The 57,977-nt window shown below is 34.9% G+C and overlaps 4 protein-coding genes and 1 long non-coding RNA gene across 10 annotated transcripts; 3 read left to right on the top strand and 2 right to left on the bottom strand.

The window, feature by feature from the left end:
* The first annotated feature begins 173 nt into the window (after positions 1-173).
* LOC110112485 (UPF0496 protein 4-like) lies at positions 174-1,315 on the top strand. The gene has a single exon (XM_020844735.2). The coding sequence runs from the start codon at positions 249-251 to the stop codon at positions 1,176-1,178; it is 930 nt and encodes a 309-aa protein (XP_020700394.1). The 5' UTR covers positions 174-248; the 3' UTR covers positions 1,179-1,315.
* Positions 1,316-5,680: 4,365 nt separating this feature from the next.
* On the top strand, positions 5,681-20,021 carry LOC110112660 (rhodanese-like domain-containing protein 8, chloroplastic). Of its 5 annotated transcripts, none has more exons than XR_003701613.1 (8): positions 5,681-6,039; positions 9,964-10,017; positions 12,260-12,409; positions 14,332-14,506; positions 17,452-17,543; positions 18,924-19,007; positions 19,103-19,375; positions 19,714-19,855. XR_003701613.1 is itself a non-coding variant. In XM_020844961.2 (8 exons), exons 1-8 carry the CDS (start codon positions 5,707-5,709, stop codon positions 19,847-19,849), a joined length of 1,317 nt encoding a protein of 438 aa, XP_020700620.1. In that variant the 5' UTR covers positions 5,681-5,706; the 3' UTR covers positions 19,850-20,021. The 5 variants fall into 5 exon arrangements, 3 of the variants coding, with proteins under 3 accessions (XP_020700620.1, XP_020700627.1, XP_028553120.1); XR_003701614.1 differs by having other exon boundaries at positions 19,698-19,839; XM_020844961.2 differs by having other exon boundaries at positions 18,924-19,027; positions 19,714-20,021.
* Positions 20,022-22,155: 2,134 nt separating this feature from the next.
* Positions 22,156-30,277, bottom strand: LOC110112517 (beta-galactosidase 13). Its single transcript, XM_028697238.1, has 20 exons — positions 30,226-30,277; positions 29,442-29,486; positions 29,237-29,340; positions 28,143-28,238; positions 27,425-27,537; positions 27,271-27,337; positions 27,105-27,197; positions 26,860-27,029; positions 26,661-26,766; positions 26,489-26,576; positions 26,283-26,401; positions 25,701-25,865; positions 25,316-25,512; positions 24,235-24,323; positions 24,041-24,150; positions 23,842-23,955; positions 23,477-23,581; positions 22,968-23,176; positions 22,497-22,776; positions 22,156-22,269 (listed from the first exon to the last, which is right to left on the bottom strand). Exons 1-20 carry the CDS (start codon positions 30,275-30,277, stop codon positions 22,156-22,158), a joined length of 2,436 nt encoding a protein of 811 aa, XP_028553071.1.
* Positions 30,278-31,708: 1,431 nt separating this feature from the next.
* LOC110112673 (protein RETICULATA-RELATED 1, chloroplastic) lies at positions 31,709-48,007 on the bottom strand. 2 transcript variants are annotated; one of them, XM_020844978.2, is made up of 8 exons: positions 47,499-48,002; positions 47,314-47,412; positions 47,010-47,230; positions 46,155-46,224; positions 45,950-46,029; positions 39,889-39,953; positions 33,958-34,329; positions 31,709-31,780 (listed from the first exon to the last, which is right to left on the bottom strand). In XM_020844978.2, the coding sequence occupies exons 1-7, from the start codon at positions 47,952-47,954 to the stop codon at positions 34,136-34,138; spliced, it is 1,185 nt and encodes a 394-aa protein (XP_020700637.1). In that variant the 5' UTR covers positions 47,955-48,002; the 3' UTR covers positions 31,709-31,780; positions 33,958-34,135. The 2 variants fall into 2 exon arrangements, with proteins under 2 accessions (XP_020700637.1, XP_028553119.1); XM_028697286.1 differs by lacking the exons at positions 31,709-31,780; positions 33,958-34,329; positions 39,889-39,953 and adding an exon at positions 44,137-44,263 and having other exon boundaries at positions 47,499-48,007.
* A 5,199-nt stretch (positions 48,008-53,206) lies between these two features.
* On the top strand, positions 53,207-56,551 carry LOC114580262. The gene is made up of 2 exons (XR_003701612.1): positions 53,207-54,007; positions 55,685-56,551. It is a non-coding gene; the product is annotated as an uncharacterized LOC114580262 (long non-coding RNA).
* The last annotated feature ends 1,426 nt before the right edge of the window (positions 56,552-57,977 follow it).

Raw genomic sequence — 57,977 nt, 5'->3', positions numbered from 1 at the left:
TTTTTTAAATGTTGGCCCGGGCGAATTGGTGTGGGTAGTCCGCTAGGTCGACCGGGGAGATTAGTGGCCGAAGGCTGATACTCCCTGTCCCAAAAAAAAAAAAAATAATAATAATAATAATATATTAATTTTAGAAGCTCATCTAAAAAGCTCCATTCGGCAGATGCACCGCAGCCACGTTTTCAGCTTCCTATTTAAAGTATTTATGTACAAACGTATAGGTCGGAAAGTAATCCTTCACTTCTTCAATGGCGTTAGCAGAAACTCGCCTTTCTTTCCTTCTCCATCCAAAAGCCAAGAACAGAACCAAACCCTCATGCTTCCCATTCGAAGATCGGCTCTCCCGCCGCCTCAAATCCCTGCTCCCAATCCCCGAATCTTCAACGTCCATTCCCCTCTCCTGGCTCTCCAACGCCGTCGATCTTCTTACCCAAACCCTAGCAGACGCCGCCGCCGTATTCTCCGATCAATCCCTCTCCTCCGACCAATACTCCATCGCCGTCCATCTCAACTCAACCATCCGCCTTCTTGATGCCTGCAACTCCGTTTCCGCCGCCACGGACACCGTCCTCAGCCGCCGCCTGCTCCTTCTCCTCGCTCTGCGCCACCTCTCATTTCTCGGCGATAAAAACGTGAGCCGCGCCAAGGATTTGTTGTCGGAATGGGAAGCCTACGTTCCGCTTCGCTCTTCTCATCATCTGGTTATTCCTGATCCCCCACCTCGTGGCTCGATTTCAGCCACCCGTAGAGCGATCTACGCTGTCGAAGCAGTTTCGTATCTCGTGATTGCTCCTTTGTCGGCTGTGTTTGGTGGTCATGAGGACATCAGATTAGGAAAATTAGCGGTGGTGCCCGGCGAGTTTATGTGGTCGTCGGCGTTTAATGAAGTAGGGGCAGCGGTTTGGGGGAGGATTGGGGAGGGATTTCCCGGCGAGGTGGTTGCAGTGGAGGTGAGCGTCGGGAGGTTGAGGGAGGCGATCGATGAGGTAAGCGATGGGGATGACGGAGAACGGATGCGGAACGCCGTGGTGGTTGTGGAACGAGAGGACGAGAAGTTAACGGCAGGGTTACACTGTTTGTCTGACGCCGTTAAGGGGCTGTTCGAATCCACGTTGTGTGCAAGAGATGCCGCCCTTCAGAATTTCCGTGTTCGTTCGCAAAAGTGCTGCGAAGACTAAAGATGAAATATTTGTACATTGTATAGTTATTTTTTATTTTTATTTTAGTGTTGACATCATATAAATCTAATTATTTTGTATGTGGCTTTGCAATGTAAATTTCTTCATTTAGAAACTTAAATATAATTCACAATCAACTTGTTGGAATAGTGAACTTTTTCATCTCCATGCAAGCGCGGAAATTATTTTGCAGACGTTGTCCTGAGGCGCGTTAAGACGGGCCACCTCATTTTTATACCGTGTACTGATGTTGTGTACTGGATGACATGACGCATTCTGATTCGCCTTCAGACAGTCCGATGAGAAAACTAAGTTTTATATGTCTTTGAGACTTTTTTGAGATTTTAGTATGCTTGTATGCTTTTTGAAATTGTTGGATTATCATGTATTTAATGTTTTTTACCTTATAAGATTTTTGGATTAGTAGAGTCTGCGAACCATTTGCTCTTATAGAATATTTCTAGTGAGAATCTTATCCACTATTAACTCTCCATCGAGGCTACCTCATGGGAGTGTCTTACAACGGTTATGAGTGGAGCCCCTATATGGAACTTTCCGTCATGGGATCTTTATAGTGATAATTATATCCATTACTTGCCTCCATCGAGATTATCTTATGGGAATGTCTTTCAGGATTTTTGTTAGATAGATTATTAGTTATAAAAATAATACTTCATTAATAATTTAAAGAGAAATTTACTTAAATATACTTCTTTATCTCTAATTAAAGTCAACATAAAAATTCTAATGAAATTAGCTCAACTTCCTCAAGTTGCTTCAATTAGGGGTGTTAATTTCGAGTCAAGGGTTGGGTTCGGGTCGAACCCGGAACTGACCAGGGTTCAAACAGGTCGACCCTAACCCGACCCGGTTAGGTAAACAGGTCGGAAATGCGAACACGGGCCCGACTCGGCGGGTTGCCGGGTTGACCCGACCCGGGAAGGTCGCGCGCGGTGCGCGGGGTCGCGCTAGGGCGCGGGGTCGCGCGAGAGGGCGCGGGGTCGCGCGGGTCATGTCCGCGTGGTCAGGTTAAAACGGGTTGGCGGGTCAACCCGGAAACCCGCTGGGTCAACCCGAACCCGACCCGTTTTATAAACGGGTCGAAATCTCTAACCTGAACCTGACCCGGTTCGGGTTGACCCAAACCCGAAATTTTCGGATCGGATTTTCAGGTCGGGTCAAATGTTGACAGCTCTAGCTTCAATGATGAAATCTTCTAGTATATAAGGGATCTCACTCTTATTCAATAACCTCAATAAATATTTTGCCACGACTTTTCTAATCTGCTTTATTTTGAACCTGATGGTGTATATTTTATTCTTGTAAATAACGATCGAAATATTATTAGTGAACGAAGGAATTTATAATATTCAATTTCTTTCCTCAATTAAAAATATATATTTTAATTGAGTGTCTTCCTGAACGATGGAATTTATAATATTGATGCCAGTCTCCATTATTTGAATTCTTTAGAGGTTTAGCCATAGGCATTTAGAATTTTGGATCTCCCTCAAGATGTTAGCCTTGCATGTGTTTAATAGAATGAATGACTCTTGCTCCATTTGATGAGAAGAGCGTATTTGATTTTTTTTTTACTACTAATTTTTGTGTTAAAAAGGGTGATCAATTTTCTTGTGGCTAATTCTTAATTTTATTTAAGAAATGTTCAAATTGCTTCTGTGAGTGCTAAAGGTCTAGTCATCAGTTATTTGTGTTTCTACTCGATAAATAAGATTAACATAGGAGTGGACTATCTCTCATGTATATGATTAAAAATGTCCAGGGTGGAGACCTTCAAGAAAAACAACTCAATCCTTCAAATACATTATTAGGATTAGGGGTGTCAATATTTGACACGACCCGAACCCGACCCTAAAATTTTGGGTTAGGGTCAACCCGAACCCGAAACGGGTCGGGTTCGGGTTCAACATTTCGACTCGTTTCAAAAATCAGGTCGGGTTAACCCTTTGACCCGAAATTGACCCGATTTTGACCCGAAAACCCGATTTTGACCCGAAAATTAGACATTTTTTGTTGGAAACGGGTCATTCGGGTCGTGTCGGGTTGACCCGGACCCGAAGCGGGTCGGGTTCGGGTCAGGAAAATTGACCCGTTTTTAAAAACGGGTCGGGTTCGGGTTGACCTGAATAGTGCCGGGTCAGTTTCGGGTTCGACCCGAACCTGACCTGTGACCCGAAATTGACACCCCTAGCCTACTTAGGATTTGTACTGCTTCAAAAAAATAAATAAAAAATCTTTTAAAGTATTCTTTTGTAGAATCTCCCTCAATTTGGCAAATCCCAAAAAAATAGGAGGATTCCTTGATGATTCTTCACTTTAAAATGACTTATTTGATGAAATGTTTTGCCAGATTGGCAAATGTATGAATAATTCTCCCTGAGAAATAATAGAACTATATGCATGCTTGTCTCTTAACTATTGAGAGTTGCAAGGAAGACCTTACAAAAAGACTGAATCAGAAGCACACCGAATGTACATGATAGTCTTGAGTGGTCAATGTGCTCATAGTTATTAGAAGTTCCATTATATGAATTAATTGCATGCAACTTAAACCCTAGTAGAATATGCTATTGAATAATTAGATTAAATAGAGGTAAAGACTCTTGAAAGTTACAACGATAAATAAGTTGATTTCTTTCCCTCGAAGGGAGATTCCTCCTTAATAAGACGTCATTACTTATCTCTTATAATATCACGAGAGTCATTAATAAGGTGATGTTGATGTAAGACCTCCATAATTGGTGGAGGATTACGAGCAGGTCGATTAATATGGGAATGATGTTTTGAACTGAAATTTTTAGAGAAAACTTGATGAGGTTGTGGTGAAGGAAGAGATGCAGCTTAATGAGGTATTGCCTGAGTGGCATCAAATGGATGAATCATAAACTATTGTTAATTTTGTGGTGGGAGAATTCCTTGCTGTGAATGGGCTCTTTGTTGTCCGACCTACTCTAAGAATCATATCATTAAATTTGAAGTGCTTTCATTATGCACATATATTCTTCTAAAGTGAGGTATGGGTGGTTTTTTGTAACAATCCAAAGATGAAAAATATTTTAAAATATAAAATTTTAAATTTCTATATGTAGTGAAGTGTTTCAACGCTATGCTTGTGAGCGCAATGGTGCTAGGTTTGAGATCATAACGGTGCCAAAATTTGCCGTTGCGGCGTTTGAGTCTCTATTTTTATAGTAATTCTAATTTTGCATGCAATGTTGTAGCGTTGGGTTTGAGTGCGGCAGTGCTAGGCTACTAACAATGCTTATTTAATATATATATATATATATATATATATATATTCTTGCGTCCGCCTCCCTCACTCGCTCACTCATTGCCTTGCCCATGAAGAAATTAGAGGAGAGGAAGAGAAGAGAGGATTAAGAGGAGAGAAAATAATAAAGAGGAGGCTCCCTGGGGACTTTTGATTTGTCGCTTTGTTGTAAAAAGTATTATGATCATTGTAGGCAATTATCCTCTTAGTTCTGTCTTCAATGGTTTTAATTTTACAAATGTCTCTCTTAAATCTGACACAAATGCATTATCTCTTTATTTCGTAAGGGTTTGATCATCATGAATGATTTGATATGATTTTATTGCATTTTAAGTGATTAGAAATGTGTATATGAATGTTTATGTGAAATGAGTAGAGAAAATATATATTAAAATGAGTTGAAAGTGATGTAGTATAATTTGATATGTAATGCAAAAATGTAACATGTCCTGAAATGATTGATATGACTGATATTTACTTGAATTTGATATTAATATGGCTGAAATGATATATTGATTAATATTAGATATATGAATTGATAAGCCTCACATGATAACCTAAAAAATCATCGATTCACTGATGTGAGTCATAAAGAGTTGGGGACTGATTAGGAGTTATACAGAGTTGAGTCAATTGATCCCCGTGATTCAACATGAGTTATAATGAATTTTTCAGGGTTCGGGTTCGGGTTATTCGAGTTTCTAAAGGGTCAGGTTTGGGTTGATATTTTTGGCATATTTATTAAATGTGTCAAATTCGGATTAAGTGGATTCAGGTCAGGTCAATTTCGGGTCGAACTCGAACCTGACCCATCAATCCCTTTTGACACTCCTAGTTGAGACGTTCAGTTTGACTGAGTTTATTGAAATTTGAGCTTTGGTGGTTCTTAATCAAATTCAAAAAATTTTTAATTTAAAATCACATTAAGATTCGTGCTAATCAATTGCACTTTTAAGGCATATCAATATTAATTACTTATAATGTTGGTTAATCCAAAAAATCACCAAATAATTTGTGAGTATAAAGAAAAACTAATTAATGTTTAAATAAGATTTAACTAGGATAGCTCAATCAATTAAATGTTAAATTATGTTTTTTAAATAGAAATAAATTTCATTTTATTTTTAATCCTCAAATATTTTTAATATTTTCTTTAAGTAAAATATTCAAATATATATATCTTTTAAATAAAAGAAGATAAAATAGGAGACTAGCAGGAGAGACATACCAAAGGCGATGATAGCTGCTAGCTCCAGTCCCGCAATGGCTATCTCTTCCTCTGTAGCTTCTCCTCTTCCCAGCTGTTCTTCGGTCTCCTCGCTCACCTTGAGGATTTTGTATTGCCCTGCTCGAATCCATATTGCAACATCATTTTCTAAGAAGAGCAATCGGGGCCTCGTGTACTGCTCGGTGACGAGTCAACTTGTGGTTGCTTCGTCTCGCCTTCCTGCTCGTATAGGACGAGCAGGGCGAAATGGAGATCTGGAGTTTTGTGTAGTTACCTTCTATAAGTTTGTGTCAATTGAAAACCCGGAGGGGGAAGTTCTCAAGCATCAAGAATTCCTTCAGGTGATTTACTCTTCTTCATCAATCGGAAAGGGTTAGAAACTTTCATTCTTTGTCCCTTCTTATGAAATGTACTCTGAGAGGCTTGGGAAAGAGTTTGAATCGTAAAAAGACAGACGAAGTTGGAGGATAACCTAGCATTATAAGGACTGTAGGACTGGTAGCTAAAGAAGAATAGAGGTTTTGAACTGCTGGTGCTGAACGGAAAAACTGAGGGAGAAGAGAAGGATGGTTGGCATTTTTTTTTTTTTTTGGGAGGGAATGGAATTGCAAATTTATTCAATCCCAAAACTAATTGAGCACAAGATAGACTCCTAATCCCCTATTTATACAAGGATAAGCATAACTAGATCCAAATCAAACCTTCTCATAAATGCAAAAGAACACTTGGAGACAAATCTTATTCCTAAAATCAAGCAGCTAATCCTAAATTCTAGGCATGACTTGTGTTTTCCCAATTCAAGGAAAAATGTTGCGAAATACTTGAAGATCTTAAGTAAACCCTAACAATATTGGTAAAAACAGCGAGAACGATCCACGATTTCAACGAGAAAATCAGAAAACAGTAGTTTTTCTTGCAATAATCAAAGATAGCGGAACAAAAATACCAAGATACAATTGATACTCAATTTGAAAGGAGGATTTCTTTCTCCCAATCCCTAGACACTGCTAGAGCCCAATACACCAAACTCCAAGAACGAAAACAGCCACAATAATTTGGATAACCCTATCTCTAATCTTCTCTTCCTACTTAAAGCATTCAATTAAACCTCCTAAGCAAAATTACCCTCTTAGCCCTAGCCGCCCCTTCCCTTCCTAATTGAAATCATGAGTGGGACCCACCCATGTTTGGGTGAAAAACTCAAGAGGGCGGACCTTGCTTGTTCCGCCTCTTGAACACATGGGCCGGCCCTTAGCAAAGGGCCAGCTGGACCGGTCCATGATGGATCACTCTAATAATACCTCCTCCCAAAGAATCATCTTGTCCTTAAGGTGAAAGGAGGGAAACTGATGCTTCACTCTCACATATGGTTCCCACATGGATTCATAGTATGGTAGGCTCTTTCATTTGATTAGGCAAACCTCCATCAACTCTAAGGGTTCATACTACCTCCAAGTCCTCTGCCAACGTCTCTGGTAGCTCAGAACTCGTTGCATGATCCCTAATTGCCCTCCTCAATTGTGATACATGAAAAATAGGATGGATGGTTGTTGTCAGTGGCAATTTTAACCGGTATGCCACCGCTCCAATCCTCTCTAGTACCTCAAATGGCCCAAAATATCTTGGATCTATCTTCTCATTTCTCTTGTTAGTAATTGTCCTCTATCTGTAAGGTCTAAGCTTCAAGAACACTCTTATCCTTTCCTTCAAATTGAATATCCTTCCTTTGCCCATCCGCCCGTTTCTTCATAATATGTTGCACCCTCAATAGATGCCTCATCAATCCAACATCCTGTCCCTCTCCTCCAAGTACTCCACTGAAGAAACTAGGGTGTTACACGCTCAAAATGCACCAGGTGAGGTGGATCTCATATGTATAACACTTTTGGGGTCATCTGAGAAGCAGAATAATATAATGTATTGTACCAATATTCTACCAATGCTAACCACCTAGCCCACAGCCGCGGTGTCTCTGACACAATGCATCGTTTGCCCATTTGTCTGTGGGTGGTAGGCAGTGCTCCTCTTCAGTACTATCCTCTGTAGTCTGAAAAGCTCTCTCCAAAAGTGGCTTAGGAATACCTTATCCCTATAGGATACTATCGCCTCCGGTATCCCGTGCAATTTGACTACCTCCCTGATAAAAGTTGAGGCCACTATCACTGTTGTGTAAGGATGCCGGGGAATGAAATGAACATACATGCTCAGTTTATCCACTACCACCAAAATCACATTGAACCCTTTCGATCGGGGTAATCCAACTATAAAATACATGGATACCTCCTCCCATACCCGACCTGGTAGCTAAAGGCTATAGTAATCCTCCTGGAGACATGACCATGTACTTGTTCCTCTAATAGATCTTCAATATGACTACTATCTTCTCCACATCATTTTACACCCCCTTCCAATATAATTCTGATGCGAGCATCCTTTACGTCTTTTGCACCTCTGAATGACCCCCAACAATGCTCTAATGAAACTCTTGGAGCAGACGTGGAATATGGACTGATGTCCTAGGCATCACAAATCTCCCCTGGTATAGGAACCTCTCACCTTTTGAAGAAATTCCTGGGTGGCTACTCCCCTCCAATAAATCAACCATAATCTTTCCCAACTCCTCATCCTGTGCACTCTCCTCCTTAATGGCCCCCCCCCCCCCAATTCAGAATCAGTGCTATCGACACTGCTATCGCTTGTAACCTCCCCATACATCTGGACAAGGCATCTACTGCTTTATTCTCCATCCCTGACCTATACTGGATTTCAAAAATCATATCCCAGCAGCTTTGACAGCCATCTCTCCTTGGTCACCATCCTCTGCTCCGACAAGTACTTCAGGCTCCGCTAGTCTATCCTGACAATGAAACATTGCCCAACAAGTAGGGTTGCCACTTTTGGATGGCTAACACAATGACCATCAATTCTCTCTGATAGAATGATTTAAGCCTGGACCTAGTTATCAGTAGCTGACTAAAATAGGTGATGTGTCGATGGCTCTGCATGAGTACTACTCTCAATCCATATCCTAAGGCATCTGTCTCTACTATGAAGACCTGAGTGAAATTTGGTAGGGCTAAGATTGGTACAAATTTTTTAGCGATGGGTCGATGGCCATCAATTCCCTCTCAAAGCCTGTATGTTCCCCAACGGTGCTAAATCATTGAGTTATGAATCAATAGGATATGACCGATGGGGCACAAAGCCCTCTGTTAGCTAAGGTGGATTCAAATTTCTCCTTTTAGGTAAATATTTATCCCATGTCTACAAGGTACCATTGGATAAAGCAACCCATGACTGTCGACAAGGTTCCTTCGGTTAGGTTGGGTCGACTACTTATACTAACTAAGTAGACTAGGGATTATGATGACCCGGGATGACAAAACCAAGAGATCTTGATCACTCCCCCACCATCTGCTTTAAATGCAATGTGGTAAATTTTTTAATTTTAAATATTAAAATACTAAATTATGCTGCTATTATACACAGGATACTACATATCTATTTGACGACTAGCCTTAATTGAAAGTTCTCTTTCACTATCGGGAGGGGTAATTAACTATAAAGGCTTGCGTCTATAGGAAACCCGAACTTAGATTATAAAGTCCTCGCAAAATGAGGGTGAAATATCTGGGTAATGTCTTATTTAAAACTCAATCTGCCTTCTGAAAATTTGCCTCAGAACTTACATGTTAAAACTCTCCTCGACGACCCAAAATGAAATGAAAGGGGGCCACGAAGAGGCCGGGGCGCGAAATTTCGGCACCCACATCTTCCAATAACACCCCACAATACCAACTTAATCTTCAAATAATTAGCTTTATTCAAATTCAAATTTGAATTTGAAGTCAAACTTTTATCTTATGTCCTAAATCTTCTCTTTGATTTCCTCCAATAAATTAGTAGTGAGCTTACAAAATTTGTATTTATTAAGATCTGGTTTTTGGGCAACTTTATCCAATCCTGAAAAATTAAAAAGAGAATAGAAAAATAGTGATAAAAAAGAAAAGGATGAAGAAACTTAAACAAAGAGTTAGCTCAATATTATAAATCAATTGGAAGTCTCCATGAATCTCTAACAAGATAGTTCACCCTTTTTTGCAAAGCATGTCTTCTTCTACTAAAGGAATTTTATTCAACTTCCTCTTCGTGAAAACCATAACTCGAACTTTTTTGGCTTCACTATTTTCCTCTATGTTAATTTATGATCTTGTGTCATCAAGTTGAGCTTATCATACAAGTTACCTTTGTCCTACTTTTGCTAGGGGCGTGACATACATGGTCGAATATATGTGAATGAGCAAGGCATCAATGCACAGGTAACTAGTATGCTAGACATGTTTTTAATTTTTTTTTATTATTTTCTGCATTGTATTTTCTACTTTGGGCCAAAAATATATTTGGCATTAATTCTAGAAAATAAGTAGTTACCACACTTGAAATTCAAAAGTTCATTGGTGATTATTCTTCAGCAGTTATGCTTTACACCAAAAAACCAAATATATCATTTGGTGAGTAAAACACTGTTCTCTTGTTTAATTATTATTTATATTATTATTGTTTTTGTTGTTATTGGTTGTTATTTGTGCATGTGTATGTGTGGGAGAGGCGATATTGGAATTGAAAATTATAAAATTTCCTTGTATTTTGCATGCACGTATTTGTGTATTCATATATTTGTGAAGAAACAAGTTATTGTTAAAGATACCCATGTCACATGTATCAAGATTTATTATTGATCGTAGCTTGTTAAGGGCTAGAGTTCTGTTTTCTGATAACTTCAATATATTTTTATGTTAAAAAAATGTCAATTATTTGATTCACTGGCATCTTTAAAGAGAAATTTTGTAAATTACATTTATTTCATATTTTTTTAACATTTAGATATCACTCAAATTTGATGATATATAGATGTTAAGTTATTTGGAAACTAAAATAAAATACAAGAAAAAGAAATATTATAATTACCATCGTTCTTTTTAAATTATATTATATTTTTTAAGAAACATGACATTAAACCACACAACCCTATGTTATATTGTGTAAAAATATGTTATTAATATGCAATCATTCACAACTTTCACTTTCCTTTTTTTGTTGTTTCAATGAAAACATATAGGGAATATCTTGATTGAAGATTATTAAATGCTCTTTTGCTTTGCATGTATTTATGCATTTTTTGTTCTTTTGTGCGTTTATGTGTGCATGCACTTGTTTGTGAAGAAACAAACTAATGTTAAAGGACTCTATCTTAGATGTGTCAGAATGGGTTGATGGGTGGGTTTAGATCCGACCCGAATCAAGTAAACTCAAATCTGACAAAATCCAATCAACTCAAACCTGACTCGTTTAATAAATGAGTAAAATAGATGGACCCGAACTCGACCTTCTAATAACCCAAATTACCGGAACACAACCCATTTACCTATTTTAGTTATTTTTTTATATATATCTTATCAACATTGAGTTTAAGTTATATGCAAAAGAATTTTAGGGAAAAAATATTAAGCATGTCATTTTTGGGTCAAAAGTGAGTTCGCGAGTCAACTCGAACTTGATCCATTTAATAAATGGGTAAGACCGACCCCTTTATTAAACAAGTCAATCCAAACCCGAATTTTTCGGGTTTGGTCTGTATCGGGGTCGGCAAATCAGGTTATTTATTGACTAACCTGTTTCGTATGTAGCATTGCTTTTTTATCATAATATGTTAAGGGCAATTTGGTTTGCTCACATCTTCAATGAACTCTTATGTTATCACAAAGTGTCGGCTATTTGGTTAACTAGCATTTTTAATAGCAATTTTATATATTACATATATGTCCTCTTTTGTTAGCATTAAGCTGCTGACCAAGTTTGATGACATCTAATTGTTAGGCTATTTTACAGCTAAAATAAAATACCACAAAAAGAAATATCATAATCACCATTGATCTTGCTAGTTAATATCATATTGTTTAAGAAAGATAACAGTGGACCAAACACACTGCATTTGATAGATTATATTGAACCAAATAACCCCGGTATTGTATTGTATGAAAAGTTTTATGATGCGAGCATTCACAACTTTCATTTTCCATTTTTGTTGCTTTAAATGACCACTTGTCCTCTGGGTACACTGAAACATGCACCGAATTTACTGAAGTAAGCCATCTCCGTTTTAATTTCAGCCATTTTGAAATGATTTGAATTTGGCAGCAGAAAACACATTTCTTGTAAATCACATAACTTTGGCCATTTAATTTTGTATGAGAAAAGGATCAAAATAGTTCTTTGACTCTTTATGAAGGGTCAAAATAGTTTTCAACTATATTAAAGGACTATTTTGATCCCTCAACCCCTTAAAGAGGAACCAAAATAATCCTACCATCGGACTATTTTGATTCCTTCCTAAAGCTTGAGGGACCAAAATGATCTTTTATTCTAGTTGGGGACTATTGATCCTTCATAAAGAGTCAATAGATCATTTTCGTCCTTTCCTCAAATTTGTAGTTTTCTTAGCATTTCAGAATTCGGTTCTTATTGGTTTTTTAAGAAGTAATTGAGTTATCATGTAAGCAGTACAGTGGTCCGATTGAAGATGCTCTAGCTTATGCGGATTGGCTTAAAGAAGATCCTAGATTTTCTGATATTCTAGTTCAAACTTCACCAGCTTTAGATGGTCATGCTTTTCCAAGATTGAAAATGCGGTATAAACCTTCACTTGTACAGGCAAGCTATAATTTACTGGTTCTTTCTCTATTATTTGTCTTACAATTTGATAGCATCATAAAAGCCTGTAAAACATGGAATACTCTGCTTGAACTGCCTTAGTTTATGGATTTTCTTAAGGATGTTTACCATATGGCCCTTTGGTTGACCACCAAAAGTTTTTTCTTATAATATTGAAAATTTCTTTTTATACCAAACTATGAATCTTGCTACTATTATTTGGGATGTGGCTATTAAAATAATGAATCTAGTGATGGGGACATAAGTTGAAAAGTCTACCGTCGACGTGGCCGTAGATCTATGGCCACGATTTACCTGATGTATTTCTGATTTTAGTATTGTCATTTCATTTTGATGTATTTTATTTCTGTATTTTCCCTTTTTACCCTTGCTTGAGGGATTGAGTCATGTAGTCCTTGAGGGTATTTGAGCCCTTTTATTTTATGTCATTGTATTAGGCTATTTATAGCCTTCATCTTGTACTTTTGATGGTTAATGAATGATATTAAGAAATTTTCCTGCATTTGTCTTCTTGAAGCTTTTGTGAGAGCTTGAGAGAGAGTTGTGAGTTTGGTGGAGCCTAGGAGAGGCCACCCGTCGTGCCCAACAGTCACCTCCGGTGGCTCTTGGTTTATCTCCCTTCTTTCTTTTCGTTTTCCCCAATATCCACCTCCGGCCATTCCCCACCACTAACCTCCACCTCCTAATCGCACCCGCCCAAGCTCAACCTCACCATATCCTCAAAACCCCCACCTTCCCATCATCCCGCCGGCCTCAACCCTAACCGCCGTCCTCCCCTTCTCCCACCACCATCCCCTCCACCAATCACCGGCCCCCCTTCTTGCTTTCTCCACTAATTTTGAATTTCAAAATTCAAAGTGGAAGTTTCCAAATTTTGCATCCGACGGCCAAGGCGTTGTGGATCTTCTCCCCTTCCCGTCGTCGGCGTGATTTCAATCCTTGGCGGATCCATAGAGATTTCTTCTTCCCGTAGTACTTGTTGAAAGGGACCAACGAAAGGTGCGTGGTAATTCACAACGTCTCTCCGGAAAGGTGATCTTCTTCCTTGATTCATTTTCTTTCAAATTCTACTTACTTTTATGAGAGTTTGTTCACGCAAGAGATTGTGTCTACCAATCGCCATCCATTAGTAATCGTAGGTTTGTTACTTCTTGGCTCTTAGATCTAATTGTTATAGTTTGGTTATGTTGGAAACTACTACTTATGCAATGTTTTAATTTTCTTAAGTGTTTTGATTTGGTTTAGTCTTTTGTGTCGCTTGGCCTAAACGGGATTGACCATTTATGAGTTTTACATTGTTGTTCTAATCACTAATAACGAAAATCTGAAATTGTTCTTAATTTATTTTGTGCAAGTTTCCGATCTTTGCATGTAGTCCTGCATCATCTAGTTACTATTATTATTTGCTGTTGAACTAAATGAACAGCAATGATTTGATTCATTATTTTAATAATCACATCCAAAACAAATTCATGATTTGGACCTTTTTTGAGTTGATGGATTAAAAAAAATTGCTGATCAATCATAGGACCTTAGGTAAATTTTCCCTTTTTAATATTCATTCTGTTTAACCTTTCTCATTTTTTAATATTAAGGATGCTAAATGCAAAATAATTGTTGTAAGGATGCTAAATGGAAAATAATTGTCTTCGTAGCTAACCCACAGTGTAAGTTGCCTAGAAAGTTCACCTTCAACATTGTTGCATTAATTTTTAAGTTTTTTTATTTATGTTATCTATTTTTCCGTCTTCTTTTCCTATAAACTTCTTCATTTATCAGCTCTTTTATTTTTTTGAAAAATTGTAAAGGAACCTAGTCACCACCAATTATCTTCTTATATCTTCTGTATTTTCTAATGGAATGTACTCAACTTCCTTAAGATGCTGCTAAACTTTTTGCAGTTTGAAGGTGGCATGTCTCACCTTCCTGTGTTAAACCCTACCATGCGGGCTACCCTGTTGACACCAGCTGAATGGAGAGAAAGATTGCAGGCTTCAATTAATCCTTTCGAGCTGCCAAACAAAGCAAGTGGCTCAAATCATGATAGAAGGTCACTACTTCTTGATGTGAGAAATGGTATTGTAACTGTCTTTCAGTTTGTTTTCTAAAAGGCCACTACTGCATGAATGTCAAATGGCAATTATGATCGACTCATCCAGAGAATGTTTAATGTTTATATATTATCTGAATCATGGACGCGATGAAATTGATTGGAAATACTTGAGTTCGCAAGTAACCCTAAGGGAAATATTTGAGTTCGCAAGCAAACCTATCACTACTTGGCGAAAACAGCGAGAATAACACAAAATCTGGACAAAAATCAGCCACCAAATGTTGTATCACAACAAGGAAATTAAAGCCAAATGAACACAAAAGCAAGATACAAGTTATCCTCAATTCGAGAGGAGGATCGTTCTCTTCCAATCTCTAGACAAAGGAATCTAGAGCCAAGACGCCACGGAACTCTAAGAGAAACTCAAAACATATATAACCCTAACCCTAAACAAGTCATACTATTAATACAATACTTCTCTAATTCAAAAATTCCCTCTCACCCTAGCCGCTCAATTCTCTCTCCAAAATTGGCTCCAAGTGGGGCCCACTATTGTGGGTGGCAAGCTCCAAAGGAGCCGGACATGTTCCTCCTCTTGTACACTTGAGCCGGCCCCTGACCATGACATTTCACCTAAATGGCTTCTTCAGGGGAAAGTAGAGCGGCGTTGAAGAACCAAGGTTCCACTGAGACACAAATCAGACATGATTCTGGATTCTTTGGCTCTAAACTTTAATTAATTAGGTTTGTGATAGGAAACACTTGGATTCACAAGTGTTCCTAGCCAAAATCAGTAAACTGCAGCAGATTTATTGCTGTCCACAGCAGGAAACAGCCCAAAAACAGAGAAAAACAAGAGTTTTACACGAGAAATCTGAGAAAAAACGAAGAGTCCCGCCTGGACCGGCTAGACCGGTCCACTGGACCGGTCTAACAGTTTGTCATGCCTAAAGGGCTTCTCAATTGCCAAAGTGTGTGGATCTTCTTGTTTTCAGGGGAGGGGAGGGGATGGGAAGAAATCTGTGAGCATTGTTTATGTTATAAAATACTCTAAATAAACTACTCTAAATATATTCCTGCAGGTTTGAGATGCTGGATTATATACATGGAATGTTCCAATTAAATTTATCCAGTGAACCCTTATGAAAAATTAGAAATTAATTGTACATTAGAAATAAACCTCGTGTCGACTGATTCTACCTTAGCATGTGAGAGAGGGAGGGAGGGTGCGCTAAGGAAAATAAAACCTATTGTGCAGGGAAGGAACTAGAAAAAAAAGAATTGAAAACTTTGCTCAACAGGTTATTGCAGAGCCTCCAAATTGGTGAACCTGAGATTCAATATCAAACTGCACAATTAGAAATAAATGTACAGATTCTTGCTATATCAACAAGATAAACAAGAGTCGAAACATTCTAAACTAGTCACACCAATTATAAATACCCATTAATCTAGATACACTACTAGAAAATTCATTTGATTAAGCGCAGATTTTGATGATTTTTTTGGACCTCAAAGCATTTGATTATTAGGCCAAAAAAGTTAATAATTGACTAAAATTATTTGAAATATGTTTTTAGAAAACTTGTAATCGAAAAAATGTGGTTCGACAAGAACCCAATATTACCAAAGCCTAGTTTTGAGTCCTATTGGACCTAAATCAAACAATTAAAAGCATAATTAAAAATTTCTTAAGTCCTTTTGAGGCATTGAACAATCTCTAAATTGGGCACTTTACAATAAAAATGAGTGATTTGATGAAACAAATCCAACAAGTTCAAGTCACTCGATTCTGTTTTCATTATTACCCTAAGATATCAAAAAGATATTACAGTTGAGGAGGCCCTTTTGTGGAGAGAATTCTCATATTTAGAAAATTTTAAAGCTCTGTCCTATGCTCGGAAACCCAACTGTCTTTCTTTTAAACTTTGCTTGTCCACACTTCTCCACCTCTTCTAGTCGCCTAGCCATCCTGATGGCTAGGTGGACAACCATGTTGATCGCCTTCTAGCACCTAAATTTCAATATTAGCACTTGTTGCCAACATCAATTGATTGTCATCACAAATCTACTTTTGCCCAATGCCGATTTCTGTTGTCACTCATTCTTTAAGATCAGTGCCCATTGGCGGATAGCTCTACTGTCTGACACTGCCCATCAGTATACTTGTCTACACCACCACCCTCTAGCATTCACCACAATCACACAGGAGACCCTTCTTCAACAGCGAATAAAGGTCAATCATTGAAACCTTTAACTGATTAAATGGGATTGTTTTCTATGGGATTTAGTCCTATGATTTTTAGTTTGGGTTATCTTTGTAAAAAAGTCAATGCCTCGTGTATTGTTGGTTGTTTATAATTGCGTATGTTAGATTTTATGTAATGCCAAGACTATAAACTCTTCCACTCAACTATCATGAATATTCTAACAAATATAATATTAGAAGCTATTAAGGCTTTGCATGGCAATGTGTTGCTTTTCATAAACTTTGAATGCCAATATTTTGATTTGTATGAGAAACAGAGAACGTACATCTTATCTTTTTATAGATCTGCTTGTCTATATATTTTATGTTAAGTTGTGGAGCATAATTAATTGCCCACAAAGAAATGACAATTCAATACTATGTTGCCCAATGCTGAGTTTCCCCCTCTATTTCATAGCTGCATGTTGAGTTGGCCTCTTTCACTCCTAAGTTAGTCACTGTCAAGTAGCATCCTATCGATTTTTAGAATCTTTTTCTGAAGTACTATTTTTTCATCTTAATAATAAATTGCTATAAACCACATATCATCTCTAGCTTCAAAACTTCTCAGATTTTTTGTGTTCATTCTCTGTCATCCATGAGCAGCTATTGCTGGGGTGCTTCCATGCATTTTTACACAGCATACCAATTTAGTCTTCAATTTTCTCAATTGTTAGGCCATATATTCCTCGTGATCGTGTTCCTTTTTTCCAAAGACAGGTTATGAATGGGATGTTGGCCATTTTCAAGGTGCTGAACGGCCAGAGGTGGACAGTTTCAGACACACTTCTGTTGGGCTTGCAGGTGAAGAGGTATTATTATAGTGTCATTATGGCAGGATTGATGAAACATCAAAGAAACACTGACATTATTTTTATTGTAGGATGAAAGATGAGTTTTTCTTAGTGTAATTTTATGTGGCACTCTCCTCTTTTTTGCATCATTGTAAAAAAATCAAGTTGTGTCTAATCATTGATGACAACAATGCGCTAAAACATGAAGTTGACCATCCTTCCCAGATTGAAAATCCAGTTTTCATAAAATGCGTTCTTCAAGTTCCTTGTATGATTACTCTCTTTTCTTTATATCCAAGGAGTTGAGCAAAGAGGTTTACAACTAGAGGTAACAAGACATGCAACTCTTAGAGCGGATTCAGTGGTAATGAATAATTTTGTACGGGGATGTTTGGTTTGAGCAAAACTTGATATAGACATATTGTTTCCTGCAAGGTTATTGTTTTTAGTATGGTTTGAAGTTTATGCAGTAAACTTCACTTCATAGTTCATTTTATTAGCAAATTCTTCACAAAATAAATGCAGTCAATTTAATCACATTTAATTTGGAATGATATAGTGTGCAAGCATTCTAAAGGAAGCAACCAAACCATCCAAGGTAAGGTTGAAGATGATTCTTATGGTGATGGTTTTCTTTCTTAATTTTTTGTTTTTCAAAATCCACAGTTCTTTTTAAATTTGATCTTCATTTTTTTTTCTTTTGGTAAATCCCAAGTAATTGCATTAACCAAGTTGTATGATCCTCCTACGAATTGTATTCAAGGGTGGACTCCGTATTTGGGTTTTCTCTCGGATGCTTATTTCCTCCAATGAATGGTCCTAGCCTGACAGCCGAGTGGTGATTCTGAGTCCGGCACTTTGGATTTTTTATCTTTCTCAGCTTATTTTGCTTTTTGTGGGTTAATGTGGCTTTCCTTAAGCTTTGTAATTTTTCTTTTTTGACTGTGCTTGCCTTTTGGTTATATGTCCTTTTTATCTTGGAATAAAATCTGTTTTGATTTAAAAAAAAAAAAAAAACCGAGACTTTTATCCAAATATATATAACAAATCTATTGTGCTAATGCTGCTTTGTAATAATAACGAAGTCTTTCTGCAATTCAGGGACATAATAACCTTGTATTATAGCTCATCATATTCCTCTTAGGCATTGTGAGCTGTTCCTGTAGAAAGGTCCACATGTACTTGTATGTGCATCTTTCTCATCCAGGTTTCTCTGCTTCCTGGATTTTTACTCCATTGGCGTAGTTGCACAGTGCACACTAATTCTTTGAATGTTCCTGAATCATGACATTGTTAGCAGTTGAAACTATCATGTTATTCTTTTATATAACTTATAAGCCACTGTTAATGTTGTTCTGTGGGACTGGCAGCAATGGCATTTATTTTTCTGATGTGTAGACCGCCACATTTGATTTGTTGGCTGGAGTAGATAAAGAGAATACGGACATTCTGATGTACTGCACTGGTGGCATTCGTTGCGATGTATATTCTACAGTTCTCAGGTGAAACATACATGAAAACACTTTTTGTTTTTTCAAAGAACTTTATCTTTGTTTTGTAAACTTTTTTAATGGCAGACAAAGGGGCTTCCAGAACTTATATACGTTAAGTGGAGGCGTTTCTCACTATTTGAAGAGCGAAGGATCTGCTGGATGGGTAGGAAATCTCTTTGTCTTCGATTCTCGCCTGTCATTGCCACCTTCTACCTACAATTCAAACTTAACTACAAATGTAAGATCTAAAATAGTATCAGAAAGCGAGAGATTTGCCAAATGTTACATATGCAGATCCCAAGTACTGGAATTCAGGCACAGAAACTGTGCAAATCTGGACTGTAACCGACTCTTTCTGTATGATATCAATGCCTAATAATTCATCAAACAGTTTGTTCACATTTAGGCTTCGTTTGGGACGGCTTTCTTACTGCTTCTTAAAACTATTTTTTTGTACAAAAATTTAAAATTTTTGTACTAAAAAACTGTTTTATGAAGCTGTAAAAAAGCCGTCCCAAACGAAACCTCAGGCTTCGTTTGGGACGGCTTTCTTACTACTTCATAAAGCAACTTTCTAGTACAAAAGCTTGAATTTTTATACTAGAAAATTAATTTAAGAAGCAGTAAAAAAAGCTGTCCCAAACGAACCCTTAGTCCTTACTCTTTCAAAGCTAAATAGTTGTGATATCTTGCAGGTCTTGTGGTAGCTGTGTCGAGGAGTTCAAGGGTTGCTGCTGCTCTGATTGCACCCAAGCACGTCGATTGAGGCCCGTTCTTCCTGGCCACAAGAGATACCAAAAGTGGCATCTATATCGTGATGATGATTTTTAGATGTACACTTAGGCTTCGTTTGTGCCGGTTTTTTCACTGTTTTTATAAGCAATTTTCATATGCAAAAATTTTTAGTTTAAAAAATTTTTGTACTAAAAAATCTCTTTAGAAAGAAATACGAAAACCGTCCTAAACAAAGTCTTAATTTTACTTGCATTTGCTCTTGGAGTTATTCACTAGCCTGTACTACTTTTAGTCTTATTTCAATGCAAATTGATGTGTCTTAATCATATTATTGTTAATTAGTAAAATTTTATATGACCTTACGGTTGACTTAAAAACCTTTGTTTGGTTTGAAGGAATTGATAGTTAGGAAATGAAAGAGAAATGGAAATGTCATTTGCCTTAGCCTGGTTGGTTGAGGCCTTTTGCTCCCAACAATGAGGTTTATGTTTTAAGGCTTTTAGCTTTTAAAAATTTTGTTTTTTAAAGGAAAAAAAAAATATTAATGGTTGTGAGGCACAAGATTACAACAAAGTGTGCATCTCACACTCTTTGGAAAAATTATTCAGTGCGGGCGCCAAATGCTGTCTGGAGATACACCAGAATGTGTCATGTCATTATGCACTTGGTATCACAGCTCGGTAATGTTGACGTCCTGTATAATCGGGCGTGAACCGCCCAGTTAATCTCAACCGCGATTTTCATCCGTTTGATTAAAATCATGCGGTATTGCGGTGAAGTTGTGAATATTAGGAAACATGTAAAACATCAAAACCTAATCGACTTTTCATTTTTCTACCTCCCGTAACTCCCGAAGCCGCGCCTCCTCCGATCCGCTTCCTTCCTCGCTGCAGCTCGTCCGTGCTTTGATCATTGGCGAACTGTCCAGCCAAATTAATCTTCCCCGTCGTTGCAGCTCCTCAAGTTAAGCTTAACCGTCGCTTCAGCTCTTCCTTCCTCGCTGCAGCTCGTCGGTGCTTGAATCATCGTAAGTAAGGAAATTTCTAAGGCTTCAAGAATAGTTCCTCTCTAATTTTATGCGTTCAACCTGTTTTTAATTTTATTTGAGACGGCTGCTCTTGTAATTTATTAAATATTTTATTTGAGAACGGCTGCTCTTGTTAACTGTCGAGTGTTGCTAAGTAATTTAATTTTAATCATGCTATTGTTCAGCTATTAGAAAACAACAGAGGTACATAGTGTTATAAATGAGGATAGAAGTTCAATTGCATTTGTCAACCCCTCGTTTGAGGAAAAAAAATCTGTCTAGAACTAGAACCAGTGTTATTGGTATGGATCCGATTCTGATAATGGTGAATATGTGATTGTTGTAGTGATCTTACCTAGGATCCTTTCCCTAATTTTAGCATAATTTATGAATTTCTTCAAAGCAAAATGGAATGTATAATGTTATATTTGAGCATAATTCCCTTAGAAATCCACCAGAAAGAAATAGGTAGCAAAAATCCAAGCCAGGTAAATTACTATTAACTCAATACAACTTAGGTAATGGATTTGCTAAATCTGTGTCTTGTGAGGGGAATTATTTACCACCACATATTTTTATCATTTATGTCCTTGAATATTAGTTATAAACTTAATTGATGCAATATTTATATTATTTGATTAGTTTGATATGAATATGAAATGTATAGTGAATGTATTAGAGGAAATTTTTTCATTCATTTTATAATTTTTAATAATATTATTATTTATTACGTCATCTGGTTCGACCCCGGTTCAACCGGTCGAACCTTGAACCTCCTTCTTCCGGTCCGTTGTTCGGTCCGGTTTTCAAAACGTTGGTTCTTTGTTCTCTCTCGCGGGAGCTAGTCTCTTTTTGGTGGTTCTTCTCTTCACACTTCAATAGCCTTTATTGTTCTTGTTAGTGGCTTCTCATTCACAACTATCTTCTCCAAAATGCAACTTGATAACTTATCTTCACACTCTCTCACTCTCACTTCACATTGTCTCTACATATTTGAGTATATTATTGCTTTTTAAGTATATTCTTACATCACTTCATCATTTATATCATTTACTTTGCTTATTTGAGTATATTATTAATTATTATATTATTTACATCTTTGATTTTTTTTTTTACTTTCGAATAGTTAGAATTTCTTATCACTGAACGTAGCATTTTATTAATTAAAAAAAAATTATCTGATGTGATTTATATTTATTTAATTAAATATCAATATTTGCAAATAATATATGCATATATTATATATAACTCATGAATTATTTAGTTCATACAAGCATGTTTTCACTTTGCCCTTTGCACGTTGAAATTAAAAAAAAAAAAAAACTTTGCTTTCCACATTGCACTTTGCACTTTGAAAATACAGCTCATAGATCTCTCACGAACATGTGGCTTGAACAGCTAGCCTCCTGCTACTTAAATAGCTGCATTCACTTGAACCAAAAGTCTTCTCATCAACAAGAATCGAGCAAGTCGACTGTCCAACACATGCCTATAATGACAATAGACAAAACACAACTAATTAAAACTTAAGGGAAAAAAATACCTAGTTTTCATTTGGTACGGCTTTTTTGCTGCTTCTTAAAGCAGCTTTCTAGTAAAAAAATTTAATTTTTTAACTAAAAAGCTGTTTTAACAAGCATAAAAAAAACCGTCCCAAACGAAGCCTTAGAATCATTAGTCCATAGCGATTTCTCCCCAATACTTAAGGATTTATACCTGCCAAACAATACCATAGGCACTATCAACATTACAAGTTCCAATTTGGAAGGAGCCACAAGTACCATGAGGGTCTCCAAAACTGGCAACTTGAAGAGCAGAGATCTTTTGTGGACCTTGGCATGACAATGTCAAGATATTCCCTTCAACTACATTAGCACAAACAATCCCCACTATAACTGTTTGGAAGTTCACCTGACTAGGATCACCACCAGCTTCCTCAAACAAAACCAATGTGTTTGGTTCACCAGCCTTCAAAAATGACCTAGGAACATGATACCTAGCACCAATGTGTCAGAAATTTCAGTTCTCATGAACACATACATGATCATAGTCAGGCTTCGTTTGTGATGACTTTCTTGTTACTTCTTAAAACAGCTTTCTAGTACTAAAAAGCTGCTTTAAGAAGCAGTAAGAAAGCCGTCTCAAATGAAACCTAAGTTAGAAAATTTCACGAGTACTGTAACATACCATCTTTGTGCTGGTTCGCCGCAACCAGTTTGGCAGCTATTAGATTGGAAGGGGCCTCTGTAATCACAAGGACTGCAGCCTCCGGACCAGGTAAGATAGCTTGGCCAATATCTGCCAATGCTTTGGCCATTAACCCATGCAGTTCCTTTGCCCAATCCAAGCAAGTCCACCACCACAGGATCAGAACCAAGAGGAGCCTGGAAGGTGGTCTGTCGTTCATATCAGACATAAAACCATTTCAGGAATTACCTTTTTGGAAATAGTTTATGAACTAATTCAAATCATCAATAATAAATAAGCAGAATATAGTAAAATGCATAAAAAACATCAAGAAATTTTGTACAGATTCATCTGATAACTATTTTCTATTTCTTCTGTTGCAGTTTTCATTACAATGATAAAAAACTAAAGTAACTGATTATTGTCTCTACATTGTTTTTTCTCTTAGGATATTAATAAGGCTCTACAACTTTATACAGTAATTAATCTGAATTTTATTGAGATTTTACCTTGTACCAAGTGAAAGGAACCTTCCTTGGAAATATGCCACCTTTGTTCCAGGTTGAATTAGAGTTGTCAAGATACACTTGCTGCTTCTCCCCATCAAGCCCCACCTACATAAAAAAAATTGAATTAGAAGGATAAAAATGATCCTCGACTATATAAAACTATCATTTGAATTCCTTGAATTTTTAAATACAGGCCTAAATGATTTCATATAGAGACTAATTTGATCTTTATTTGAAAAATCAAGGGACCAAATTGATATTTTTATATAACCGAGGATTATTTTGATACTTTAGAAAAGGTTAGAAAACTAATTTGATCATTTTCTCGAATGCGAAAACATTAATAACAAGATTAAGGTTCATACCTTGTAGGACCATGTACTGAAAGACAAATCAATTGTATCATTATAATTTCCAATTAGTTTGACTGGACCACCAACAATTCCAGCAGGCATCAGCTCATAGTAAGGGCCATAGTTCTATTCACCAGATAGATAAATTTAGTTTTCACTCTCACAATGTGTTAATTAACATAAATGTTATTGGAAGGAGGGAGTTGTAAACCTTAAGACCAACTGTTGCACTAAGTAGTGCAATGATGTTTGTTTCTTGGTTCAATATAACATCCTTCTCGAACACAAATGAGAACTTTCCATTGGGGGCATACTCAGAACCTTAGAAAGAAAAATATGAATTTTATTAGTGAAGTTTTAATGATGCAAGAACTGTTTTAACTGATATAATTTCTCAGTACATACCTATGAGATCACCATTGACAAAGGCATGGAGAATGTGGCCAGTTGTGCTCACTTGAAGACTCATTTGTTGATCTTGTGACACATTCACACTGCAGAAATTGATATGATAATTTGAAGAATTTGATTAAAAGTAATTAAGATTGATAATCATTTTAATTATATCATTTATGAGCAACTATATCGCACTGTGGATATGACATGATACAGATATAGGACACGTCAATTCTTAAAATACAGGATACGGGTATGGCTCGGATACGGCATTATAATTTATAAATTATACATAAGTATTAAAGAAAACAATCAAAGCATAATTTGGTGGCATGTTTACTAAATAACATATGAGAACTAAACTTCTTTTTTTTTTCCATTTAAGAAGACATACAAACCACAATAACCTTCTTGTGTGGCCTCGTCTCGCGTAATCGATGATGGAAAAGAAGCTTGCGGTCGCCTGGCCTCATCTCGCGTAAACGGACATTCGTCTCGCCTAAACAAACGCCTTGTGTAAACGAAATCTCGTCTCGCGTAATCGACGATGGAAAAGAAGCTTGCGGTCGCCTGGCCTCATCTCGCGTAAACGGACATTCGTCTCGCCTAAACAAACGCCTTGTGTAAACGAAATCTCGTCTCGCGTACGCTCTCGTCTTGCACATCGGCTCGCCTCATCTCTCATACGCCCTTATCTTGCCTGTTCGGTGTCGGCCGCCTCTCCTCTCCTGCTCCTTTGATGAAATGATGAAGACGAAACTCGCTCGTAATCGTGAATGCATTCTCGTTGGTCGTAGAAACAAAGGAGCCCTAATGACTCGTCTCGCGGGTTCGAAAATGAGAAAACCTCGTTAGCAGCCGCAAAAGTAAATATGACGCTTTTTCTGGATTTTTTTCGTTTTTCAACGGACACGCGTATAGGATACACGTGTTCTTTTGAAATTAAATAGTATTTTAATTGGATACGGCTTTGCCATTTCCGACACATATCGGTGCCGTATCCAACGTGTATCCATGTCCGACATGTATCCGATACAGCACATCTTCATAAATAGGTGTATCGGTGCAACATAGATGAGCAATTATGTACCTTGTTATATACCACAAGTAGTCACTAGCATCAACAGAAGCCAATATTTGATCTCTGAGTGTATTTGTAGTGAAATCAGGCTCCAATCCTTGAACAGCTTTGCTTAAATCCTCTGGTTTCCATGACCAGATAAGGCTTGTAGGTTCTGCTTCAGCCTGATTTGGCTTCTTCACCATGATAGAGGTCTGCGCATTGACCTTAAAAGGAAAAAAGAAAGATAAATTTATCTAATATTTTCTCTCCTTCTCATAATAGACTAATTAAGGCTTCATTTGGAACAACTTTTTTTAATTTTTATACTAGAAAGCTGCTTTAAGAAGCAGTAAGAAAGCCATCCCAAACGAAGTCTAAATACTTGTATATTACAAAGTAGAAACTTACATACCTTGGCAGTATTGTAAACTTCTTGCTTACAATCAGGAAGAATACTAACGGACCAAGCTGGTAAAAAGTACTTAGTTCCTTCAAAATCTAAGGTGGCTTCGTCCGTTTTGTTCTTGTTTGCCAAGAAGCAGCCAGGCACAACGCCAATACCAAAGAATTTTGTCACCTGCAGTGATAAAATTATTTAGGCTGACTAACACTTTTCTATTTTGTTTTGAGAGCTATGATCTCATCTTATGCTTTCTCAAAAGCAGATTTTTCAAAATCAATTTTGAAAAATCAGATAAAAAGCTAGACCCGTGACCCGAAATTGACACCCCTAGTTCACAGAGACAAAATCGGATAGTTCTTCCCGTTCGGTGTCCGCACAAAATAATTTCTCCTTCTTCAGACCTCAATCCGAATTTTTGTTTGATCACTGCTATTTCGTTGCTTTCCAAAAAAATTTATATTAGCAAGATGCTTCTATAACAACTTCGAAATTATCTTTTCTCTACACCAACTTTACAAAATAATAAGATAAAGAAAAATGGTGTATCTTAAACTGAAACAATTAAACATTATAGAACTAAAGAAACCATACTGATAAGCCATTTTCAAGCTCAGTTGTTTCTGCGTTTCCATAAGTCAGAGCTTTCTCCATCTTCTTAATAACAGCATGAAGGTTCTTCAAATGCCCCCACTTCGGCTGTCGTATATTTCCTGAAATTACAGAATAATATTATAAAAAAAAATTAATTATTTTTTATAGATTTTTTTTATTTAAAAACAAGAAAAAAAAAATCTTACCATATTCATCAAGAGGAGCATCATAATCATACGTTGTTGTGATATATGGACCTCCCGTTGAACGCCCAAAATTAGTTCCTCCATGATACTAATTATAGAAATAAAAATAAATATTTATATTTTCATAAATTTTGAATATTTCATTAAAAAAAGGAAAAAAAATTAAAAATACCATATAATAATTTTGAAGCGTTCCACTTGATTGGAAGAACCGAGCCACAGAGAAAGCTAAGTCTTCAGCAAGTCTGTGTGGATCTGGTTTATCCCAAGCCTTGAACCTAATATTTTATAGAATATTAATTTTAAAATAAATATAAATACTTTAAAATAAAAAAAATTAATATACAATTATTTGGTAAAAAAATATTTACCAAATAATAATAATTTGGGTCTTTACCATTGGTTGAGGTGCATCTGGCTGTTGGCACATAATCCATGGAACACCAATTTGATATGATTCTGCTAACTTTGCACACCATTTGATATATTCCTTGCCAGCATTGCCATAAGGTCCTTGAACATTTCCATATTCATTTTCAATCTATATAAAATATTTTTATTTCAGATTAATAACCATACAAAAACAATATTGAAAATATATTATTTACAAATATACCTGAGTTATTATAATTGGACCTCCTTGTGGTGCCAGGAGGCTTTCTCGTTTAATCATGTCCACAATTAGTGTTACAAATTTTTGCATTTCATCCTACAAATATTATTATTAAGATAAAAGAAAAATAACAATAAAGTACACATTAATTATATATTTATAAAATTACCTCAAAAGGCCGGTTATTTGTCCTCATTTGTAATCCTGGAATCTGGCGCAACCAAGCTGGAAGCCCACTGTAATAATAATAAGAATTTAATAATTATTTTGTTTAAAAAATTGGAATTTAAAAAAAAAAAATACAATTTTGTAATTTAAATTACCCATAGTTCCATTCGGCACAAACGTAAGGGCCAATGCGAAGTATAGCATAAAGACCAGCATTTTGGATCTCTTTGATGAATCTGATGAGATCTAAATTGCCTTCAAAATTATACTGCAATAGGGGATAAAAATATTAAAATATTTTGATAAAAATTTAATTGAAATGAATCATAAAATGATTAAATTAATTTTGAAATGAGTGTAATATAGCATTTTAGGGTTGTGAAATTGATACGAAAGACATTTGCAGCCGATAGCGACTACGACAGTTTTGCAGCGATTTTTGGAGTCACTGTTGGTCTTTTTTGTGGCAGTTAAAACTGTTGTAAACTTTCTTACTGCTTCGATTTTCAATCAACAATTACAGTTTCTATTCGATTTTCAGTCGACTGCCGTTATTTTGTTACTTTCAAAAAAATTTGCTTTCTACAACAGCTTTATACAATAAATTTACAATCACCTTTATAAAAAATTGCAACTGTAACAAATGGATCATAAATTATGTGCTACAGAAGCCTGATTTTACTGTAAGGATTGATCAAATAACACTTATATTGCACATGTCTTAAAGTTAATTTATAAATTTAAAACTCTTTCTCACCAAATTTTAATTAGAATATTTAATATTTTGAAGAAAAAAATTTAATGATAAAATGAAATTATGTAAATTAAAAATAGATTTATCTTTATTTTAACTATTTAAATTAGCAAAATTACCTGGCCCCTTTGAGGCTCATGAGCATTCCAAAAAACATACGTCTCAATCGCATCAAGACCCCCTTCCTTTGCTTTTTGCATCAAATCAGGCCACATCTAAAATATAAAGAGAAAAATTATAGAATTTTACATTTCATAAATGTCAATTTAAATAAAAAGTTCAATAATTAAATAAAAAATAACATAATAATTTAATTTAGGCTAACATCCACAAAAAGATATAAAAAAAGAAAAAAAAAACTATATAGCCATTGCATATTGCATATGATGAAATAAAAAAGAAAATAAAAAAAAAATATTAAACAACATAAAACTTTTATCCCACTATATGGGGTTGACTATATGAATCATTTATCTCAATTGTGTCTTATCAAGAGTCAAATTCTCATTTAAATCTAATTAAAAAATATTATTTATAATATTTTGTAATCAAGCTTTTTTTAGTCTATTTCTACACCCACTCTCCTAATCAGGTCATTGGAAGACCGACGTTTATGCGACTAAAACATCTAAGGCGAATATCTCTAATCTTATCTGCCACTAGAGCAACTCCAACATTTTGATCACGTCTATATTCATTTCACATTCTGTCTCTAAGAGTGAAATCACTCATCCACTGAGCATCCTCGTCTCTTTAACACTTTATTTAAATTTAGGGTTCATTTTTAATGGCCAACATTCTGCACCATAAAGCATTATAAGTCTCGCCACCATGTTACAGAATTTTCCTTCATATTTGAGATAAATTATTTTATGTGGAGGCCGGACATAGCTTTACGTCCGGAGGCGAATACAGTGCCACGTCAGCAGTACCGAGCCGCGGTACCAAAAAAGAGGTGACATGAAGCATTCTGATTGGTCTCCAGACGGTGTTTGACGTCCTTACAGAATAATTTTTCCAAGTATGAGAGGTATTTCTATATCACGCAACAAGCCCAATGCATTCCTCCATATCATCTATTTTATCATCAATTTGAACAATAGATCCGATAAATTAAAAATATGTACTCTTATTAATGACTTGATCCCGCAAAGTTATAGTCACCCAACTTGATCGCTCAATTAAAATTATGAAATTTAATCCTTATATATACCTCGGGAGTGCTTCGGGGATAGTGAATGGAGCCAGAAAATAGAACTCTGCGTTGGCCATCAATGGTGATCGCTCTACCGTCATGAGAAACTTGCGTGCTTAAGACTGAGTAATCACAGAGAAAAGAGCAGACAAAGGCCACCAAAATCAAAGACTTAGCCATTAATTGATCACTTCTTCTTCTTCTTCTTCTTCTTCTTCTTTACCTCTCAAGCTGTATATGTACCAGAGATCGATGCCTGCAACTGAAGCTTTTATATAGTTATTGAACGTTGAAAATAAACATAAAAGCTTCTAATAATAGGCTAAGAATGAGGTGGCATGCAAAAAAACTTATCCATTTTATCCATTTCAGTTGCAGTCCAAGCTTTATCTTATCTTTTATTAGCAGTGTTTAATTATGGCACTAATCTCAACTTAAACTACAGTAATTACTGAAATTTATACTATATGAAATCAATTGGAAAATCAGTTCTTCTTGCTTATCTAAATCTTAATTCAATTCTGAAACAAATAAGTAAATTTAAATGTTCTTAAAGTAAAGCTCGAGCTTGGCTCACGAGTCTATTTAATTCACTTGCATTCCTACAAATGCTTCATTTGGGAGAGCTTTCTTAATGCTCTATAAAATAACTTTCTAGTAGAAAAATTTCTAGTTCTAAAAATTTTTGTACTAAAAAAATTAAAAAACTGCTTCAGAAAATACGAAGGCTTTGTTTGGGATGGCTTTCTTACTGTTTCTTAAAGCAGATTTATAATATAAAATTAATATTTTTACACTATAAAGTTGCTTTAAGAAGAAGTAAGAAAGCAGTTTCAAATGAAGCCTAAATTCCATCATAAATTTTGATTGGAATAGTGGGAATAAAAATGTTTCTGATATAGAAAAATCTACGAGCAAAGGAAAGGGATTTGAGGAGCTGATCAATCAGAAGAATAGGCAAAGAAGAAATAGGAATTGAGGTGAGACCAGGATGAAAAACTACTTACAGAGCTTCAGCATAGCCACAGGATCGGCAATACCTCCATCTTCTTCCTGCATAAACTGCACTGCTTATGCTTTCATGTTTCGCAGTTGTGGCTATAACTTAATTATTTTATTATTATTATTATTTTCTCTTTGTTTTGTAGTTCTATAAAAAATATTATGTGATCGAGTCAATAGCCCTAATAATTAATAATTTTATATGATTGTGAGTATCTCAAAAAAATATATTATATTGTAAATGCTACTCTATGTATTTTTGGACTGTCTCTCTCTCTATCTCTAATGAGATTAGATTATGAAAAGAGCATAATAATAATAATATTATTATTATTATTTTAAGATTATGTTGATGTATTTGATTTCTTATATAAAAATTATGACAAGTTCCTCAAAGCTATATGTAAGCATTGAGGATTCCCATTTTCCCTTTTTTGTTTTTTGGTTTTTGTTTTTTTTTTTTCAATGAATGTCATTAATCAAATAAAGTTACATTTGGCAGCATTATAATTAATCAGGCAAATTAAAATTAGTAAATTCACAAACAGAAATTATTTATTTATTTCTATGATAAGCTTCAAATTTTTAATTAAATTTATTTTGAAAATAAAAAATAAATTAATATTATTTAAATGAAAATCAAAATATTAATAATACATTTTTTTTTTCAAAGGGAATATGTTGTTCTTATCAACACGTCCAATCAGTTCTTTTCATTTAACCAATTAATATAAACTGATCCGGATTTTGATTATTTTGAACAAAACCGATTCAAAATTAGTTATTTTATTTTTAGATTTTTATAAAAGATAAAAATTATCTCTGAATATTTAAAAAATCACATTTTCATTTCTTAATTTTTTTAAAAATATGTACTTGAATGGTTCCATAAAAAAATTTAATATTATCTCTATTTAAAAAGCCAAGTGATTAAAGCTTCATTTGAGATGGCTTTTTTATTACTTTTTAAAACGGAGTTATAATACAATTTTTTTAATTTTTGTACTAAAACTCTATTTTCAGAAGCAATAAAAAAGCTGTCCCAAACGAAGCCTAAATTGAGGCTTCATTTGGGATGACTTTGTTCCTGATTCTTAAAGCAATTTTTTAATACAAAATTAAAAATTTTGTATTAAAAAATTACTTTAAAAAACAATTAAAAAGCCATTTCAAATAAAGTCTGATACTTTATATAATTGAACATATTTTGAGAAAAAAATTAATTGACCAATTTGGTCCTCTCAAAAAAAAAAAAATTCAAATAGTTTAGATTGATTATTTCAATAATTTATGAAAGAATGTTTAAGCTAAATATATTGCAATAATCGAAAAACAAAATTAAAACAGCTGATACTCCTCACTAAAACTTCAGAAAAATGAAAGCTCATTAAAAAAAAAAATCATATTCATAATTTAAATTTTCATAAAAAAAAATTAATTATGAAAATAAACTTGAATATATATATATAAAGAGCTACAGTGTAATAACCCCCTGCAATGCCTTTGGAGTGCTTAGTTGTAAATCTTGTCTGGATAATAATTATAAAAGAACAAGACCGCCTGCAAGAACACAATTGGAGATACTGAATCAGTCGTGAGGTTTTGTTGAAGAAAAATTGATTTTCAAGCAACTTGCAGAACAGATGAAAGGAAAAAAAATGGAGAATTCGGTACAATGAAAGAAAATGTCATGCGTTAAGTAAAGATTGTTGGGGGTGGAAGCAAAACACGGCAGACAAATAAATAAGAAAGGTAAAAGTAGCGGAAAAGAAAGAACACAAGGATTTAACGTGAAAAAGCCCGAAATCGGAAAAAAAAAAACACATCCAAACACACCAAGAAAACCACTGTGAAAATGAGATAAATTTGTACATATCTCCCTTCGCTCTTACTCTCTCAATGTCTCTCTTCTCTTTTGCACTATTCTCGCACTAGAATGTTGTTGACCCATATGGGCAAAAACACACAAACAAGGTGAAATTGACGCTTGACGGGTCACTTGAAAAGTCAAACGACCTCCGATTGTCAAACAGACTGCATCATTAGAATCAGGACGTCGAATTCGCCTAAGGATGAACCCCTCACAATCAAATCGGACGAGATAGATTAAAACGGACGACCAACACTAAAAATTGACGCGCGACGTAAATTTCCACGTTGTTTGTTATGTAATTTTGTTTCCGCTGTGATTGTTTGCACAACGCTTCTCTCTCAGTCTCTATTTTCCTATAGATCTTTTCCATATCTACCCCACATCAGACACTCAAAATAAGTGCCTGATGAATGTTAGGGGCTGGTCTGAATTTGAAAGGGGTTGATTATGAACATAGACTGTAAATTGAAAAATGATTATCTGATTCACAGATTGAATATGGCAGATAATAAATGGAGAGAGCTGCAGAAACAAATTTAAGACTGACATGCTATGATTGCATAGGACCGATTCAACCCCAATACCTATTCATTGATCTTTTGCTTGCATGGACTTGGAGAGAGGGAAAAAGGATATAAGTGAGCTGTGAGAGAAAGGAGAAAAAAGAGGGCAAAAGAGAGAGGTGACATACAAGTTTCCAAGGAAAGAGTCCATAAAATCTTTTATATAGGCAAGAGTAGTTATGGTCTTTACTTTGTGGCTCATATATCAGCTCTTAATCATGAGATCATTAGTGGCATACATACTCTTCAGACTATTTCTCCTTGCTTTGAAAAAGAAAATTAGCTGTGCATTTTAATTGGCTCTTTCATCAAGAGTTTGACCACTTCATTGATTTTTGGTTAAAAAAAATATAATTAGTCTTATAGACACTTTATATAATAATAAAACGTCTGGCGGTAAAATGGATTTGAGTACTCAGGAATTGAAATCAAGACTGGGTTTGGGCGGAGGCGAAGACAACGATTGACGGCGAAGGCAGCAGACGGATGCTTACGACGACGGACGACGACGCTGGCGAAGTCGACGGATGCTGGCAAAAACGGCTCGATCTCCCGCTAGATGAGCAGCTTGACGAGCTCGCTTTTTCCCTGTCGAGTCGAGTTCGAGCTCGAGCTCAGTATTCGATAGTTGAGCTTGACTCGAACACCCCCTGACTCGAGCTCAACTCGACTCGTTTGCACCCCTACCCTTGACACAAACACATAGAAATAAAGACTGGAAGACATGAAAAATGTGTCCAGTGGTACGCCGACAGAACACAACATTAAACATCTTCTACTTCCACTCTTTTATGGTCACCATCACAAGGGATAACTAGTGTAGCTAACAACTAAGAAACCTCCTAAGAGCATGTCTAAGTTTCATTTGCCTGGTCTCGTCTCTAGATACTAAGAGCGCCAAATCATCTACACAACATGCTCATTGTGCCATTTCTAATAAATTTTTTAAAAAATGTTTTTGATTGCAATCCAACACTTCTAACGGCGGCAATATGCTATGGCAAAAGAAACAAATGTATGCAGTGTCTGAATAAAATGAGAAAAGGGGAACTAAAAAGATGGCTAAACTGATAAGACACATTTTATAGGAGCTGCATAAAAGTTTATGAAAAACCAACAACGAGGTCAAAAAACTCACAATACAGTAATTATTAAAATACGATAACCATGAAGCTTAGAAGCAAATTATGTTCATGGTTATAAAGGGAACTAAAAAGTTATATCAAGGATATGAAAAACATCACACAACCCCTAAAGTATGAACATAAAAGCAACGAAAAATAAAAAAGTTTTAAATGTACCTCTTCGTTGGGAGAAATTATTCAGTGCAGACACGGGACCGTTTGGAGACGAATGAGAGTGCACCACGTCACCCGGTATACAGTGATACATAATACCGTTACACAGCAAAAAAGTGATGTGGTGCGCTCTCCTTCATCTTCGAACGCCGCCCGGTGTCCGCACAAAATAATTAATCCTTCATTGGACACCACTCCATCGAGCCCAATCCACAAACTGCATTCCCCCATAGATATTATTGGCAAAACGCACACCAACGGTGAAAGCCATTGCAATTAGAGGAACACGTCTGGCTACAGGAGATGCCTCCACAACCTGTTCCAGACCATTAACGATCTGGTATCGTGTGTTTGAAGAAACCGCCAGGAAAACACCTACATTTTGAGAGAAAATAGTTGATCCAGTAGGGTAGTTATAATAGAAAAATACTACATTAAATTCAATTTGTAGTTTCCATGCCCAAATTAAACAGCATTATTTCTTATCACAGCATTATTCAAATGAAAATACAAAATTGAGCCTAATTTTCATTTGGCGCAAATCAAGCAAATGCAACAAACGACCCAAGAATTAGGAGTTCTACACATAACATTACGGGTATAATAAGTCCAGTGGTGCTTAATGTTTGTTAGTAATTTGCATGGGTAGATTGATAGTGGGGGCACTGGGGGCTATCCCCCACTGGATAAGCCATAACTAAATAGCAAAAAGTGCGCATGTAAGGTTATTCGCATGCGCCTCACTCCAAGGCTACTAGTCTCAGATTTCCTGACGCCCTGAATGAGAGAAATTATCTGAAATGATCTCAAATTATGAAGATCTTTCTGAAAGGAAAGACAAGGATCTATTTGTCTTCTTATGGATCCTCCTTCAGAGTTGAAAGACACAAAATTTGTACTTTAGGATGACAAGTTGATTCCATAATTATGGTATGGTTATCAAATATAATGATGCCTAAAATTAGTGAGACATATATATTCCTCTCTTCCGCAAAAAAAAAAAACTTAGGTGTCATCAAACAAACTTTACTTAAAAGTGAAGGATGCTACCCTCATCTATAAAATCAAAACTAAGATTTCAAAAAAATCAAGTAAAATAGCATTCAAATTATTGAGTACTTTAATGCAATGAAGGTTTATTGGCCTGAACTAGATTATTACAAAGATCTCAAAATGGCATGCTACATTGATGTAGTAATTCTCAAATAATTTGTAGAAAGAGAAAGGGTGTTTGAGTCCTTACAAGACTTAATAATGACTTTGACCAAATTTGTGTCGGAATCTTATGCAAAGAAAATATACCATCATAAAATGAGAAATTTTTGTCTCATAAAAGCCAAATAAGAAAGAAAGACAATAATGTTCGACACTTTGATCTCTGAAGCATCGACCATGACAACTACTAAATCCCAATGTAAGAGACTTATCGCTACAGACTCTTTCCTTAGAAAAAGGCAAAAGCATTCTTCCAAAAATAATCCATGGTGCAACTACTACAACATAAAGGACAAATCAAGGAAAAGGTTGGAAACTCCACATAAAGCCCCAAGCTTTGGTGGAAATAAAGAATGTCACCAAAAAAGTTAAACATGCTTTGTTGAATTAGAAGGGCTTAATCCAAAAAATAATAATGAACTCAAGAATTTTCTCATCTCCGAAAAAATCTTATGGATCATAATCTTTAGTTCAAAATGGTGTATGCCTTCTAACTTTTGTGTATTTTTGTGCCTTAATTAATTTCTATGAGCACTTGGATGCAAGATTTAGGAGCTACTAATCACATGACCAGCTTTGCTAATCTTTTTCAAACCTATAAACCCTACCCCACAATAGAATAATAAAAGTGATTGAGGGTTCTCTAACAATTGTTGCAGGTCAAAAAAATTATTTCAATTTTCTCCACACTTAACATCAGTAATGTACTGCATGTTCCTCATTTTGCGGTAAATCATCTGCAATCCATAAAATCACTAAAGACCATACTAATAGCTAGGTAACTTTTTTTGCCAATCATTATGTATGTCATGATCTCAGTATGAGAAAGATGATTGGGCAAATTAGAGAACCTAAAATATATGTTTTTTTCTCTTTTTTCGGATGTAAATATGAAAATTTTACATTGAGACTTGTAAAATTGCCAATCATTATTGCATTATTTTTCCTTAAAGTTATTTTACATCCTTTATTCATTTTCTAATTTCTCAATTTGACATCGGGAAGCCATCCAAAATTCCTAACATTTTTAGAGCTATAATAGTTATCACCTTTATTTAAAATTGCACTCAAATGACAAAAATCTAATATTCTAATGTAAGCATTATTCTTTCCATTTTTATTGCCATAAAACAAAAATATTTAATGCTTTGAACTAATAATGCTAGCCATTACTTTAACCACACATTATTATATTTCTTCTAAAAAATATATTATCCACCAATCGTCTTATCCTGACACTCCACAGCAGATGGAGTGATAGAAAAGATAAATCAAAAACTTTTTGGAAATCACTAAGACTCTTTTTATTCAAAATAAATTGCCAAAAAGATATTGAGGAGAAGCAACCCAAGATGTCGCATATCTAATTAATAGAATACCCTAAAGAGTGATTGGCTTTAAAAGTCCTATAAATTATATAGCTAAATTCTTCCCCATAAATAACTCTCTCTCAAAAATCCCTTAAAAACTTTTGGGTTTATTGCTCATGTCCACATCCACAAAAAATATAGAGGCAAACTTAATCCTAGAGCTCTCAAATATGTTTTTATTAAGTATTCCTCCACTCACAAAAAAGAATAAGTGTTATCATCCTATTATCAAAAAATTTCTTACATTAAAAGATATCAACTTTAATGAGAAGCAATTTTTTTCAATCAAACTCATCTTCAAAGTGAGAACTCTCAACTGAAAAATAAATTTAATGAAACATATATCTTTCATTTTGATATTTATATAATATAAACTCTAAAAAATTCAGACACTATACCTCTTCTAGTTTTTATAAGTAGGAACAAACCTAGCAAAAATCTCCAACAAGCTCAACACTCGGTACTATTATCAGGTTAACAATGATTAACTCATCACTACAAATTTCTTCTTCATCTCATCTCCTTGTATACATCTTTTTAAAATGTTTCTCCTACCTATAAAGCTTTTCTTACAAATATCAGCTCTAGCTCTAATTCTATTATATTACCACAAACTCTGTTTGAGGTGCTTGAAAATAAGAATTTAAAAGATGCAATGAGAAAAAAAATGAATGCTCTGAAAAAAAATCAAACTTGGGAGATCAATGAACTACCAAAAAGAAAGTAAATATTCTGATGCAAATAACTTTTTTAATGCAAAATACAGAGCAAATGAAAGCCTAGAATGGTATAAATAAGATTGGAAGCAATGATATACCCAATCAAATAGAATTAACCATCATTTTTTTTTTGCTCCTACTATAAAAATGAATGCAATAAACATCCTATTTTCTCTTACAACCAATATTGAATGTTCCATACAGTAGTATGATGTAAAGAATGCTTTCCTACTATTGACCTCCTCATACGCTCCAAAATAGATTCAAGCAAGCATGATGAGAACGACAATCAATGAACACAACATTATGTAACGGCCTTGAAACTCTTCAAAGTTGTGCGTAGCGAGCTCGAAACACCTCGAAGTTGCATGTAGCAAGCATGAAACTACTCAAATGTTATCTATTTGTGAAAATATTCTAGAGAATAAATACTCGCAAGTGACTAGATTGAAAAACTAGAATTATAATTTTACGATTTAGTGAAACTATTTGTTAGGCCGGCTCCTCCTGAGCCCGCTGAACCGGTCCCTAGTAGACCGGTTTGGGTGTATAGCCGGCGGCCCAAGTGGGGCGGAAACAAGAAAGAGAGAGGGAGGGGCCCACCTATTAATTAATTTTTGCTTTGGAGGAAATTTTTGAATTGGGGGGCTGATTAGGAAAATTGTAATTGTCCATTGCCTTTAATTAGTTGCTTTGGGGAAAGGATTAGGGTTATGCAAGATTTGAATTTTCTTTGAAGTTTCTTGGCGTCTTGGGCTCTAGAACTCCTTGTCTAGAGATTTGGGAGAGACGATCCTCCTCTCGAATTGAGGATCCCTTGTATCTTGCTCTAGTGTTTGTTTGCTTTGATTCCCTTATGGAATCCACTGTTTTGGGGCTGTTTTCCCCCAAAATTTGGTTATTTCCTCACTGTTTTTACCAATTAGTGATAGGTTTGCTTGCGAACTCAAGTATTTCCCTTAGGATTACTTGCGAACTCTAGTATTTCCTATCACAATTCAGCATGAAACACAGGGAATAAATATATCTACATCATCAACAACAACAACAAGCCTTTATCCCACCATGTGGGGGGCTACATGAATCTTTTTTTCCATTGTGTCATATTAAGAGTCAAATTCTCATCTAAATCTAAAAAAGAAAGGTCATTTCTAATATTTCTAACCAAAGTCTTTTTAGGTCTACCTCCACATCGAGAAAAAAAAAAAAGCTTGGAAGCATTGATGTACACCTACAATTTAATGATTCGTTGTCTGCTAAGAAACAAATTGAGATAAAAGTTTGTCATCATTATCATCAACCTTATCCAAACAATTCATGGTCAACTTTATAAATTATTATTTTTCATTCCTTCCTAATGAGCATCGTTTAATGAGTTAAACATATTATTAACAAATTACTTTGGAAAACTTATATCCATGAAATTTTGGGTCTACCCCTTCTTAATCTTCTAACAAAAATTTTAGTTGCTCGTCTAACGGATGCATTTTCTATCCTTCTTTGTGTGTGTACAAATCAAATGTCTATATTTAATTAGCTTATCTTTTATACATATCACTTGTCCCTCTAAATTATCATTACTTAATTTATCTTTTTTAGCTTTGTTAGGCATCCATTTTACCATTCTTATTTATATCACGTTAAACTTAAATATATAAAAAAAAAAATTTACTTTCCAAGTTTCAGATTGATACAACTATGCTGGCCCAATTGTTGTTTGATAGAATTTATATTGAAGTATCTAGCCTAAACTGTAGTGTTTCTCCATTTGAACCATCTAGCCTAAACTCTAGATGTTGTAGTATCATCTATATCCTCATTCTTTTTTTATATTAGCACCAAAATATTTAAATCTATCACGCTTAGTACGCACATCTCATACCAATCATATGATATTATAACAGATCCATAAGGCTTAAAGTCTTAAAGATGGCGTAGATTTTAACATTACAGAAAAGAAATTCTCAAAATTCATCGATGATTGTTGTTGCGCGGTGATTACCCTAAACCCTAAAAGGCGAGGTTTGTTGTTCTTCTCCTTCGATACAATAAAATAAGAAAATAGAAAAATAAAATGCAACAATTTGGACGGTGGATAATTAAACTATATAAATAAATGAAATATATTAGATATTCAAAGTCATCCATGATGGCCACTGCGCAAATATCATAAACCCTAAAAGGCAAGATTTGTTGTTATTCTCCTTAAATACAACTACATAAAAAATAGGAAAAAAACAACTTGGAAAGTGGATGATTAAAATATATAAATAATAAGGGAAGACCATAATTATGATGTAAATACATTTACTCATCAAGTAAGTGCTGTAATAACCCAATATAGACTTAAGCTTCATTTGTGACAGCTTTCTTACTGCTTCTTATAGCAACTTTCTAATACAAAAATTAAAAAATTTGTATTAAAAAGCTGTTTTAAGAAGCAGTAGGAAAGCCGTCCCAAACTAAGCCTTAAAAGTAAAACTTTAAATCTAATTTTGAACTTTCCAAAAAGTTGAGTGTGAAAGCATAATATAGCTGCACAAAACAAGAGCTTATTAATTATATTTTCATAATAAAGAAAATAACTACTTAAGAAAAAAAAATGCATAGCACATGGATTTAGAAGATACCCCAAAGAGCAGCACTCTTAATAAGTGGTGGAACTGGTATATCGACTTCTGATTTATTTACGCTCCTACAAACAGCACAGAAAAGAATAATCAATACGCGTCACCATACAGAATACGATGCGTGAACCGGGGGAAATCCTATAAAAATAAGGCAATAATGCATCAATATCAAAGTAGCTTTGAAAAGCATTAAGTTTTAGAATAGAATATAACACAAAATGTAAGAATTTTGAGATGTTAAAAAAGCATAATGCTTCTACGTATCATCAAAACAGAACACTCAGTTTTCTTTAACTAAAACAATTGACTGCTACATTCTCTAAATAACAAAAGTTCCTTTAATGATCCTCTCATTTTGAATTACACATTATGATATAACTGAAGTACACTGGGACTGAACAATCCCAATGGCAGATTGTATGTGTTAATAAATCTAGTGAAAGCACAAGTTTCTATCAGGCTATCAGCACTAAGAGTTGCATCAAATGTAGGGGCTAAAACATAGTTCAAGAGATGCGTGAAAAAAAATGTATAATAATAAATAACTGTTAATATGAAGTTTCGAAAAGCGAAAAAAAAAAAAAACTAGAATAAAATAAAGAACCTTATATACTTCCATAAACTTCTTCTAATCTAACTACATAAAGACAGCATGAGTCGCATGGAATGAAGGGATTAAAATTTTTTTGGGGCTCGCCCTATGCCGAGTCATAGAACAATTAGAGGCATTGGCCTGCGGGGTGCAGCCAAAGCATCACCCTGAGCGCTTGAGGCAGTTTTTTACATACACCATAAACTAGATGAACGTTTAATATTATAATTTAGGTGAACTTAAATTAAATGATTAGAAAACTCTTAGCAATTGTCTGATCCAATTTCTTTCTTTTAATCTACTTAGAAAATGTCTCGAAGTTATATCTAAGGCCTATATAAACAAAAATGAATTAATAATGCATGATATATAATCAATATGAAAGATTTTACAAGCCGAGGTATAACATTAATTTTGTAATCTTGTAGCTTTTAGACCATTTTACCTCATTCTATTAGTTTTGACTCCAACTCTACAAGAAAACAACAAGATATATGTATCAATATCCCAAACACAAATTTGTTTGTTACAAATAGTGTTTAAGGAGATTTTTGGGGTTTGACCCAAGGAAGGGAAAGCCAAATTTGCCCCATAACAACTAAAGGAGGCATTAGACTATAGTATGTGGGTGCAGGCCAAAGCATCACTCTGAGTCCCTGAGGCAAACTTTTGGCACGCACCAAAAGCTAGGTGATAATCAAATGCTACAATTTAAGTGTACTTAAATTAAATGATTATAAATCCTTAAATGTTAACCGCTCATTTTTTCTATTAATCTTATAAGCAAAAATCTCAAAGTTATTTCCAAAGCCAGTATGAAAAGAAATAATAATAAAACAAATTAAGCTAACTCAAATAGCTCTCCATTTACTTCTTCACTGTTTTTACATCTCTGACTTGCTCAATCATTGTTTTTCACACAATAACTTATGCTCACTCATTGACACACTCACTTAGTTAATCTACTTTATTAACTTCACTACCGAGCTAACTAGTACGGTTTGATTCATTTCCACTTACTCGTCAAACCTATGCATCTCATCTTGGTGGCAAGCACACTCGTCGGTGCCTTTGTGTTTTCTCTTCCATTGAAGAAGACAATGGTCTTGACTCTTTGTTGATGCCTCTAAATGAATCTCTCAGTTTGTTGCAAGGGTTAAATCCATAATGCGCAAAAGTATCCAATCTTTGTAGATTAGAAGACATGATTGTTAGGTTTTATTGTAAGGATATTGGTATATTATACTTTTGTTTAAACCTCTCAATCAAACAAATGACTATTAAATTCCCAAATAATTTTCCATGATTGTGATATTAGATTTTGGAGTTAGAATATAAATGAAATAAGTATGGACTTTACATTTTAAATTATATTTCAAATTTTTTTAGTATTATATTTTTAATCATATTCTTTTATTTATGAAATATTTAAAATATAAAACTCATGGGGCTTACAACCTATGCCTAGGGTCTTATGCCCTACGCGTGACAAGGAAACACCTCATCTTATGTCTTGACCTTTTAAAACTTCGTCAAAACAATGATTTCCCATCCTTAATAAATCATCATCACTATTATATTTAGTCTTACCCTAGCTATTTATTGACAACTATATGATGAATCCTCGTTTTCCTTTCATTTAGGTTGATTGTTGAGTGTGATCTAGGACCTATTTAGGAAAAATATAATTTCCCTAACTATTTGGGTTCAATTTTATGAATGCTTACTCTCCTTTCGACCTACTTAGTCATGTGAGATTTCAAAACTTTTTTAATGCAAATATTGTTTATAATTTCTATCCATTTTTCAGTAGATTTACCCCTTTTTTTTCTTCAAAAGCCTTCAACATAAATCTTATGTACACACCTTATTAGTACATTTTTTAATCTTTGTTATACTTGTCCAAACCAAGTATATTTTCCACTAACTCATCCATGATAAATGTCACTTCTACAATCCCTTGTATTAGTATTTTCAATTAATCACTTCTAATTTTGTTACACATCCATCTTTACAACTTTATTTCTACCACATCAACTTGTTTATCACCAACTTCTTCACCTACAAAATCAAGATTCATACAACATATCCAGCCTAATTGTAGTTTCATAAAATTTACCCTCAGAAGCTCATTTGATTCAGCTTTTTGCCTACTTTGTAGAAATAGAAAATTAATGCAAAGTAGCAACTTATTTGGACGAAAATTTTTATGCTGCTTTTCAAAAAAAGTTGCCTTGCAAAACCTATTTTTAGAAATCAATTTTGAAATTGATTCAAAAAACATCTTCATAAAAATAAATTCTAAACCTGCTTTATGAAATGTGAAACCTATGTTCTATAATATTCACATATCATTCAATACATCTGAGACACTTCTCCTTTTTTAACCACACAACTACAACTCTAGATGTTATATACTCATCTTATCCACATCTTTTCCGTGATAGGCCTAAAATACTTAAACATATCACATATAGGTATTAGGTAATACTTCGAATATTTTTGCAAGTATCTCCACAATTGATGCAATAAGATGCAAACTTAATGTTGATACTTGTTGTCATAAAACTAACTAAATTGAATGTGAAACAGAACATCTTAAAAAGGTGTATATGCATTTAACATAAACTAAAAAAGCATATTGAGTACAAACCTAGAGAGAATAATAATGCTTCAGATTAACAAAAAGTTGCAAAATGCGACTTGGAATTCACAATGACTTCAAGAGTGAAATAGAGTTGGAATTCCTCAACATGTCCTATTAAACATTATGAACTTTGAAATAATTTATCATGCAACAATTTGAGCATCAAAAGCAATGAAGAGATAGATCAGACTATGAAAGCACAAAAATTTTAACAATAAAGACTTCACCTTTTGGCAGTCATGAACAAATTAGCAATGCCTTGGCCAATAATTCCACAGACAAAACCGACCGACCCATATAGAACTCCCTGTCAATTGGAGATGTTGGAAACAAAATAAAATAAGAGCTTCTTAGACATGTTGAAAACTGTCGAGATAAGATAACATACTTTGCAATGTTTATATGTACTTGCAAGAGATAATATTAAGTTACCTTGTAAAAGTATGTTCCAATTCGTTGCTTGATTGAAAATCTGCTCCCAGGTCTTTCAGCTTCAAACCAACTTTATTTGTTACAAATAGAGTTTAAGGAGATTTCTGAGGCTCGACCCAGCGATGGGCAAGCCAAATTTGGGTGCAGGCCAAAGCATCACTCTAAGTCTCTGAGGCACACTTTTGTCATGCACCAAAAGCTAGGTGATAATCTAATGTTACAATTTAAGTGTACTTAAATTAAATGATAAGAAAATCCTTAACTGTTACCCGCTCATTTTTTCTATTAATCTTATAAGCAAATATCTCGAAGTTATTTCTAAAGTCGGTATGAAAAATAATAATAATAATAATAAATAAAATTAAGCTAACTCAAATAGCTCTCTTTTCTTCACTGTTTCTACATCTCTGACTTGCTCGATCATTCCTTTTCACACACAAACTTATGCTCGCTCATTGACACACTGGCTTAGTTAATCTCCTTTATTGACTTCACTCCCGAGCTAACTAGCGAGGTTTGATTCATCTCCACTTACTTGTCAAACCCATGCATCTCATCTTGGTGGCAAGCACACTTGTCGGTGCCTTTGTGTTTTCTCTTACATTGAAGAAGACAATGGTCTTGACTCTTTGTTGATGCCTCTAAATGAACCTCTCAAGTTTGTTGCAAGGGTTGAATCCATAATGCAAAAAAGTATCCAATTTCTGTAGATTATAAGACATGATTGTTAGGTTTTATTGGAAGGATATTGGTATATTATACTTTTGTTTAACCCACTCAATCAAACACATGATTTTTAAATTCCCAATTAATATTTCATGATTGTGATATTAGATTTTGGAGTTAGAATATAAATGAAATAATTATGAACTTTACATTTTAAATTATATTTCAATTTTTTTTTAGAATTATATTTTTAATCATATTCATTTATTTGTGAAATATGTAAAATATATAACTCATGGGGCTTACAACCTGTGCCAGGGTCTATGCCCTAAGCCGTGACAAGTAAACACCTCATCTTATGTCTTGACCTTTTAAAACTTCATCAAAACAATAATTCTCCATCCTTAACAAATCATCATCATTATTATCTTTAGTCTTACCCAAGCTATTTATTGACAACTTTATGATGAATCCTCATTTTACTTTCATTTAGGTTGATTGTTGTGTAGTCTAGCTAGGACCTACTTAGAAAAAAAAAATAATTCCCCTAACTATTTGGGTTCAATTTTATGAATGCTTACTCTTATTTCGACCTACTTGGTCATATGAGATGTTAAAACTTTTCTAATGCAAATCTTGTTCATAATTTCTATCCATTTTTCCAGTAGATCTGCCCCTTTTTTCTTCATAAGCCTTCAACATAAAATTTCTATACACGCCATATTAGAACATTTTTTAATCTTTGTTATACTTGCCCAAATCAAGTCTATTTTCCACTAACTCATCCATAATAAATTTCACTTCTACTATCCCTTGTTTTAGTATTTTCAATCAATCACTTCTAATTTTGTTACAAATCCATCTTTACAACACTTCTACCACATCAACTTGTTTATCACCAATCTCTTCACCTACAACATCAAGATTCATACAACATATCCAGCCTCATTGTACTTTCATGAAATTTACCCTTAGAAGCTCATTTGTTTCAGCTTTTTGCCTACTTTGAAGAAATAGAAAATTAATGCAAAGTAGCAACTTATTTGGACGAAAATTTTAATGCTGCTTTTCAAAAAAGTTCCCTTGTAAAAGCTATTTCTATAAATAAATTTTGAAATTGCTTCAAAAAACATCTTCATAAAAAAAAATTCTAAACCTGCTTTATGAAATGTGAAACCTATGATTTATAATATTCACATATCATTCAATACTTTTGAGACACTTCTCCATTTTTAACCACACAACTACAACTCTAGATGTTATATACTCATCTATATCCACATCTTTTCCGTGATAGGCCTAAAATACTTAAGAATATCACATATAGGTATTAGGTAATACTTTGAATATTTTTGCAAGTATCTCCTCAATTGATGCAATAAGATGCAAACTTAATGTTGATACTTGTTGTCATAAAACTAACTAAATTGAATGTGAAACAGAACATCTTAAAAAGGTGTATATGCATTTAACATAAACTAAAAAAGCATATTGAGTACAAACCTAGAGAGAATAATAATGCTTCAGATTAAAAAAAAGTTGCAAATTGCGAATTGGAATTCACAATGACTTTAAGAGTGAAATAGAGTTGGAATTCCTCAACATGTCCTATTAAACATTATGAACTTTTAAATAATTTATCATGCAACAATTTGAGCATCAAAAGCAATGAAGAGATAGATCAGACTATGATAGGACAAAAATTTTAAAAATAAAGACTTCACCTTTTGGCAGTCATGAACAAATTAGCAATGCCTTGGCCAATAATTCCACAGACAAAACCGACCGACCCATATAGAACTCCCTGTCAATTAGAGATGTTGGAAACAAAATAAAATAAGAGCTTCTTAGACATGTTGAAAACTGTCGAGACAAGATAATATAATTTGCAATGTTTATATGTAGTTGCAAGAGATAATATTAAGTTGCCTTGTAAAAGTATGTTCCAATTCGCTGCTTGATTGAAAATCTGCTCCCAGGTCTTTCAGCTTCAAAGACACTGTGGAAAAAATATATTATTGTAGTTCCTTCTAAACGAGGCACTATAGCATGATGACGAGAATAAACTAGGACGTTAATATAACCTTAAACAGCTTGCCTAGAAAAAGTTCATTTTTATAGAGCCAAAGAAATACATAACATGGAACTTAAGTGAACTCTTTGGTTCCAACGCATGGGCTCAATTTAAAGACGATTTTTTTTTTTTTTTTAATTTGATGTAGTCAACATTCAATCCAGAACATTGGCAACAACTTCCCAAATTTTTTACAAACTGAAGTAGCTGACAGTCACCAACTTACCTTCCAAATAAAAACTTGAACTTATCTTATGCAAGGGTGATTCTAGTGAGGTGAAATTATTATGTACGGGCGCCGAACGCCGTCCAAAGACCAATCAGAATGCGCCACGTCGCCCCCTGCTTGGTGCTGCTCGATACCCAGCTCGGTATTGCTGATGTGGCGCATTCCAGTTAGTCTCCGGACAATAAACTGCGTTCGGCGTCCGCACAGAATAATTTCTCTCTAGTGAGAGCAATAGGAGAACAAAATTAAAGAAAGAAAACGAAATTCAAATGAACTTGAGGTTCGATAATGATGACATGCTAATTCAGTTGTTTACATATTCAAACTACATTACATTAAGACAATCAAAAAGAGCTTAACAATTGTCATATTTCTACTGACAATCAGATTAATAATTAAAAATATAAAATCAAGTAGTAAGTTATGCTTAATCTATTATTTTCATGTTAATGCTGAAAGAAAAAACAAATCTGCAACAGACCTGCTGGGCAGATTATCACAAGCACGTGAAATGCCACCAAAAATCCCAGCTGATGAAGCTGGCTTTCCAAATCTCACATAAGGCGCCAAAAGACCCACCAATGCAATATCCACCACCACGCCCACTAAAAGATCGGCAGCATACAACTCAAACTCCGGCCAGAAATCTTCCCCTCTCTTTTGAATCTCTGCAAAGGTCCCGCAGCAAGCGTCTATAACTACCTATATTGACCAATAGCCTAATCTTCAATACAATACTACAATTCAAAATATAGAATTGCTAAACCAAAAGCAATAAGGTTTACCTCTGTGCCGACTTTGAAGAGAAAAGACGGGTCAGCTAGCATTCGGTTGCGGAGTAGAGAGCATGACCTCATCGCAACGCCCAGCGGCCAAGGCGAGGCCTTGAAGCCCAAAACAAAGGAAATCGATAAAGGGCTTCTAATAAGCATCGCATTTTCAGGAGGGCGCAAAAGGAAAGATATTTTACCTGCAAGTCTAGGTATCGAACAAGAAGAAGCCTTCGGATGCCAATGGACTTGGCAGCGTCAAGCATATCGGAAGGGAGGGTCGCCCCTCGAGCCTCGGCTTCGCGGATCACATCCTCGAATTTCATAACCGGGCCAAACTCCTCCTCCTCCTCCTTGTTGTCGTCATCTTCCTCCCCTCCACCGCCACCGCCGTCAACTCCAGTGGGGGGTTCTCCAGGAGGGCTGCCTCCGCGGTCAGTAATGGAATTAGCGATTTCAACGGTCCTGATCGTCCGAACATTGTCTCGGTTTAAGGACGCGGAGATGAAGATTTTCTTGGAAGGGAATTTGGGTTGTTTTGGTGGAAAAAATGAGTCTTTGGAGTGGAAGGTAGCAGCGGCGAAGCTCGAAGCAGAGAGGAGAGAAGAAGAAGAGGAAAAGAAATGGAGACTGAGGGAAGAAGGAGAGCAGGACATGACTCTTCGAATCTTGAGAATCTCTCCCACCGCCGAGCGGCCGTAGGAATTCAAGCGTCCGTAAAAAGAATTTTTATTAGTTCGGGTCACTACATCCAGCGTCTATAAAATAAAATATCGCCATTTACTTTTTAATGTGCGACCGGACAATTTGTTCCGGATCGGAACCCATATTGCAATGTATTAGCTGATTTATATTGATCAAGTTATTGTTAGGTATTGCTCAGTATTGTTCGGTAACGATAATACCATTCTGTCAAAGAAGATCAATACATAACAATACCGAACAAAGCCCCGATTTTGCTAGGTATTGCTCGGTATTGGTCTTGACTTAACAGTATTTCTCGTTATTGTCAAGCAATACCGAGCAATACCTAGGAATACCTAGCAATACAGAGCAATACCTAGCAATACATGAACATAACAATACCGGGTTCCGGTCCGGTTCGGATTGTCGGGCAGCACGGTAAAGAGTGAGGGCACATGGCGACATGCTATTAGCGTCTGGATGTAGAGCTACGTCAGGTGTCTGGACCTGATAACAATTCCCGTAAAAATAGGAAAATTTGCAGTAGACTTCTTGGCTCCATGCAATTTAATGGCTGATTTTTTTTATAGTATAAATAAAATAATAATAATAAGTGGAATATGATAAATTAATTATTAAATAATATATTACAATATTACATAATAAAATAATTCTAATTATCGATTAAAATTTTATTAAGTCTCAATAATGTAATATTAATAATTATATAATAGTCTAGAAATTTTATACCGATTGAGTTATTGATATATTAACTTTATATAAAAATTTCACATGCAAAGATAAAATTCATTAGAGATATAATATTTTTTTATATGAGAAACTCAAAAAAAAAAACACTAAAGGTTTATGGTTGTAATAATTTATTATATAATTATAAATACAAAAATATTTCCTTATCTAGTAGAAGATTAAATTATATAATTGTGAAAGATTATTTATTTTTTTGTCATTTGTGTGTGAATAATTGAAGTTCAATAATGATGTAGGGTGTTAATAATCAGACAATAATAGTCATAATATATCACCAAAAATTATCTTGATTGGGCATGAATCTCAAGGCATATCAAAATTAAAAACTGACGAACTTAAATTTGAGACCATTCGAACTATGATTTCAACAAATTTATAGTCAAATTGAACATCTCAAGGAGACGAACTTAACGATATCAAAAATGATCTAATATGAACTCAAATGTCTCCAAAACAAGGGATTGAACCACACATGTGAAATGTTCGAAACATTAATTGGATGACCAAATGATATCCAAATATAGCATTCTTTATAGTTGAATCGACTGCTTAACGAGACAAAATCCAACGAGCCCACAAAATGCGAGGGAATCAACATAGGTCGTCCGATGGAGCACTTCGAATTTGCCTTTGATATTCTCTATATATTACAGGGTATTTCACACCCAAAAACATATAAATAGACCTTATTCTCTACATAATATGGAGATTGTAAATGGCTTTGAGGCTTCAAGGATCTTAGAGCTCCACTCAAGCACCACCACTGGCGAATATTTGTCAACCAACCGAACCACTGTTAGGTTGTTAACCACCGCCCAAACCACTATATGGTCATCGATCTTTGCACTTCTGCCTGACCATTGTTAGACCACTACCTATCCACAAATCAAGGTCAGACCTCCACTAGGTTGCCAACTGCCATTGAACTTGTGATGGGCTACTATCGACACACCACTCTGATCTATGTCTCTTATCGACAACTATCTATCCAACCTTTGTTGCCTACCAACTACATGCCCTCTGACCTTCATCGCCCTCCCATTACGATCCCTCTAATCTATGTTGACCGTTGACTACAATCCACTATGATTAATGTCTCCCATTAACTACATTCCCTATGACCATCGTTGCCGCCAACTATGATTCACTCCGACCATCGTCACCCGCCCACTACGATTCCTTTGACCACCGTTACCTGTCGGCTATGATCCCTCTGACCACCATTGCCTACATACTACTATCCCCTCATTAGACACCGTCGATCACTCCGACCAACGTCACCTAGTGACTATGGTCCCTCCGACCACAATCGTCCGCAAACTATGGTCTACTTATTAACCATCGCTGACCACCAACTACGGTCTAGTCAATTATGGTCCTTTCCTTGACCATTGTCGCTCGCCTAATATTGGTCCCCCTGACTATGGTCCCTCTGACCATCCTTACCAGTTCACTAAGGTCCCTCCGACCACCCTCACCTGCTAACTACGATCCCTCTAACTATTATTGCCAGCCAGCTACGATCCCTCTTATTACAACGTTCGACTACTACGATCCCTCTGATTATCGTCGCTTGATTACGGTTCAACCAACCAAACGAATAGACTAACATTCTCTTGAGAATAACTCTCATAATACTAGATTCTTCCAACTTCCACCATGTAATGTGCCTTATATAATGCATGCTTGCTACATCAAGCCAATTTATTTCCCCCAAGGAAGGGCCTCATTTGTAAATTGCAATCAATAATAAATACTAGTGGTATCATTTTTCAATTAGGAAGAGCCCGTGATTTTCCCCCCTTTAAGGGATTTCCAAATAAAAAAAAACTTTGGTGTATCTTATAAATATTGCACCCCCTCCCTCATCTTTTTGTGTGATAGATATTCGTACAAAGCTAGAACACTAAACTCTATATATCTCTACTGCTGTGAATATTCTAGGACGCAACAAGTCAAATGATGGAAGTCAAACGATGATGATGATTGCTGATGGTTGTCATATTCATAGAACATTCACAACAAGTCAAATGATGGAAGTCAATCGTGAATGTTCTAGGACGCAACAAGCCAAATTGTTCGTGATGGCAATTGTTAGTGAATGCAATAGAAGTTTTTGCTCTCTTATTTCTCCAACCTCTCTCCCATAGAAAATAGAGTCATATTTATTGATTTTTTTTAAATGTCCATTTTAGTAATTTTGACAGTCCAAAACACTCCACCAATGACTCATATTGATCCGCATAATTATAAATTATTTTTCAGCATCTAAGTATCTTTATTATCTCATAATTAAATGTTCTTGGATTCGCCAAATTTATCTTACCGAACTACTAGATTTGATTATAAGTACTATATATTTTTAGATCATTTGGTCGCTCAATTAATATCATAAAATTTTCATATATGCTTCAAGTGAATTTTGGTTCATTTAGACTCAAATCAGATCACCGTTGATATCACCGAGTTTTAAACATTCAATTTAACTACAAATTTGCTGAAATCAAAGTTCAAATGGTTTTGAATATAATTTTGAATGTTTTTATTTCAAATATTGCCTCAAAACTTATGTTTGAGTGACCTTCTAAGGACATATTATTTGTCCCCATATTTTTTTAACATTGAAGCTTGTGTTGTTTGAAAATATAGATTAATTATTTGAAAAACTTTTCTGCACAAAAGCACATCCTCAAAAATGTAGATGTATTATATTTAAAGTTAATAATGAGTTGAATTAAACTTAATTTGAGGGAGTATTTTTCAGTTGGAACATATTGAGTTTGATTTCAAATCAACAACATTTTAAATAATCATTGAGCAAATTTTAAAATTTTAATTATTGGAGATAATCCATGATGCTTATATATTCATAATCTTTTAGAATTTAAAAATATTGAACACTAAACTAAATCCATAATACATAATAATGTCATGTTATATAATTATTTGAGAACATTATGACTTATAAAAGATTGATTTTTTGGCTCCAATTGAGTTAACTAGGGGTGTCAATATTTGACACGACCCAAAAATCCGACCCGGAAAATCCGGGTTGGACCCGACCCGTTTGATAAACGGGTCGGGTTCGGGTTCACAAATTCGACCGGTTCCGGCAACCCGGCCGGGTCGGGTCCGGGTTGAAATGCCGGACCCGTTTTTGCAAACGGGTCGGGTTCCGGTTGACCCGTTTAGATCCGTGTCGGGTCGGGTTAGACCCGAACCCGACGGGTTGACCCGAATTGACACCCCTGGAGTTAACATATCATTTCAAAATGTATATGTCTACAAATATGAATGTTAATAATATTTAGATTTGAGTCAATTGAGATACAATCATTTTTGTTTGCTTAATTTGACATTCAAATTGAAGTTAATGAATCAAATTTGGCTCAAATCAAGATTATATCAACTTAGGCTTCGTTTGGAATAATTTTCTTACTGTTTCTTAAATTTTTTTTCTAGTAACAAAATTTTAGAACAATAATAAAGCTGTCCCAAATGAAGCCTTAATTTATTGTCAACTTGGCTCGTTTTGAACTTGTCACGGCCTAAAGGCGACGTCAGATTGGCTTGAGATCAGATCACTAATAGCTTTAATAATTGGTATATTAACAAGTAGACTTGGCCGGATCTAGCAAATTAGGGTTAGCCAGGGTTGCACCCCAATTGGGTGATGTAGCCAAAACCTAGACTTATTATGAACAAATAAATTAGCTGTTAAATAAAAATTATATTTTAAACTCAACCAATATTTTTCATAGATTTTCAAAATTATAGGAAAACATTCAAAATATAATATTTACAATAATTACATTTGATTTTTCACCTTTTTAGGGACTAAATTTTGCAATCATATTATTAAACTTCATCAATATTATCAAAATTAATTACAAATCAACTGTTTAGTTGTTTATTTTTATGATATATTAATTACTTTTACTGATTTATAAGATCATCAAATAAATTAATTTTGGATGTATATATAATTCCTAATTTACTTAGTTGGGTCTCAATTTAGGCTTAGATTGTAATCATAGTTTTTATTTCATTATTATTTTTTAAAAAAATTACTTTCACAATTGAAAATGTTTTTATTCCCTTAAATTTAAATTAAAATGATGAAATATATCTTCTATCAAAATATAATAAATAAGAGATAAAAAGTAAAAAAAAAACATAACTCTCTTAATTAATAATATAATAAAGAGTACATATTAAAACTACTAAATGATAACAATACATCAAATAAATAAAATTAAAGTTTTATTTGAGACTATTTTTTTACTGCTTCTTAAAATAATTCTTAGCTTCTTACTACTTCTTAAAATAACTTTTAAAACAAAAATTTTAGTATCAAAATTATATTAAGAAATAGTACAAAAATAGTCTCAAATAAAACCTAAATTTTATAATTACTTCTTAAGCTTCTTAAGCTTGGAGGACTGGTAGAACCTCAATACAGCCGTGGAAAGGAAGAAAATGGCAGTAACAGCAATAGGATAAAAAATCCAATTTTTCTTCCTTGTTTTCTCAGACTCGGCTTTCTCGGAGTATCCGCTTCCCTCAATAATGAGTTCAAGCTCTCTTTCAAGCTCATCGTGCTCTCTAAGTAGAGAAAGCAGCCGCATTTCCATGGCATTTAGTTCGGCGGTAGCCGACTCGGTCTTGTATGCAGCTTCCGCTATCTGGGCCTTACTACGTGCCTCGGCTTCGCGAAGGGTAGAAGAAAGGGCCAGGCTGAAGACGTCGCGCTCGATGCTATCAGTGATGTCACGGTCGGCGAGATGTTCAATCTGTTTCCGGAGCTCTGTCACTTCCTTCACGAGTTTTGAATTGAGGGTTTTCAGGTCGTGGATTTCTTTACTTAGGGAAGTTCCGGCGGCAGCTGCGGCAGAGGCTTTTTTCTTCTTACCCATGAGGAGAGGAATGTGTTAGGGTTTGAAGGTTTTCTTCTTCTTCTTCTTCTGTGAAGGCAATAGATTGTGTAAAGGGTTTTGGCAATCTGTTGAGGATGCCGTTTATTTATAGGCGGCTTTGGGGAGTGGAGCGAAGATTTGAATTAATATTCAGTTTTCTGAATAATCGGCTGTGGATCGATTATTCCGTGACTGTTTAGGCTTCTCAATGGAAGAAATTTTTTTGATTTGGCATTCATTTCTTCTAATTTTCTGCAACGGCCTCCGGCATCCTCTCCGCCATCTTCGCCCAAGCATTTCGGCTGGCTGAACAGAACGAGATAAGGTACACGGACCTGGTAAGAGCACCTGCCTCCTTCGTATTAGCCTATTCTTTCTGCAATGGCGTTTCTGCTGCAAACTTCTGCCGCCCTAATCTTCCTCACAATTGGCCAAAGCAAAAATTGCCGCCATATCTTTCAAATTAATATCTGTTCATGCTACATATTATTCTCTTTTGATATTCTTTGGAAATAAAATGCAACAAATTAGATGAATTTGCTGAAGTGAAATATGATGTGGCCTAAAATTTTGTCTTTGGCCTAAAACAAACTCAGAAACATTGCTTGCATGAACATAACTGTAACGAAACGAATATCCCTTAATTTTCTTTTTCTTTTCGCAAAATGTAATTAATATGGATTTTTGCCTTGGAAATAGAATGACTTCTCTTGTAGTCAAATGAAAATATATTCTTTTAATTTGTTGTACATATAGTGATAGAAGCATCTTTTCAAGATGAAGTAGAGGAAAAAATAGACAATTTAAATTAGAAGATGAACAGTAGTATTATTTTTTTTAAGATAAAATATCAAAGAATGGACTTAGGTGATTATAGGACATGCATGATAAAAAAAATTAATGAGACAAATGATAAAATTAATGTCAATAATTCGGCAAATAGATTAAGTAAAAAATTATGCAAAGAGATTTCATAAAATAGATTTGACAAGCTCACTAAGACTTCATTTGGGACGGCTATCTTACTGCTTCTTAAAACAGCTTTTTAGTATAAAAATTTAAATTTTTATACTAAAAAGTTGATTTAAGAAGCAATAAGAAAGCCGTCCCAAACGAAGCCTAAGGGTTTGCAGCTTTCTCTTGTTTTGCTTTTTACACTGAAACTATAGTTTCATTTAACTATTGCTTTCTCACTACTTTCTAGAAGTTTTTTTTTTATTGAAAAGTTGCTTTTTATATGAGCTTTTAAAAGCTTGTTTTCTACACAATATCTTTATAACTACATTTATAAAAAAATTACAGTGATCCTATACAGACCTTGAGAATGGATGAATAATAAAGATTTATACAACATTGCTCAAATGGTTAGGAAAAGCCTATTTTTTCTTGCCATGGACCTTATATTGGCATCCTTGCATGCTCATTATATTAAGAGCAAAAAAGTTTCACTACAACATCTGCATGTGCTGCTCTCCATGCTTGTTAATTGCTTCTTTCTTGTGTTCATTATTTCCCATGGCATCCTCAAAACTTACTTCAGCTTAACACATTTATAGCAGTTGCTGCTATTTCAGGTTAGAAATTCTTCTTCAAAATTATGGTCTTGTATATTTTCCTTACCATGGATGTTTATTTTCAGCATCAAACTATTTCATATTCAGCTTTTATTTTCATTCCTGGGTGGTTTTTCATCTTCCTGTTGCCTGGAAGGATTATAGATGCTTGTAAAAATAAAGGTGGGAAGTGTTGAATCCTTTTTATAATAAGGAATGGTAATTTTTTATAGCTTCGAATAAGAAATCTGTGTTTACCATTTACCTTTTTATTTGTGCTCTCAGCTTTAGCATCTCACATTTGAATAGCAAAATTAACATAAATCTTGTTGGGCTTGTCTTACTATTTTCTTGTAACAAAATTTTTTTCATCATTTATTTTATAAGAAATAGATTTGATATTTCTTCATTCTGAGTGTCATTTCATTGTCTGCGGAATGATCATGTAACTTTTGTCCTCAGATAACTATACTTGTTGGTGGTACTTTTATGGGTTGATTTCTATGAAGCTTAAACAAAGTATATTGTTACTGATATTGGTAAGACCTTTTCATTTTTGCACGTTCTCATTCATTTCTATATTTTGGATGATTTAGGATTCGTTTGAGGTGGCTTTCTTATTGCTTCTTAAAGCAACTTTTTGTACTAGAAAATTACTTTAAAAAGTAGTAAGAAAGCCATCCCAAACAAAACCTTAGTGGCATCTAAAATCAGCCACTACAACAAGAGTAGTTGGAAGGTGATAACTTGTATTCCAAAATAGTATTTATAATAAGTATGTACAAATATTAAAATTTAAATTTCTGGAAGATGATTATCACACACACAAGATATAAAAGATGAGTAGAAATATTAGTATTTCCTTCATCCTATTCAAACTATGAATTGAATGATGGATGGCACATACCTACATAGCCCACACTCATAGCTTCATCAACCATGTTCTTCTGCTCACAAACACTCAATCCACTCATATAGAACACTCACCTAAAAGACTTTTGGCTTGCCCGAAGGGACTCGCCACTTGCTTGTGGTATATGCCTTTGTGGACTCGTCAGTCCAGTATATTTATCTTGAAAACTCGTCTAGGGCACTCACTTTTGAGGACTTGGTTAGAGCATTTGCCACCCATCCAGGTACTTGCTAGAGACATCCGGAGCCTCGTCAAAGATAGACGGACATGTGTGTGTCCGTGTGTACATTTTGGGATTCAATGTTTGTATTTACTTGTACTTGTTAAATAATGTATTATCTATATTTTTCTATGTATAGTTTTTCCTATAGCTGTTTTAACTCTATAAATAAGAGAGTTAAGATGCATATTTTGGATGAGAGAGAGTCTATTTTTATCATTCGTAGAGATTATTTGACTTGTTATCAGCTTTTCATACCTATTTAATCTCTTGCTCTATCTAGTCAAACTTGCTAGTAGTGTTGAGTGTCACTCCCAGTCAAATTTAAATCAAACAGTGCTAATATGAAACTTTTGTTGAATGAAATATTATTAGATTTATTATAGGGATGATCATAATATATAATTGTGTCACTCACAAACAAATTTGTTCAAACAATAATAGTATGAAACTTTTGTTGAATGAAAAATCAAGCGATTTATTATAGAGATGATCACATTTAATAGATTATTATTATATTTAAGTTTATTAATTTGTCTTCAAATGCTTTTTTTTGGATGTTCTAAATGCAACATAAAGTCTGGCAACAGAGGTTGATGATGCTGCCAATGGCAACAACTGTGGTGACTTGCGATGTATTCCAAACTTGATCATTTAAATACAACATAAATGGCTTATATGGTGAGTTTGAAATTCATCAAGGGGCTGTTTTATTTACTGCAAAAGGGGTGTAAAATATTTCAAATGCCCACCGTTGCTTGGCTTGGTTGGTGGGCGAGTACGGTTGGGAACCCCCAACCTGTGCTCGATTCCCCTGGAGCGGCAGCGCCTTTTAAGTGGGGCCCAATCAAATGCGGGCCATGAGATTTCTGGGGTGGGTGCCTCTTCTAGGTTAGCTGGGGATTAGTTAAGCTGCCGAGCGCCCTTTCGGGGGTGGCAGCGGATGGATATCCCGTTCCAAAAAAAAAAAAAAACAGATCCTGAGATTTTGAAAATATTGATGTTTAGTTTGAAGTAAAAGGAATGCACAATAAAATTTTAAAGTAAAAGAAATTCATCAATTACATCGAAAACTCACTGTCATTGCCAACTCCACTGGCGACCGCCGACCGCCCAAAAAAAAAAAAGAAAAAGATTTGGCAAGCCCAAAACCTATAAACTGTGCGCCCTAACTGCTACGACAAATATTTCAAAATGAAACTCCCCTGATCCAATATGCTAAGCCATTTACTACTGACTTTGAAGCGGTTTTTGGAATCTGGCCTTCATGAAATGTTTACCTGAAATAATTTGACAATAAGAAGCAAGGTTTTGAAAATCGGACCGGACAACGGACCGGAAGAAGGAGAGGTTCATGGTTTGACCGGTTCGACCGGTTGAACCGGGGTCGAACCGGGGTCGAATCGGATGACGTAATAAATAATAATAATATTAAAAATTATGAAATAAATGACAAAATTTCCTCTTATGCATTTCATTTCCATGTCAAACTAATCAAATAATATAAATATGGCATCAACGAAGTTTATAAAACATAAGCAAACAAGTAAACAACATACCTTTTATTGAGCACAACTGTAACGATGTTTGAATCCCCTTTGCAACTGATCATTGAAAAATTT

This window comes from Dendrobium catenatum, unplaced genomic scaffold, assembly GCF_001605985.2.
Source record: "Dendrobium catenatum unplaced genomic scaffold, ASM160598v2 fragScaff_scaffold_908, whole genome shotgun sequence".
Classification (NCBI taxonomy): domain Eukaryota; kingdom Viridiplantae; phylum Streptophyta; class Magnoliopsida; order Asparagales; family Orchidaceae; genus Dendrobium; species Dendrobium catenatum.
Note: the sequence above shows the minus strand (reverse complement) of the source record. Positions and strands in the feature narration are given on the sequence as shown.

Bases quoted from the DNA above. Each gene is read 5' to 3' on its own strand.
- LOC110112485 (XM_020844735.2), top strand. From the start codon at position 249: ATGGCGTTAGCAGAAACTCGCCTTTCTTTCCTTCTCCATCCAAAAGCC.
- LOC110112660 (XM_020844961.2), top strand. From the start codon at position 5,707: ATGATAGCTGCTAGCTCCAGTCCCGCAATGGCTATCTCTTCCTCTGTA. The intron at 12,410-14,331 runs GCAAGCTATAAT...AACTTTTTGCAG, and splicing joins ATAAACCTTCACTTGTACAG to TTTGAAGGTGGCATGTCTCA. The intron at 14,507-17,451 runs GTATTGTAACTG...TTCCAAAGACAG, and splicing joins ACTTCTTGATGTGAGAAATG to GTTATGAATGGGATGTTGGC.
- LOC110112517 (XM_028697238.1), bottom strand. From the start codon at position 30,277: ATGCAGGAAGAAGATGGAGGTATTGCCGATCCTGTGGCTATGCTGAAG. The intron at 27,338-27,424 runs GTAATTTAAATT...TTATTATTACAG, and splicing joins TGTGCCGAATGGAACTATGG to TGGGCTTCCAGCTTGGTTGC. The intron at 24,151-24,234 runs GTATGTACTGAG...TTTCTTTCTAAG, and splicing joins TGTCAATGGTGATCTCATAG to GTTCTGAGTATGCCCCCAAT.
- LOC110112673 (XM_020844978.2), bottom strand. From the start codon at position 47,954: ATGTCCTGCTCTCCTTCTTCCCTCAGTCTCCATTTCTTTTCCTCTTCT. The intron at 47,413-47,498 runs GTAAAATATCTT...TTGGGCTTCAAG, and splicing joins TTCGATACCTAGACTTGCAG to GCCTCGCCTTGGCCGCTGGG. The intron at 46,030-46,154 runs GCAACTTAATAT...TCTAATTGACAG, and splicing joins TTGGAACATACTTTTACAAG to GGAGTTCTATATGGGTCGGT.